This window comes from Triticum aestivum, chromosome 7B (assembly GCF_018294505.1).
Source record: "Triticum aestivum cultivar Chinese Spring chromosome 7B, IWGSC CS RefSeq v2.1, whole genome shotgun sequence".
Classification (NCBI taxonomy): Eukaryota; Viridiplantae; Streptophyta; class Magnoliopsida; order Poales; family Poaceae; genus Triticum; species Triticum aestivum.
In genome coordinates this window covers 100,259,849-100,331,937 of record NC_057813.1, presented here as the reverse complement: position 1 = coordinate 100,331,937, position 72,089 = coordinate 100,259,849, and the positions used below count along the sequence as shown (strand labels likewise).

Genomic DNA, 72,089 nt, shown 5'->3' with positions numbered 1-72,089 from the left:
CCTTTCCCTTTTTCATTTTATCCTTTGGCAAGCTCCTCGTGTTTGAAAGATCATGATATATATATATATATCCAATTGGATGTTAGTTAGCATGGGCTATTATTGTTGACATCACCTAAAGGTGAATACATTGGGAGGCAACACAATAAGCCCCTATCTTTCTCAGTGTCCGGCTGAAACTCCATAACCACAAGTACTGCGTGAGTGTTAGCAATTATAGAAGACTACAAGATAGTTGAGTATGTGAGCTTGCTGAAAATCTCTATTGTTGACTCTTTTTGATGTTACAATAAATTGCAATTGCTTCAATGACTGAGATTATAGTTTATTAGTTCCCAATGAAGTTTTTGAACCATACTTGACATTGTGAATTGATTGTTACTTGAGCATAAGAAATCATATGATAAAATCTATATATGTTGTTGTTATAAGAATGATCGCGATGCCCTCATGTCCGTATTTTATTTTTATCGACACCTCTATCTCTAACCATGTGGACATTTTTTTCAATTTTGGCTTCCGCTTGAGGACAAGCGTGGTCTAAGATTGGGGGAGTTGATACGTCCATTTTGCATCATGCTTTTATATCAATATTTATTGCATTATGGGCTGTTATTACACATTATATCTCAATACTTATGGCTATTCTCTCTTATTTTATAAGGTTTACCATGAAGAGGGGGAATGCCGGCAGCTGGAATTCTGGCTGGAAAAGGAGCAAACGTTGGAAACCTATTCTGCACAACTCCAAAAGTCTTGAAACTCCACGAAACATCTTATTGGATTTAATAAGAATTTTTGAGCGAAAGAAATACACCAGGGGGCCCACAACATGTCCAGGAGAGAGGAGGGAGCCCCCCCTACAGGGCGCGCCCCCTATCTCCTGGGCCCCATGGTGGGCCTCCGGTGTCCATCTTCTGCTATATTATAGCTTTTACCTTGGAAAAAATCGTGGGCAAGCTTACGGGACGAAACTCCGCCGCCACGAGGCGGAACCTTGGCGGAATCAATCTAGGGCTCTAGCGGAGCTGTTCAGCCGGGGACACTTCCCTCCTGGAGGGGGAAATCATCACCAACATCATCACCAACGATCCTCTCATTGGGAGGGGGTCAATCTCCATCAACATCTTCACCAGCACCATCTCCTGTCAAAACCCTAGTTCATCTCTTGTATCCAATCTTGTATCAAAACCACAAATTGGTACCTGTGGGTTGCTAGTAGTGTTGATTACTCCTTGTAGTTGATGCTAATTGGTTTACTTGGTGGAAGATCATTTGTTCACATCCTTTATGCATATTATTACTCCTCTGATTATGAACATGAATATGCTTTGTGAGTAGTTACGTTTGTTCCTAAGGACATGGGTGAAGTCTCGCTATTAGTAGTCACGTGAATTTGGTATTCGTTTGATATTTCGATGAGATGTATGTTGTCTTTTCCTTGAGTGGTGTTATGTGAACATCGACTACATGACACTTCACCATTATTTGGGCCTAGAGGAAGGCATGGGGAAGTAATAAGTAGATGATGGGTTGCTAGAGTGACAGAAGCTTAAACCCTAGTTTATGTGTTGCTTCATTACGGGTTGTTATGGATCCGTATGTTTAATGTTGTGGTTAGGTTTACCTTAATACTTCTTTTGTAGTTGCGGACGCTTGCAATAGGGGTTAATCATAAGTGGGATGCTTGTCCAAGTAAGGGCAGTACCCAAGTACCGGTCCACCCACATATCAAATTATCAAAGTACCGAACGTGAATCATATGAACGTGATGAAAACTAGCTTGATGATAATTCCCATGTGTCCTCGGGAGCTCCTTTCTCATTATTAGAAATTGTCCAGGCTTATCCTTTGCTACATAAAGGATTGGGCCACCTTGCTTCACTTTACTTACTTTATTTACTTATTACTCGTTATCATTTATCTTATCACAAAACTATTTGTCACCTACAATTTCAGTGCTTGTAGAGAAAACCTTACTGAAAACCGCTTATCATTTCCTTTTGCTCCTCGTTGGGTTCGACACTCTTACTTATCGAAAGGACTACGATTGATCCCCTACACTTGTGGGTCATCAGCGCCAAAGCTCGAGAATGGAAGGGTAGAGGAAGAGAGAAGGCATGGGTGAAGAAAAGGCAATCCTTATATCCTTATAAAGGCAGTGAATATCAAGCGCCTCCCCACTCGCCTTAAAACTTGCCTGTTCCCAAGGTCTGTGCGAACGGCATGGTTGGATTACCCACGCCTGTATTGATGATAATCCCGCAATAGAGGGACACGATCTCTGCTTTGACAAGACGTGCCAATGAAAACCGCGTCTTGGAACATGGAACGGCAGATGAAAACGGTTTGAAATAATGACCAGGCAGACGTGATGTCACCTTGCCAAAAGTTGTCAGCGGATTGGACTCATAAATATTATACTCTCTACGATTGTGTGTGGTACTTGTGTCGCAGATCCGGACACATTCATTGCATCCGAAGACTATCTTGGAGTATTCGGAAAGGGGAAACCGCCTTGCAATGCCGAAGACAATCTGCATGCCGGACACCTCGTCATTGAAGCCTGGTTCAGGGGCTACTGAAGGAGTCATGGACTAAGGGGTCCTCAGGCGTCTGGCCTGTTAGCCATGGGTCGGACTGATGGGCTTTGAAGATACGAACACCGAAGACTTTCTCCCAAGTCTGGATGGGACTCTCCTTGGCGTGGAAGGCAAGCTTGGCGACCAAATATGAAGATTCCTTTCTCTGTCACCGACTTTGTGAAACCCTAATCCCCTCCGGTGTCTATATAAACTGGAGGGCTTAGTCCGTAGAGGATATATAGAATCATAGTCATACAGCCTAGACTTCTAGGGACTCAGCCATTACGATCTCGTGGTAGATCAACTCTTGTAATACTCATATTCATCAAGATCAATCAAGCAGGAAGTAGGGTATTACCTCCATAGAGAGGGCCCAAACCTGGGTAAACATTGTGTCCCATGTCTCCTGTTACCATCAACCCTAGACGCACAGTTCGGGTCCCCCTACCCGAGATCCGCCGGTTTTTACATCGACATCCACCCTCGGGGTTGAGGGTTTGTACCAGTAGCTATGTGAATATTCAGATTTGAGAATACATGATGTATGGATTGCGGTATGAATACTTGAGGTGACAATGGGGTATCATATTGATTCATTTAATGTATGTTATGGCACTCAACTTGCGGATTCCCACGGTGACATTGGGGTAATCTATGCATAGGGGTTGATGCATGTTTTTATTATCTTTTCTCCAATAGAAACTTTGGGGTATACTTGTAGTTCTTTGAGCGGGTTGAATATTATGATCATGAAGTTGTTTGATGCATATCGTATAATTAACTCAGGGATACTCGTGGTGACATTGGATTATCTAGGTGACATTAGAGTTGGTTGATGTGTGTAATATGGTGTTATGTACGAATTCTTGATTAGATCGATCGGAAAGAATAGCTTGTGTTATTTTAGTACGAATTCTAAGATGGATCGAACGGAAAGAATAGCTTTCAGGTGGTTTCGTACCCTACAAACAATTTCTATCTTTTTTCTCCGCTAATAGGAACTTGGGAGTGATCCTTTATTGCACTTTGAGGGATAATCATATGATCCAACTATGTTAGCATTGTTGAGAGATTGAACTAGCGAAAGTACGGACTCTAGGCCTTGTTTTCAAGCATTGCAATATCATTTGTGCTCACTTTTGTTACTTGCTACCTTGCTGTTTTTTATTGTTCGCACTACAAAATCTCATATCTACTATCATTACTACACTTTTATTACCATCTCTTCGCCGAACTAGTGCACCTATACAGTTTACCATTGTATTTGGTGTGTTGGGGACACAAGAGACTTTTCATTATTTGGTTGCAGGGTTGCTTGAGAGAGATCTTCATCCTACACCTCCCACGGATTGATAAACCTTAGGTTATCCACTTGAGGGAATATTGCTACTGTCCTACAAAACTCTGCGCTTGGAGGCCCAACACGAGTCTACAAGAATAAAGTTGCGTAGTAGACATCAGAACATGAAAAAGTCAGGGACTTTCACGGTGCGATCTGCATACCATACAGAATGGGAATTTCAATTTGGGCACAAGTTGGAGTCAACGCTGGAGCTTCAAACCCATCTTATACATGGGACTCAGTATGGAACTTAGTCTTCCCAGCAAAGATAAAAAAAATTATGTGGCGCACGCTCTAGAGTGCTATTCATTGTCGATCTATCCTGGCTAATAAGCACTTGAAAATAAATCTGAGTTGCCCAGCTTGTAACCAGGGGCCTGATGACATAAGACATATGTTGTTTGAATGCAAATTGGCAATGGACATGTGGAAGCTACTCGGTGTTGAGCTTGTTATCAAAAAGGCACTAAAAATTGACAAGGCGGGTGAGCTTGTGTTGGCACATCTTTTGTGCCTTCCAGAACAACAAATCCAGGTGTTGGGCTTGCAAAAGTTCAGAGAAACGATGGCAACGATGGCTTGGTATTTGTGCTATGAAAGGTGAAAATTGACACATGACAAAGAAACTCTAAGCGCATGTCAAATCAATATGTCAGTGAGAGGCTTAGTAGAAAATTATACCATCTCTTATAGCCCAAAGGCTTGCGTCCGTTCAGATGCTTGGCTGAAACCAAAGTATGGTTACATGAAATTAAACATTGACGTGGGATTTGATAGTGACACACTCGCATCAACATTTGGAGCAGTTATCCGGGACCATAGGGGGAATTTATAGCGGCTGCTAATGAAAAGATGGACCTTTACTTCAACTCGTTCACGGCAGAAGCAATTGCAGTTTGGTTTGGTTTGAATCTTGCTAATACCGTTGGATGCAATAAGATTGAAGTGAATTCGGATAGAATGGAGGTGGTCAATGCGTTGAGTCAAGGCTACTCTTCTTCAGTCGCTCATCCATTATAGATGATTGTTATTATATGTCATTAGGTTTTTCCCATGTCATTTATGATCATTGTAATAGGGAACATAATCGAGTAGCTCATGAACTAGCAAGGTTAGCTAGGTTTTCTTCTCTGAGTGTTTGGATGGATAATGTGAATGAAATATGCCCTGGAGGCAATAATAAAGATGTTATTTATATTTCCTTATATCATGATAAATGTTTATTATTCGTGCTAGAATTGTATTAACCGGAAACTTGATACATGTGTGAATACATAGACAAAACAAAGTGTCCCTAGTATGTCTCTACTTGACTAGCTCGTTAATCAAAGATGGTTAAGTTTCCTGACCATAGACATGTGTTGTCATTTGATGAACGGGATCACATCATTAGGAGAATGATGTGATGGACAAGACCCATTCGTTAGCTTAGCATAATGATCATTAAGTTTTATTGCTATTGCTTTCCTCATGACTTGTACATATTCCTTTTACTGTGAGATTATGCAACTCCCGAATACCGAAGGAACACCTTGTGTGCTATCAAACGTCACAACGTAACTGGGTGATTATAAAGATGCTCTACAGGTGTCTCTGAAGGTGTTTGTTCGGTTGGCATAGATCGAGAATTGATTTGTCACTCCGAGTATCAAAGAGGTATCTCTGGGCCCTCTCGGTAATGCACATCACTATAAGCCTTGCAAGCAATGTGACTAATGAGTTAGTTACGGGATGATGCATTACGTAACGAGTAAAGAGACTTTCTGGTAACGACATTGAACTAGGTATGATGATACTGATGATCGAATCTCGGGAAAGTGACATGCCGATGACAAAGGGAATGACATATGTTGTTATGCGGTTTGACCAATAAAGATCTTCGTAGAATATGTAGGAACCAATATGAGCATCCAAGTTTCGCTATTGGTTATTGACCGGAGATGTGTCTCAGTCATGTCTACATAGTTCTCGAACCCATAGGGTCCGCACGCTTAATGTTTGATGATGATTTATATTATGAGTTGTGTGTTTTGGTGACCGAAGTTTGTTCGGAGTCCCAGATGAGATCACGAACATGACGAGGAGTCTCTAAATGGTCGAGAGGTAAATATTGATGTATTGGAAGGTAGTATTCAGACACTGAAAGGGTTCCGGAGTATATTGGGTACATACCAGAGTACCGGAGGGGTTACCGGAACCCCCCAGGGAAAGATATGGGCCACATGGGCCATAAGAGGGAGGCTAACCAGCCCACAAGGTCCTGGCACGCCCCCCACAAGGGAGGAGGCCTAATTGGATTAGGGAATGGGGCGGCACCCCCCTTTCCTTCTCCTACTCACTCTCCTTCCCCCTTTCCCCCTCCGGAAGAAGGAAAGGGGGGGATCCTACTAGGACTGGAGTCCTAGTAGGACTCCCCTCTCCCTAGAGCACCCCTGGTGGCCGGCCTCCTCCCCTCCTCCTTTATATATGGGGGCAGCGGGACACCCCAAAGCACATCAATTGTTCTCTTAGCCGTGTGTAGTGCCCCCCCTCCACAGTTTACTCCTCCGGTCACAGTGTCGTAGTGCTTAGGTGAAACCCTGCGCGGATCACATCACCATCACCGTCACCATGCCATCATGCTGATAGAACTCTTACTCGACCCTCTGCTGGATCAAGAGTTCGAGGGACGTCATTGAGCTGAATGTGTGCAGAACACGGAGGTGCCGTATTTCGGTACTTGGATCGGTTGGATCATGAAGACGTTCGACTACATCAACCGCGTTAACCTAACGCTTCCGCTTTCGGTTTACGAGGGTACATGGACAAACTCTCCCCTCTCATCTCCTAGATAGATCTTGCGTGAGCGTAGGAAATTTTTTGAAATTGCATGCTACGTTCCCCAACATAACGCCCATGATGAGGTTATCACGTAGCATGCAATTTCAAAAAAATTCCTACGCTCACGCAAGATCTATCTAGGATATGCGTAGCAACGAGGGGGGAAGAGTGTGTACACGTACCCTCATAGACCGAAAGCGAAAGCGTTTGACAACGCGGTTTATGTAGTCGAACTTCTTCTAGCTCCAATCGATCGAGTACCGAACGTACAACACCTCCGAGTTCTACACACGTTCAGCACGATGACGTCCCTCACCTTCTTGATCCAGCAAGGTGTCGAGGAAGTAGATGAGTTCCATCAACACGACGGCGTGGTGACGGTGATGGTGAAGTGATTTGCGCAGGGCTTCGCCTAAGCACCGCGAGAATATGACCGGGTGTGTAAATTGTGGAGGGGGCACCGCACATAGCTAACAATTGATGTTGTGTGTTCTAGCAGTGCACCCCCCACATATATATAGGTTGGAGGGAAGGAGAGGCTGCCAAGGGGAGACCCCCAAGTAGGAGGAATCCTACTTGGGGTCCTCCCCAATTCGGCCTCCCCCATTTCCTTATATGCATGAAGGGGAAGGAAAGAGGGGGGTGAGGGAAGGAAGTGGGAATCTTAATCCACACTTTCCTTTCCGTTTCCCCCCTTTCCTTCTCCTCCTCCTATGGCCTTATAGGGCGCACCAGCCCCTTGTGGGCTGGTGTGTTCCTTCACAAGGCCCATATGGCCCATAGGATTGCCGGGGGTACCCGAAACACCTTCCGGTGACCCGATAAGTACCTGATACTCTCTGGAACATTTCTGGTGTCCGAATACCATCATCCTATATATCAATATTTACCTCTCGGCCATTTAGAGACTCCTCGTCATGTCTGTGATCTCATCCGTGACTCTGAACAACATTCGGTCACCAAATCACATAACTCCTATAATACTATATCGTCATCGAACGTTAAGCGTGCAGACCCTACAGGTTCAAGAACTATGTAGACATGACCGAGACACCTCTCCAGTCAATAAACAATAACAGAACCTGGATGATCATATTGGTTCCTACATATCTACGAAGATCTTTATCGGCCGAACCATAATGACAACATATGTTATTCCCTTCATCGTCGGTATGTTACTTGCCCGAGATTCGATCGTCGTTATCCACATACCTAATTCAATCTCGTTACCGACAAGTCTCTTTACTCATTTCATAATACATCATCCTACAACTAACTCATTAGTCACTATGCTTGCAAGGCTTCTTATGATGTGTATTACCGAGAGGGCCCAGAGATACCTCTCCGATATTCGGAGTGACGGATCCTATTCTCGATCTATGCCAACCCAACAAACACCTTCGGAGATACCTGTAGAGCATCTTTCTAATCATCCAGTTACATTGTGATGTTTGATAGCACCCAAGGCATTCCTCCAGTATCCGGAGTTGCATAATCTCATAGTCGAAGGAATATGTATTTGACATGAAGAAAGCAATAGCAATAAAACCGAATGATCAATATGCTATGCTAACTGATGGGTCTTGTCCATCACATCATTCTCCTAATGATGTGATCTCGTTCATCAAATGACAACACATGTCTATGGTTAGGAAACTTAACCATCTTTGATTAACGAGCTAGTCTAGTCGAGGCTTGATACGTCTCCAACGTATCTATAATTTTTTATTGTTCCATGCTGTTATATTATCAATCTTGGTTGTTTTATAATCATTTTATAGTCATTTTATATCATTTTTTGGTACTAACCTATTGACATTGTGCCAAGTGCCAGTTGATGTTTTCTGCATGTTTTTTACATCACAGGAAATCAATATCACACGGAGTCCAAATACAACGAAACTTAATGGAGATTTTTTCTGGACCAGAAGGAACATAATGGGCCCTGGCTGCGCCTGGGGGTGCGCCGACGGAGGCACAACCCACCAGGGCGCGCCAAGAGGCCCAGGCGCGCCCTGGTGGGGGTTGCCCACCTCGGGTGCCCCCCGGACTGCCTCACTGCTCTATAAATACCCCAATATTCCCAAAACCCTAGGGGAGTTGACGAAATATTCATCCAGCCGCCGCAGAATCCAGAACCACCAGATCCAATCTAGACACCATCTCGGATGGGGTTCACCACCTCCATTGGTGCCTCTCCAATGATGCATGAGTAGTTCTTTGTAGACCTACGAGTCCGTAGTTAGTAGCTAGATGGCTTCCTTTCTCTCGCTGAATTCTCAATACAATGGTCTCTTGGAGATCCATATGATGTAACTCTTTTTACGGTGTGTTTGTTGGGATCTGATGAACTTTGAGTTTATGATCAGTTATATCTTTTTTATATCCATGAAAGTTATTTGAGTTTCTTTGATCTCTTATATGCATGATTGCTTATAGCCTCGTATTTCTTCTCCGATATTTGGGTTTTGTTTGGCCAACTTGATCTATTTATCTTGCAATGGGAAGAGGTGCTTTGTAGTGGGTTCGATCTTACATTGCTTGATCCCAGGGACAGAAGGGGAAACGACACATATGTATTGTTGCTACTAAGGATAAAACGATGGGGTCTATCTCTACATAGGTAGATCTTGTCTACATCATGTCATCGTTCTTATTGCATTACTCCGTTTTTCCATGAACTTAATACACTAGATGCATGTTGGATAGAGGTCGATGTGTGGAGAAATAGTAGTAGATGCAGGCAGGAGTCGGTCTACTAATCTTGGACGTGATGCCTATATAATGATCATTGCCTGGATATCGTCATGATTATTCGAAATTCTATCAATTGCCCAACATTAATTTATTTACCCACCGCTTACTATTTTTCTCGAGAGAAGCCACTAGTGAAACCTACGGCCCCAGGGTCTTCTTTCTCATATATTTGCCTTTGCAATCTATTTTATTTGCTCTTTTTATTCAGATCTATTAAACCCAAAAATACAAAAATACGTTGCTGCGTTTTATTTTATTTCTGATCTATTATTCAATCTACTACAATTTATTTCCTGTCCACGCACTGTTTGAGGCGCCGTACCCGAAAGGGATTGACAACCCCTTTAACACGTCGGGTTGCGAGGTGTTTTTATTTGTGTGCAGGGGATGTTTATGTTGTGTTTCTTGGTTCTCCTACTGGTTTGATAATCTTGGTTTCATATCTGAGGGAAATACCTACCGCCGTTGTGCTGCATCATCCCTTCCTCTTTGGGGAAATACCGACGTAGCTTCAAGCGACATCAAGGCTTACTAGGGACACAATGTTTTGTCTATGTATCCACACATGTATCAATTTTCCGGTAATACAATTCTAGCATAAATAATAAACATTTATCATGATATAAGGAAATATAAAATAACAAATTTATTATTGCCTCGAGGGCATATTTCGTTCAGTCTCCCACTTGCACTAGAGTCAATAATCTAGTTCACATCACCATGTGATTTAACACCAATAGTTCACATCTTTATGTGATTAACACCCATAGTTCACATCGCCATGTGACCAACACCCAAAGGGTTTACTAGAGTCAATAATCTAGTTCACATCGCTATGTGATTAACACCCAAAGAGTACTAAGGTGTGATCATGTTTTGCTTGTGAGAGAAGTTTAGTCAATGGGTCTACCACATTTAGATCCGTATGTATTTTGCAAATTTCTATGTCTACAATGCTCTGCATGGAGCTACTCTAGCTAATTTCTCCCACATTCAATACGTATCTAGATTCAGACTTAGAGTCATCTAGATCAGTGTCAAAGCTTGCATCGACGTAACTTTTTATGACGAACTCTTTACCACCTCCATAATAGAGAAACATTTCCTTAATCCTCTTAGGTAACTAAGGATAATTTTGACCACTGTCCAGTGATCTACTCCTGGATCACTATTGTACCCCCTTGCCAAACTCATGTTAAGGTACACAATAGGTCTGGTATACAACATGGCATACTTTATAGAACCTATGGCTGAGGCATAGGAAATGACTTCCATTCTCTCTCTATCTTCTGCCTTGGTCGGGCTTTGAGTCTTACTCAAATTCACACCTTGCAACATAGGAAAGAACCCTTTCTTTGACTGATCCATTTTGGACTTCTTCAAAATCTTGTCAAGGTATGTACTCATCGAAAGTTTTATCAAGCATTTTGATCTATCTCTATAGATCTTGATGCCCAATATGTAAGCAGCTTCACCGATATCTTTCTGAAAAACTCCTTTCAAACACTCCTTTATGCTTTATAGAAAAGTCTACATCATTTCCGATCGACAATATGTCATTCACATATACTTATCAGAAATGTTGTAGTGCTCCCACTCACTTTCTTGTAAATACAGGCTTGTCCGAAAGTCTGTATAAAACTATATGCTTTGATCAACTCATCAAGCATATATTCCAACTCTAAGATGCTTGCACCAGTCCATAAATGGATCGCTGGAGCTTGCACACTTTGTTAGCACCTTTAGGATCGACAAAACCTTTTGGTTGCATCATATAAAACTCTTCTTTAATAAATCCAATAAGGAATGCAATTTTGACATCCATTTGCCAGATTTCATAAAATGCGACAATTGCTAACATGATTCGGACAGACTTGAGCATCGATACGAGTGAGAAAATCTCATCATAGTCAACACCTTGAACTTGTCAAAAACCTTTTGCGACAATTCGAGATTTGTAGATAGTAACACTACCATCAGCGTCCGTCTTCCTCTTGAAGATCCATTTATTCTCAATGGCTTGCCGATCATCGGGAAAGTCCACCAAAGTCCACACTTTGTTCTTATATATGGATCCTATCTTAGATTTCATGGCCTCAAGCCATCTGTCGGAATTTGGGCTCATCACGGCTTCTTCATAGTTCGTAGGTTTGTCATGGTCTAGTAACATGACTTCCAGGACAGGATTACCGTACCACTCTGGTGCGGAACGTGCTCTACTCGACCTACGAGGTCCAATAGTAACTTGATCTGAAGTTTCATGATCATCATCGTTAGCTTCCTCACTAGTTGGTGTAGGCATCACAGGAACGGATTTCACTGATATGCTACTTTCCAATTCGAGAGAAGGTACAATTACCTCATCAAGTTCTACTTTCCTCCCACTCACTTCTTTCGAGAAAAACTCCTTCTCTAGAAAGTTTCCATTCTTGGCAAAAAAGATCTTGCCTTCGGATCTGTGGTAGAATGTGTACCCAATTGTTTCCTTAGGGTATCCTATGAAGACGCACTTCTTCGATTTGGGTTCGAACTTATCAGGCTGAAGCCTTTTGACATAAGTGTCGCAACCCCAAACTTTAAGAAATGACAGCTTAGGTTTCGTGCCAAACCATAGTTCATACGGTGTCGTCTCAACGGATTTAAATGGTGCCCTGTTTAACGTGAATGCAGCTATCTCTAATGCATAACCCCAAAACTATAGTGGTAAATCGGTAAGAGACATCATAGATCGCACCATATCTAATAAAGTACGGTTACAACGTTCGGACACACCATTACGCTGTGGTTTTCCAGGTGGCGTGAGTTGTGAAACTATTCCACATTGTTTTAAATGAAGGCCAAACTCGTAACTCAAATATTCGCCTCTGCGATTAGATTGTAGAAACTTTATTTTCTTGTTACGATGATTCTCCACTTCACTCTGAAATTTTTTGAACTTTTCAAATGTTTCAGACTTTTGTTTCATCAAGTAGATATACCCATATCTGCTCAAATCATCTGTGAAGGTCAGAAAATAATGATACCCGCCGCGAGCTTCAACACTCATCGGACCGCATACATCGGTATGTATTATTTCCAATAAGTCATTAGCTTGCTCCATTGTTCCGGAGAATGGAGTTTTCATCATCTTGCCCATGAGGCATGGTTCGCAAGTATCAAATGATTCATAATCAAGTGATTCCAAAAGTCCATCCGCATGGAGTTTCTTCATGTGCTTTACACCAATATGACCTAAACGGCGGTGCCACAAGTATGTTGCACTATCATTATCAACTTTGCATCTTTTTGCATCAATATTATGAATATGTGTATCACTACGATCGAGATTAAATAAACTATTTACATTGGGTGTATGACCATAGAAGGTTTTATTCATGTAAATAGAGCAACAATTATTCTCGGACTTAAATGAATAATCGTATTGCAATAAACATGATCCAATCATATTCATGCTCAACGCAAACACCAAATAACATTTATTTAGGTCCAACACTAATCCTGAAGGTAGAGGGAGTGTGCGATGGTGATCTTATCAACCTTGGAATCACTTCCAACACACATCGTCACCTTGCCCTTAACTAGTCTCTGTTCATTTTGCAACTCCTGTTTTGAGTTACTAATCTTAGCAACTGAACCGATATCAAATACCTAGGGGTTACTATGAACACTAGTAAAGTACACATCAATAACATGTATATCAAATATACCTTTGTTCACTTTGCCATCCTTCTTATTCGCCAAGTATTTGGGGTAGTTCCATTTCCAGTGACCATTCCTTTGCAGTAGAAGCACTCAGTTTCAGGCTTAGGTCTAGCTTTGGGCTTCTTCATGGGAGTGGCAACTTGCTTGTCATTCTTCTTGAAGTTCCCTTTCTTTTCCTTTGCCCTTTTTCTTGAAACTAGTGATCTTGTTAATCATCAACACTTGATGCTCTTTCTTGATTTCTACCTTCGCTGATTTCAGCATCGCGCAGAGCTTGAGAATCTTTTTCGTTATCCCTTGCACATTATAGTTCATCACGGAGTTCTAGTGGCTTGGTGATAGTGACTAGAGAACTCTGTCAATCACTATCTTATATGGAAGATTAACTCCCACTTGATTCAAGCGATTGTAGTGCCCAGACATTTTGAGCATATGCTCATAGCTGAGCTATTCTCCTCCATCTTGTAGGCAAAGTACTTGTCAGAGGTCTCATACCTCTCGACACGAGCATGAGTCTGAAATACCAATTTCAGCTCTTGAAACATCTCATATGCTCCATGGCGTTCAAAACGTCTTTGAAGCCCCGATTCTAAGCTGTAAAGCATGGCGCACTAAACTATCAAATAGTCATCATATCGAGCTTGCCAAACGTTCATAACATCTGCATCTGCTCCTGCAATAGGTCTGTCACCTAGCGGTGCATCAAGGACACAATTCTTCTGTGCAGTAATGAGGATAATCCTCAGATCATGGATCAAGTCCACATCATTGCTACTATCATCTTTCAACTTATTTTTCTCTAGGAACATATAAAAAAATAAACGGGGAACTACATCGCGAGCTATTGATTTACAACATAATTCGCAAATACTGTCAGGACTAAGTTCATGATAAATTAAGTTTAGTTAATCAAATTACTTAAGAACTCCCACTTAGATAGACATCCCTCAAGTCATCTAAATGACATGTGATCCAAATCAACTAAACCATGTCTGATCATCACGTGAGATGGAGTAGTCATCAATGGTGAACATCTCTATGTTGATCATATCTACTATATGATTCATGTTTGACCTTTCGGTCTCCAGTGTTCCGAGGCCATGTTTGTACATGCTAGGCTCGTCAAGTTTAACCCGAGTATTCCGCATGTGCAAAACTGTCTTGCACCCGTTGTATGTGAACGTAGAGCCTATCACACCCGATCATCACATGTTTTCTCAGCACGACGAACTGTCGCAACAGTGCATACTCAGGGAGAACACTTATACCTTGAAATTTTAGTAAGGTATCGTCTTATAATGCTACCGCCGTACTAAGCAAAATAAGATGCATAAAATATAAACATCACATGTAACCAAAATATGTGACATGATATGGCCATAATCATCTTGTGCCATTGATCTCCATCTCCAAATCACCATCATGATCTCCATCGTCACCGGCTTGACACCTTAATCTCCATCGTAGCGTCGTGGTCGTCTCGCCAACTATTGCTTTTACAACTATCGCTAACTCATAGTGATAAAGTAAAGCAATTACATGGCGTTTGTATTTCATACAATAAAGCGACAACCATAAGGCTCCTGCCAGTTGCCGATAACTTCTACAAAACATGATCATCTCATACAACAACGTATATCACATCATGTCTTAACCATATCACATCACAACATGCCCTGCAAAAACAAGTTAGACGTCCTCTACTTTGTTGTTGCAAGTTTTACGTGGCTGCTACGGGCTTCTAGCAAGAACCGTTCTTACCTACGCATCAAAACCACAACGATGATTTATCAAGTTTACTGTTTTAGCCGTCAACAAGGACTGGACGCAGTCAATTTCAATTCACCTAAAGTTGGAGAAACAGACACCAGCCATCCAGCTTTATGCAAAACTAGTTGCATGTTTGTCGGTGGAACCGGTCTCATGAACATGGTCATGTAAGGTTGGTCCGGGACGCTTCATCCAACAATACCGCCAAATCAAAATAAGACATTGGTGGTAAGCAGTATGATGATCACCGCCCAAAACTCTTTGTGCTCTGCTCGTGCATATCATCTACACATAGACCTGGCTCTAATGCCACTGTTGGGAAACGTAGCATGCAATTTTAAAAAAATTCCTACGCTCATGCAAGATCTATCTACGAGATGCATAGCAACGAGTGGGGAAGACTGTGTCCATGTACCCTCATAGACCGAGAGAGGAAGCATTTGACAACGCGGTTGATGTAGTCGAACTTCTTCTAGCTCTGACCGATCAAGTACCGAACGTACGGCACCTCCAAGTTCTGCAGACGTTCAGCATGATGACGCCCCTCGCCTTCTTGATCCAGCAAGGTGTCGAGGAAGTAGATGAGTTCCGTCAACATGATGGCATGGTGACGGTGATGGTTAAGTGATCCGCGTAGGGCTTCGCCTAAGCACCGCGAGAATATGACCAGAGGTGTAAACTTTGGAGTGGGGCGCCGCACACGGCTAACAATTGATGTTGTGTGTTCTAGCGGTGCACCTCCCACATATATATAGGTTGGAGGGGAGGAGAGGCAGCAAAGGGGGCGCCCCAAGTAGGAGGAATCCTACTTGGGGTCCTCCACAATTCGCCCCCCCCCCCATTTCCTTATATGCATGAAGGGGAAGGAAAGAGGGGGTGAGGGAAGGAAGTGGGAATCCTAATCCACACTTTCCTTTCCCTTTCCCCCTTTCCTTCTCCTCCTCCTATGACCTTATAGGGTGCACCAGCACCTTGTGGGCTGGTGTGTTCCTTCACAAGGCCCATATGGCGCATAGGATTGCCGGGGGTACTCGAAACACCTTCCGGTGACCCGATAAGTACCCGATACTGTTCGGAACACTTCCGGCGTTCGAATACCATCATCCTATATATCAATCTTTACCTCTCAACCATTTCGAGACTCCTCGTCATGTCTTTGATCTCATCCGGGACTCCAAACAACATTCGGTCACCAAATCACCACTACTAGGAAAAGGCCTACTAATGGCGCACCTAATTTGGCCATTAATGGCGCATTAGTGGTGCGCCATTAGTGCCACGCCATTAGTATATTTTACTAATGGCGCACCACTGGTGCGCCATTAGTATCTGGTATACTAATGGCGGACCTCGGATGCGTCATTAGTATATACAATAGTGCGCCATTAGTATGCCTCCCAGGGGGGCATGTATACCCAGGTGCTTTGGCATACTAATGGCGCACAACAACAAGATGCGCCATTAGTAACTTCGGCATACTAATGGCGCACTGTTTAATGATGCGCCATTAGTATCCTTTGGCATACTAATGGCGCACTGTGATGTGGTGCGCCATTAGTATGAATATTAGGGTTTTTTTTTATTTTCTGTTTTTTGCACAGGTTACAAAATGTATAATTGGACAAAATATAGACAGCACACATCAACAACAGATTCATCGAATACAATAGAAGATTAGTCTCTGAATACAATTCATCATATAAGTCTCTGAATACAATTCATCATATTAGTCTCCGAAATGAAAAGACCGAACAAAGATAGAACATTATATTATAAGTCTCGAGACCGCGAGTAGCGAGTTTGTCTTCACATTACAAGTCGATATCGATCATCTAAACTACCATCACATAGAAGAGAGTTGCGGTCATTACGATGAGCATCATCACGATGAAACTCGTCTTCATCCGGTTCCTCCAACGCTCCCTCCCCTCTCCCGCTAGATAGCGGGCGTATCTAGATTCGGCCTCGGCCCTAGTAGTGTACCCTTTGTAACTGTTACCGCTGAATCGGTGAACCTGTCTCTAACACTCCTCCCAGTCGTCGTAGACTCCGGGAACCTTACCCTTGTACACGACATACGACGACATCGCTATGCACTAGCCAAATGAAACGTTAGTACCAATTCACAGACAATACATAAGCAATATATAAGTATGCCACAGAACGATCAGAAGAGAAAAGCAAGACATTAATAGCATCGATTACATCTAAGTTGAACGACTCTCGAAACCAAAGAGACATACTACAAGTTCATTAAAGTTTAATTACAACATGAGCCAATCGATGTTTCAGAACTAGACACAGCATCACTGCTTTCGACTCGACTCAAGGGACCGGAGCATGGATGAAGCCGCCGTCTATCGTGGGAGTCATGAAAGAACGGGTGTTGTCAGCCTGCATTTGTAGCATTATGTCGATGTCATTGTTGGATGGTTGATTTCTGAGGTAGAACTGCCCCGAGGTACGAAGGACATCTTGATGGATGATTTCCACAAACTCCGACTGGATGCGAAAGAATTCTTGTCTGATGTCCGCGTCCTGGATTGCCGACACGCTCGCGGCCCAATCTTTGAGTTTACTCGGTAGCAGAAGTTGATGATGGTCCCGTACGATCGCCCGCATGTGATGGATGGCGTAGTAGGCACCCTTCTGACCGCCAGGCGGTTGCTTGACGCAGCAGAACATCGTATTGTGGGAGAACACGTGCTTGCCGTACTTACGAATAGGCCTGGTGAAGGTGCCTCCAGATTTGGCGTAGTCGGGGGGAACATCATCAAGAACCTTCTTGACATTTGTGTAGTCTATGTTCGACTGACGGTCCGGGTTGAAATACGTGGCCATGGAATATTTGGGGCTTAGGAGGATGAGCGTGCAATGTGTGTCACTGCAGAAAACACGGAATGTTAAAAGAAAAATGATCGAAATCTAAGAATTCATATGTTACGGGCCGGTTGAGGGGAGGACTTACTCGGGAAAGTAAGGCACGAGGAAGTTATCCTTATCTTGGTTTGCTAGAATGACGCCTTCGAGGTAAGAACTCGCGACTTGCCGGTCCCCAGCGCTGCCCAAGATCTTGGCACGCATGTAGAAGGGGTCGACTATCACGATGTCCGGGGTCTTGTCGCGAATGATCCGCATCTCCATACTCAGCGAAAATAGCCGAACGAAGGTGTAGTGCAGCGGATGAAGGTTCAACATAGCGTGGATGTCATCAAACCGCAGGAAGATCGTACGCCCGATGGAGTTATCCACAAAGCCCTTGCCCTCTGGCACCTTGGCCGCGAAAACCGGGTATGCCACATCCTTCTCTCTAAGACGCCGCTTCTCCAAAGAAAGAACACTGTCATGCAGACTCCGCATAGCACCGGTTGCAGCATTGAGCATATTTGTCGGTAGCATCGCCCTACCCGCCACATGCACCCTCCTCGAGATATCCTTAGGTGAAGGTGGCCCGTCCTGAGCACGGATCGTACTCGGTGCCGGCTGGCTCGCACCCTTGTTAGTCTTTCTTTTGCGTGCCTTCTTCTTCTCCTGTAATGGGACCGAGTTCTGCTCACATACCGCTCACAGACCTCTTCGGTTGGCTGCCATCTGTGCGTGCGCCGCCATCATCAGTGGTGGCATCCTCGGCGGCACCATTAGTGGTGGCATCAGTGGGGTCATCCTCGGCGGTACCATTAGTAGTCTCAGGATCGGTGGGGAAGGCGGCGTCCTCATACAAGTGAGGTTGTTCCTCCATCTCCTGGGACAGCTTCCAGAATGCCTTGCCGCCCGAACCCCCGGCCTTATCGGAGTTGGCCATGTTTCTCTCTAAATAGAAACAAAGTTTGGTCAAAAAGTTGGTTATTGTCAAGGAACAAGATCATGGTCTCATCATTTAGGGTTTGTCGACACCGAGGCATCCTAAAAGCTAAGCTTTTATCATTGAGGGTTTTTCAACGCCGAGGCACCCTAAAAGCCTAAGCTTTCATCATTAGTCACAAGTACCCCGGCCCATGCATTAGTCACAAGTACCCCATATGTCCTATTTTTAGCAAAGTCATGCTAAAATTCACGGAAAATTTCAGCATGACCTTTGCTGAAAATAGGACATATGGAGTACCCGAATTTGCTGGAACGGAAGTTAATCGACATTCCAGCAAACTCAAGGGCCTCTTGGGTGGACAAGGCAAAAAAGGCCTCCATCACAACATGGAAAATACATTGGCATGTGAAGAGGTGAAACAATATATGCATCTCCAAGCAGTATCATTCAACATTTTGGACAAACCACTACAAGCAATACTGGATCAGATACAAGAAGAATGTGAGAAAATGCAGACAAATACTAACAGATTGAGGTGTTTAACTTGTGGTGCTCTCTGTGCTATTAACATTTCAAGTCAAAACCTTTTCTGGTTAGTAAGTGTTTCTTGAGCATATGTATGTAGTAAGTGTTTCTGCTCTCAGTGTTTCAGAACACATATTTTAGCTACCTAGTACCACTGCTATTACCCAGCAGTTAATTAGCTTTTGCTTTTGCTTTTCAGTGCCAAATTCTAGCTAGTACCAGCAAATTAACATCTAGCAGCAATCATTTTCAAATATATATACACTGGACATTTTAATATTAACCTAAGGAAAAATGAATAGTTAGGTTAATTACCCACTGTTAGTTATTCAGTCTGATGTTTTTTCCTAGCAGTAGTAGCAGTTTTTTTCTTCTTCATTAACTGTACTAGCAGTTTTTTTTCTTCTTCATTAACTGTATTAGCTATTTACTAGCAGTACTAGCACTTGGATCATATGCTAACGCTACATTGATACATCATCATGCTGGGTAATATTAAACCCAAGCAACTTTATAATCAACCCAAGATACATCAACTACTGCACTGTCCTGCCTAATAAAAACAGTCATGCCAGCATATAGTATATAAATCTGAATTTGTGTTTACAAGAAGAGTGCCCATTGCAATGTAAACCTGAGAACACAACTCACCTCAAGTGCAGGATATAGCAGACACCTACTTCTTCAGTCAATGCAGTAGAAGACCGTTTGCAGAACCTGTTTAGTCAGAGTTGAACATTAGAATCCATACTATGCTCTATTATGATTGTAAAGGAACACCTGCTAGCTAGCTGCTGTCGAGTTGCCAGCATTCGTCGTCAGTGAAAAAAAATGAAGAAGAAAAAAGGCATGCATGCACTGGTTTGCCAAAATAGAGCACTTTAGTCCTTTGTTTTTGCTAACTGCTACACATACCCCCAAGTGAACCACCACAACATCTAAAAGCTAACAATTGTTTTTGCTTATATAATCAGACATTTTGTTCTAAAAAACCATAGAACAATTGCTCCAAATTTCTAAATAAACTGCCATTTCATTTTATTCAATAATGAACTATACTCTTTATGGGTTTTTTAGTTAAATGCAGAAAATCCAAAGTTAATTCCGTTGGGCTTTTCTATGTTTTTTATACATAACTGCTAAAACCCTAGGAGTTAACCGAGCCACCAACAGAATGTGGACTTAAAAAGAGAGAGTCACGGACAGTGACATGATACATTTTCATAAAATTAGCTAGTTTTACTTATGGTGCACAAAGGAACAAGTTATGGTAAGTAGAAAAGAATGCAGAAGGCACATATTATGGTAAGTAGAAAAGAATGCAGAAGGCACATCGCATGAAGTTCTTTCTCGACTCAAGAATGCAATTCTATGAATATAAGTCCAAGCATATAATCCATGAAAATTGCATTTCTAGATTGATAAAAAATATTAGTAAGAAACATGGTTTAGGTGTCTTGTATGAAAACCCACATAAATATCATCTAAAACAGAGAATTGCACAAATAAATATCCTCAACTGTGGTTCTGGGCCTTATAAAAACTATTTTGTTGGGCAAATCCACTTGTGTTGTCATGGAGTGTACAAGCACGCTAATGACGTGCTTTTGTTTGGTACTTTGGTGCATGAAAGTCTGAAACCATCAACCAAATCAGTAGCATTTCAGAAGCTACATTTCCTTCAAAATACATTTGAGAATCGCACTAATTCTTTTTCATGCAAGCATGTTCCAGTGGTAGTTAGCCTGTTTGACAATCAAATTATAGGATTAATAGCTAAAGTGTTCAATTATGCCATGAAGACATGTTTCAGTATAAACAAGGTAGCAGTCCTCCCCAAGTAAAGTTATCAAGTCAAATTGTTCATGGTGCACTGGCAATTCAGTATGCACCAGGCTTACTAGTTAATTTTGCATCCCCGACTAGAGCAGTTCATACAATGTCTTTCACATACTAATAACACACCGTCAGAACACCATATCCAGCTACCCGACTAGACATCGCAGTCCCAAATCCTGTCCCAAGCATCCGAGAGTCAAACCGCAAGCCCTTCCCAATCCTCACTTGCAGAGGAGCTGAATTCAGAAACACCGCAACCGCCACCAAAATCCACCCAGTCAACCTGAATTTCGCAGCTCACGGATTTCTTGCAGCCCTGACGGCGTAAATTTCGCAAGATGTCTGTACATGTACAAGGCAGTAGAGCGCAATTCCACGGGGTTGACGGACCGTACCTGGAGGTAGAGGAAGGGGTCGGCGACGAAGTTGCTGGGGTAGCCGGCGTCGGTGGCGGAGGCGCAGGTGAGCACCGGGTTGGCCACCGGCCACGTGGAGGGCCCCCGGCTCCGGGAGGCAGAACGAGGCGACGACCACCCAGAAGTAGGCGCCCCCGACGAGCGCAGCGGCCGCGGCCGCGACGAGCAGGAGAGGCGTCGAGGCGGCATCGGGGCGGCGTCGAGGCGTCGAGGCGGCGTCGGGGCGTCGAGGCGGCGTCGGGGCATCGAGGCGGCGTCGGGGCGGCGTCGAGGCGGCGGGGCAGCGGCGTCGGGAGAGGAGAGGGGAAGGGGATCGAGGGCGAGGGCGAGGGAGAGAGAGGGGATAGGTTTGGGCCGGGGAGGAAATATGGATGGGGGCGGCACAATACTAATGGCGCACCACCCCTCGGTGCGCCATAAGTACATCCATACTAATGGCGCACCTCGCCCTGGTGCGCCATTAGTATTTTTTTTTATTTCTGCTCGAGCCAACAGGTTATCTTCCACCTGACCTGATCCACATCAAGTTCCCTCTACTAGCTCGACTGGTCAGTAGCCAGTTCTCACACCAGGAGGTCCTAGGTTCGATTCCCAGGCTCCACAATTTTTTTTATGCATTTAAAATGCTGTTTGATACTTATTTGTGTTTAAATATGTTCAAACTTGTTTAAATCATAACAGTAATATTTTTTTATAAGACAGTAATAATTTTTTAAAAATATCATCAAACAGTAATGCCAGTGGAGCGGGGGAGGGTGCGGGGGGTGCAGGGGGTCGGCGGCGGCGGTTGAGTAGGGGAGGGGTGTGCGGGGGGTCGGCGGCGGCGGTTGAGTAGGGGAATCGAGGGTGCGGGGGGTCGGCGGCGGCGGCCGGTGGACCGGGAGGTGCTCGGCGGCGAGGGGGACCGGATCTGGCGAGGTGGGATAGCGATCGAGATGGAGGGGGATCGAGATCGAGTGTCCATGAAATTTAAAAATATTCATGATAGTTCAAAAAGTGCCCATGAAATACAATCGAGAAATGAAGGCTACGATTTAAATACAATCGATCTTAGCTAGCTATCTGTTCACAATCTTCTTTCCCTTCTTTTTGGCAAATGGAGTTCTTCTGTGGAACGGACGTCCTTTAGGTAGGGTGGTCCTGCTTCTTCTTGTGGTGTATGCTGCTACTTCATCATCGTCGTCATGTTCGATCCTCGGGTCGCCGTACTTGTCGAAGTCTTGCTCATTGGCTACTCCATCCATTCCGATGATCTTCCTTTTGCCTCTCCTCACGACAACACGACTGGGCTTTGACGGGTCGGTAATGAAGAAGCATTGGTCAACTTGGGAAGCCAGTACCCATGGCTCATTTTTCGCAGTGACCTTTGTGCCCGCGGTCTTGGATTTGGCTTCGGGTATAACCATGGTGGTGAAATACCGGTCTTCTTTTAGGACGCTCTTCGCCCATCTGACACGGAACATCGGGACCTTCTCTCCAGCGTAGCTCAGCTCCCAGATCTCCTCGATCCTTCCGTAGTATCTGTCCTTGTCATTACCGGTGTAGGATTCCATCGTTACCCCGGAGTTCTGATAACCATCGCTCTTCATGTCCTTGGCCTCGGTGTAGAATGTGTAGCCATTGATATCGTACGCCTCATAGGTCATCAGGTTGTGCTTGGCGCCCTGTGACAAGGCGAATATGAGTTGTTCTTCCGCGGAAGAATCCTCATGTAAAGGGTACGACAGAAGCTTATGCTTGAACCAACGCGTGAAACATGAGTTGTGCTCTTTGATTATATCTCCGTCCGTCCTCTGTTGGCCTCGGTCATTGTACGTCTTCTTAATAAAGGTTTTGTGCTCTACCACCCAAGGATCGACCACGTCTATGTGTTGTAGCGCGACTAGGTTTGCTCTTTCAAAGTCGGCGAGTCGACCCTCTAAGTCGACATGCATTTCGCGGCGACCCTCACGGTGACCCCATCCAGCGAGCCTGCCGAGGTGCCTGTTGACGGGCAGACCAACGGGGTTCTCGATGCCTAGATAATTCGTGCAGTAGGAGATGCACTCTTCGGTCAGAAAGCCCCTGGCTATACTTCCCTCTGGACGTGACATGTTGCGAACGTATCCTTTGATGACACCATTCATCCTTTCGAACGGCATCATGCTGTGCAGGAACGTCGGCCCGAGTTGGATGATATCCTCCACTATATGGACCAGCAGATGCACCATAACGTCGAAGAATGCGGGCGGGAAGTACATCTCAAGCTCGCATAGTATCACCACGATCTCTTCCTGTAGCCTTCTGAGTTGCCTCACGCCAATCGACTTCCGAGAGATGACGTCGAAAAAGTTGCATAGGCCAAATAGCGTTTCACGGACGTGCGCGTCCATGATCCCACGGATTGCAAATGAAAGTATCTGCGTCATCAGCACGTGACAGTCGTGAGACTTCATCCCACTGAACTTCTGCTTCGCTGGGTCTAGGTATCCGCTTATCTTCCCCGCGTAACCGTAAGAAAGTTTTACTCCTACGAGGCAGGTGAAAAACTGCTCGATCTCCTCCTGACTTAGAGTGAAGCACGCGGGAGGGTAGTCATTTCCGGTCTTCTTGGCCTTTTTGCCTTTGCGACGACTTACTGTGTCCTGCTTCGCCTCATCATCATCATCATCATCATCATCATCATCATCATCATCATCATCATCATCATCATCATCATTAGCGTGAAGCTCCTGCCTGATGCCCATTGATTTCAAGTCTGCCCTTGCTTTCGGCCCATCTTTGGTCCTCTCTGGCATGTTGAGCAGGGTACCAAGCAGACTCTCGCACACGTTCTTCGTGATATGCATGACATCAAGGCTGTGAGGCACACGGTGGATCTTCCAGTACGGCAAGTCCCAGAAAACAGACCTCGTTTTCCATACCTTCAGCAGCGGCTCTGGCGCCTTTCGCTTCTTTCCCGGCTCTGGCGCCTTTTGCTTCTTTCCCGGCAGTGGGCAGTCTTTCCAATTTTTCAACAGCTTGTCTATTTCCTCGCCGCTCCTCGTACACGGGCGTTTTCGGGGTTCGGTTTCACCATCGAACAGATCCTTGCGTTTCCTCCACGGGTCATCGTCGCGAAGCCACCTTCGATGTCCCATGAACACGGTTTTCGAAGACCCGGGATCTCTATCTAGCTGGCGATACGTTGTGTCATCCATGCACCTTACGCATCCAGAAAATCCGTGGACTACCTGCCCCGCGAGATATCCGTAACCGAGATAGTCGTGCACCGTCGTGAGCAGTGCGGCTCTCATAGGGAAATATTCTTTCTCTGCGGCGTCCCACGTATTGGCTGGCGTTTTCCACAGCGTGTCAAGCTCCTCTTTCAGCAGCCCCAGATACAGATTGATGTCGTTCCCTGGTTGTTTCGGCCCTTCAATTAGCATACTCATGTGAATGTACTTCCTCTTCATGCACAACCAGGGGGGAAGGTTGTACATCCACACAAACACAGGCCAGGTGCTATGTGTGCTTCTCTGGCTGCCAAACGGATTGACTCCATCGGTGCTCGCGCCCAGCACGATGTTCCTTGGATCCTTCCCAAATTCTGGGTCTTCGAAGTTCAACGCTTGCCACTGGCTCGCATCCTTAGGGTGACTCAGCATCTTGTCTTTTTTATCTATCTCCGGATCATTTGCGTCATCTTCTCGCTTCTTCTCCTCCCTATCCGCGTGCCAACGCAGGAGCTTTGCTACCTTAGGGTCCGCGAAATACCGCTGCAGACGAGGAGTGATCGGAAAGTACCACACCACTTTTCGAGGAGCTTTCTTCCTCTTCTTGTATCGAGTGACGCCGCACACCGGACATATGGTAGACTCCGCGTGCTCGTCCCGATAAATGATGCAATTGTTCATGCACACATGGTATTTCACGTGCGGTAAATCCAGAGGACACACGATTTTCTTCGCCTCCTCCAAACTGGTCGGGCACTTGTTCCCCTTGGGAAGACGTTCGTGCCAGAATGACATGTTCTCGTCGAAGCATGCGTCGGTCATTTTGTGTTTTACCTTCATCTCCAGAGCCATGAGCGTTACTTTCAGGCGGGTATCCTCGGGCCTGCATCCTTCATACAATGGAGTAACCGCGTCTAACTCAAGTTGATCCATCTTGGCTTTCTCTCGGGCGGCAGCTCTTGCGTTATCCGTCTGCTTGAGAAGCAGCTCTTGAATATGAGGGTCCTGCACCCAGCCCATCGATGGTCCAGCGTCGTCTGCTCCGCCGGCATCATCATCTTCATGATCATGCCCGTCGTCTGCTCCGGCATCTTCCTCATCATCATGTCCTGCATCTTCTACATGATGACTGTGTACAGCATCACCGTCGTGATCATCTCCTGGGGATTCTTCGTCTTCTCGCCCGCCCGAGCCGCGGTGGTTGTCTTGCTGCCCTTCCTCATTTCTTGCCCGGCCCCCATGGACGACTTCGTAGTCATCTTCATCACCTTGCCACCGATAGCCATCCATGAAACCACGCAAGAGCAGGTGGTCCCGCACCTGCCCGGAATCCGGGTCCGCAATAAGGCTCTTCAGCTTGCATCTTCGACACGGACATCTTATCTCCGTCTCGTTCTTTTGAAGCATCTCGGCCTTCGCGGACCTCAAAAACCTATTCACGATGCCTTCGGTCATCGTGCGGACCATGGTCGCCTGCGGGGTAGAGCAAAACGATATTTTAGAACCAAGAAAAAATTTGGCATGACTTTCCCTAAAAATAGGACCAAAAAGAATGCTTAATGCCAAAATTCTCGCCGAAACGGAAATGAATCAACATTCCGGCAAAATATTGGCAACTATCGCATTTCAAATACCGGTACACCTCCAAACACAAACACATATGCAACACCACAAACATATGCAACACCACGAACATACATAGATCTAGCTAGGCCATAAAAAGTGCATGTGCACATTGTTGTAGGGAGAACAACATAAATATAGCTTCCCCCCTTACTTACCTATCAAAACAAGGTAATTTAACCACTTAATTTGAATGAATCTATGGTGGAAATGAGGTGAAAAAGAGGAGGCACCCGAGACAAGGAGGAGGTGGAGAGAATGAAGTGGGGAGAAAGTGAGTGTGGGTAGGAGAGGCTGTCCAAAATATCTTGTTGCTGCCCACTTACTAATGGCGCACCAACTCTAAATGCGCCATTAGTAATCCAGGTTACTAATGGCGCACCTTCTGGTGGTGCGCCATTAGTAGTTTTGCAAAAAAAACATACTAATGGCGCACTGTTCCACAGTGCGCCATTACTAGTTTAAACTAGTAATGGCGCACGGTGGAACAGTGCGCCATTAGTAGTTTTGCAAAAAAAGGAATAAAAAATATAATAAAAAAACAACATTAGTGGCGCACTTTCCGACAGGTGCGCCATTACTAGTTACAACTAGTAATGATGCACTGAGTTCGGATGCGCCATTAGTATGTTTGGACAGGCGCACTAGTTCAAAAAAATTGATACTAATGGCGCACCTTGGGCCAGGTGCGCCATTAGTAGTTTCAACTTTAATGGCGTATCAGAAGGTGGTGCGCCGTTAGTGTATACTAATGGCGCACCGCTTGTCTGATGCGCCATTAGTGTCAATCCCATCTATAGCCCTTTTTCTAGTAGTGCACATAACTCATATAATACTATATCGTCATCGAACGTTAAGCGTGCGGACCCTACGGGTTCAAGAACTATGTAGACATGATCGAGACACCTCTCCGGTCAATAACCAATAGCAGAACCTGGATGCTCATATTGGTTCCTACATATTCTACGAAGATCTATATCGGTCGAACCATAATGACAACATACGTTATTCCTTTCGTCATCGGTATGTTACTTGCCCGAGATTCGATCGTCGGTATCCACATACCTAGTTCAATCTCGTTACTGGCAAGTCTCTTTACTCGTTTCGTAATACATCATCCTGCAACTAACTCATTAGTCATTTTGCTTGCAAGGCTTCTTATGATGTGTATTACCGAGAGGGCCTAGAGATACCTCTCCGATACTCGGAGTGGCAAATCCTAATATCGATCTATGCCAACCCAACAAACACCTTCAGAGATACCTGTAGAGCATATTTATAATCACCCAATTTTGTTGTGAAGTTTGATAGCACATAAGGCATTCCTCCGGTATCCGGGAGTTGCATAATCTCATAATCGAAGGAATATGTATTTGACATGAAGAAAGCAATAGCAATAAAACTGAACGATCAATATGCTATGCTAACGGATGGGTCTTGTCCATCACATCATTCTCCTAATGATGTGACCTCGTTCATCGAATGACAACACATGTCTATGGTTAGGAATTTAACCATCTTTGATTAACGAGCTAGTCTAGTAGAGGCTTACTAGAGGAAACGGTGTTTTGTCTATGTATCCACACATGTATCAAGTTTCTAGTTAATACAATTCTAGCATGAATAATAAACATTTATCATCAAGAAGTAGGCGGAGTAGAGACAGCAGTTGCGGGCTCAGGTGCGGCTAAATCGCAATCAATATTCCCGTCTAGCGTTGGAGGAGTTGGTAGAAAGCACGGTTGGCGACAAGAATATAAAATAAAAACTTTATTATTGCCTCTAGGGCATATTTCCTTCATATGTCATCAAGGGTGAGCCTTGCGGCCAAGTTTCAGGTCAAAAAGACAAAATGAGTTACAGGTTGCTTCCCAATTGTTATCTAAGCCCATTTCCAGGGTTTAGATGAACGAGTGTAAATTTGTACTACGGGTCCCCTTGTTTTTGCACAAAATGTGTTGCAACGATCATAGGGAGCTACATGATATTTTCCCTTTTTTAGATGCCACAAAAGTGGGGTTTGCAATTTATTGTCGAGAATGATAGAAATGGAATGCATTTTAATTCCATATATTTGCATTGGAGCAGAACATATTTTTGTGGAATGTGGACGTATGAGTGGAGAGGAGTCTTTGAGATTTTTATAGATTTATCAAAGCATTTCAAATGGAGGGAGGAGTGCTTTGGAGTGGAAGAATTATGGTTTTGGAAATAAGGGTTAACGAAGAGATTCTTCAAGGGAAAAATCATGGATCTTGGGTTCTAACTTCCAAGGTTTGAGGGTAGATCACCCAACCAAAGGATATGGTTCCCCAAGGGGGTGAGGAAGACATGAGATGACCCAAGCGTTAGTAGTCGCTAGGGAAACTACTACCAATACAAGGCATAAACAATAAAGAGGAACAAACAAATAATTAATTGGCCAAGACTAAAAAACTTGGGTATCATGAAGGGATGACGCAGAATCAGGAGGGCAATACCGTCACACCGATGCTCAACACGCTAAGGCATACTAGTCTGTCACCATGGGGACATATCACATGATATGATACACTCCTCATAATTCAAATTTGTAAGAAAAAGGAATACCCACAAGATATGCGTCTACAATCACTAAAAATTTCAGTGACAAATTCCAAATACACATAGAGAAAAAAAGACAAATCCAACATAAATAGTACTCCCATCGTCTGGAATTACTCGTCGCTCAAACGTATGTATCTACTCCCTCCGTTCAGGTGCATAGGGCATCTAATGAAAATTTATTATTCCTAATATTTTTATTGACTGACACATTAAATTACACTAGAAGAACGCTTGTGCGTTGCAACGGGGCCACATTAACTTTAAGAGTTCAATTTTACGACATTGGTGACCTTTTTACCATCAAATTCTCACACACACACTCTCTCCCCCCTCCCTCTTCCTCACTCTCTCTCCCTCTCTCTCTCTCTCTAACACACACACACACACAAATAGCCTATTCTGCCCGCTAATAAGACTTACTCAATTGGCAATAATGTGTGGACTTGTGGTGAGCTTGACTAAACTAATGGACAGTGTGATATATTCCTCAATCATTTAACAATGAAATTTCAGAAATGGGAAGATTATGTAACACCTCAAGTCGTTAGCTACAATGACCTCCCCCTAATGATGCCATGTCATCAGGCTTGCTAAGCCAAACTGCCACTTGATAATAATCAAAGCCCAATTCAAATTTAAAATAAAGTCAAATAAATTATTTCGTCAAACAGTAAAACTAAAATGTTCACCATATTCTATAAATTTCACTGATCTTTGACAAGTTGAGCCCAACATTATTTGACCCAAAAATTAAATCTTGTCAAATTAATAAGAGGTCCAATAGTAGTTAAAATAACCAATTAAATATAAACCTAATTTTATGTATTTCCTTTTGGCCCCAAACTTTTTGTGCCACCTAAAAATATTGTGCTCGAATTGTGTGCATAGTTTCACAATTAACAAAATCCATTTAGTTGATATAAAAATAAATAGAAAACGGTGTTAAAAAGGAGAAACGGATTAGAATACATTAAAAACCAAAAGGACGATGAAAAAGGGGATTCCCCTTACCTCCGGGCCTTGCCACCGAACCGACCCAGTGGTTCAGTCCCCGCACGGTCGTCTTCTCCTGTTCCCCGAGCCCGTCGCTACAGAGCCGGGCTCCTGCCCGACCACCTTGCCGGCATCGAAGGGGAATGGATAAGGGTGACGCCCTGCCTCCCCTAGCCCCATGGCCTCACTCCTCCTCGATGCCCCCTCCCAGATCCACTTCTCGGTGATTTGGACGAAGTCAGATGCCACGGCCACCATGACCGACCCTGTCCACACGACCACTGCCCTCCCTGCTGGCTAGTAGCTTGTCGAGGAGCTATGAATGCCTCCGCTACTTCGTCTGCGCCAACGAGATTAAGTCCAGCACCCCTAGATCGACGTCGTTGCCATCTTCCTCAACCTTCGGCCACCGCGACATTGCCGTTCGATCCATGCCGCCCTGAGCTCCCCTGTCTTCCCCTAGGGTGACATTAACACCGTCGTGATCTCCTCTTGCCTTTCCCCAGTTTCTCCTCTCGTTTGCTCTCGTTAGGTATTTCACCATGGCCGAGAACCGCCGTCCGCCATGGCCATTGCAGGGGTAGCCACTGAGCTCCTCGGATTGACCCCGTGGCACATGCCCGCTCCTATGCGCGCCCATGCCCGAGCCTTCAGCTCTTCTTCCGCGCCCGCGGGCCACTCCCTCTCTGGCTCTCCATGCCCACGCACGTGCCACACCGCGTCCGTCGTGCCCGCCGTTGCCATCACGCTCGCCACAACCACCGCACCACTATGCCCCGTGCGACGCACACCCTGGTCGCACGTCACACCCTCGCTGGTTGCGCTCGCTCCGTCTGCTGCCACCTATCCCTTCACTCGACCCGCTGTCACGCCCCTGCCTCGCGCCGCCTCTTGTCGCGGCCATTTCTATCGGCCGCCCCCTCAGCCACGCTGGCCACATCTCTGCCCTCCACCGTCAGCCGCTCGCCTCGCCTGCTGCGTGCTTCTTCCTGCTGCTATGCGCTGCTCGACCACTGGTATGCTGTTGTGGCATGCCCTCGACACCGCCGTGGACAAACGTGGCGGAGGGATTGTCAATGGAGTACGAGGAGGAGGTGGCGGAGAAGGTGTGGAGAGGCAAGAGCCCTAGGGTGGCGTCAGCTGGCTATGGTGGAGGTGATTATGTGAGAAGGAGCCGGAGCGGAAGGAGAGGTCACAACTGGAAAGAATCACAAAAAAATCATAACCCGGAGATTTCATTCCAAAAAATGCTAATACCGATGGAGGGGTGATTTCCTTCAATAGGTGGAAAACATAGGAAATATTGGATGTTATCGAGGAAAGGTAAAAATTTAGGAAAGTTAGGATTTTGAACTGATTTCTATGCAAATGGGGTTTTATTGTTTGGTAACATGATATCAGTACCTGTCCGTTTGTGACATGTCTGATTAGGAAAGTTTGCAAATGTTAAGAAACTATTTATTGGGAGGAAAGTTTGTGACGTGTCTGTTATTTGTTTCCTAAAATAAATTTTACTAATGAGAGAAATCTATTGATTTAGATAAGTTAGGAAAGTTAGATTCAAATCTATTATTTGTTTATTAAAAATTTGTTATTTTTTTGGAGTCCGGCTTCATCTAGCACCAACCCCTTTTCCCCCGTACCCCTTCCCCCCCCCCCCCGAGCGGGGCGACCGAGGCGGCCCTCCCTCCCCTCGCCGCCTAGCTCCCTCCTCCCACCCCTCCTCCCGCCGCGGCCGCCGGCTGGCGTGGTCGGGCGTTACCCGCGCGACGCCATGGCGAGGCCGGCGATGGCGGTCCTCTCCCTCTCTCCCTCGCGGTTCCCCATCTCGGGCGGCGGTTTCCGGCGACGGTGCACCTCGGCGGGTGGTGCCCCGGTTTACATCAGGCGCAGATTCAGCGGCGGAGCGACCCTTTGGCGGCGGTGGCGGCTGGCGGCGGGGGTTGGATGGCGGAGCCCTGCAGGCCCAGATCTGGGCCCTTTTAGGCCCGATCTGGGTCAGGGCGGGTTGGTCTGGCCTCCGGCGGGTCTCCTCCGGCTGGGCTGGCGGGATGAGGTCGTTGGGACCGGCAGCTTTGCGCTGCGTCGGCTGCAGCGTGGCTGCAGGAGCTTAACGGGCCCGATCTGGGCCCGGGTGGGCAGGGGGTCCGGCGTGCTCCCGCGCCTGCGTCCGGTCTGCTACGGCTTGTGCCGTGGAGGTTGTCCCCTCCCACGTGGCTGTGGTGCTCCTGGTCCCTATCGGCGGTGGTCTCGTTTGGTTCGGCCAGCCTCGCAGTGTCTGCGGTGGAAAGACGACGGTGGTGTCCTCGTGACTGTGGTGGCGCAGGTTGGTGGGCGGTTGGCGTGGTGGAGCCGCCGGTTGGTCCTGGGTTGTGGGTATGAGGGGTAGGGCGAAATCCCTCTCGGGTCCGCCCGGCACCAACGTGGTGACGCCTGCGGGCACGATCAACCTTCTTGAAGGGCGTCGGGAGTACCTCTCGCCCGCTTCCCTCCGTGTACCGGGAGAAATCCTAGGATTCGTCCGGGCAGCAGCGTCGTTGTCGTCGCAGTCCTTCTTAAAGGTGTTGCTTGGTTCGCGGCGACTCGATGGCATTGGAGCGTGGTGGATATCTCTAGTGGGCGCAGCGGTTGCGGGATACTTCAGCTTTCGTTCATCCGGTGCTGCCGGCATTTCTTTCTCTTGCTTTTCTCTTGTTTTTCTTTTGGGCATGCTTGTGATGTTTGCCCCAGCATCGAACTTCTGGCTGTATCGGATGGTTGCTAAATTAATATAGCGGGGCGCAAGCCTTTTTCGGTAAAATTTGTTATTTGTTTCCTAAGACAAATTGGACCAATAAAAGGAATCGATTGATATGAATAATTTAAGGAAGTTAGATCCGTGATTTGTTATACGTTAGGAAAGTCCTAGTTGTAATAAAGAGTGGAGAAAAAAATAAACCGATGAACCAGAATGAGAGGGGGTGGTGGGAGGAGAGACGAAAAATCCCAGCAAAAATAAACCCTGAAGACTATTCACCAACTACTTCATTAGGAGTAGAGATGGGAAATCAACTTAGTGTTTCGCTCCACCCAATCTTCCAAATGTGCCAAACAGAAGTCATTATCTTTTTTTTGCGAGAAAACAGAAGTCATTATCGTCATTGTTTAATATTCCCTCCATTCCGTTTTATAGTGCGTATAGTTTTCAGCGGCAATACCAATGAGTGAGCTGGCACATGTACTTGGGTCTAATATACCCCTCCACTAACTCTGTCCAGCCCCATGTGCGCATCACCTCAGCCACGCGTAATCCCGCCACGGAGAGAAATTGGAGGGAAAGTTCAGCGCATTCCCGCGTCCACGTCTGCGTGGCCAGCCCCACCCACGCCCGCTCAGCCTTTTCAAATTTGAATCAACTCTCCAGGACGGGACCAAGAGTGTACTAGTACACCATTTTTCTCTCCCCATCTCATTTCTCTCTAGTTCTTCACCCTGCAATGGCAGGGTTAGATTTAAACAACCAGATCAACTGGGAGAAGACTACGGCGGTCTTGCTGGAGAGCTAGACTACGATCTGGAGCTGATCGTCACGGATGAAGGTACGTCCTCTCTCCCTGCCGAGGTTCACATTTTTGTTGGTGCTCTCGTCTTCTTGCTGATCATTTGCTCACCACCTTGGTTTGTTGATTTATTTTCCCAGAGGTTGGGACGCGGACGAGGTTGGGACTCACCGGAAGATCACCAACCGTTAGGTGGCAGGCTAGCCAACCTCCACTTGGTGACGCCGGCCTCGGCCAACCTTCCGTTCATGTCGATACTGGCATTGACTTGAACGTGGAATCCGGCGGCGGCGGCGGCGGCGACGGACATGGCATGCTTGGCATTGACTTGAATGTTGAACTTGATGCAGTCGACGCCGGAGTTGATGCTGAAAATGTTGAAGGAAACGACGAGGAACATCCAACTCCAGCTGGTATGCATGCTTGTACTGGTTCATGCATACATGTGTGCTATGCATTGTGGATCATGCATGCTTGCACTGATCGCATACATGCGTACTGCTTCATGGATTCTGGATCATGCATGCTTGTACTGGTTCATGCATACATGTGTGCTGGTTCATGAATGCTTATAGTGGTCATGTATACTGGATCATGCATGCTTGTACTGCTTCATGCATACTGTACAGGTTCCTGCATGATTGTTCATATAGTTAGCAATGTAATAAATCCATGACGCCACTTATTTGCAAATGAAGGCAAGAAAAAGAGAAGGCAGTACAAAAATGGGCGTCTGGCCTAGCAACAACTCGATTTGCTGTATTGCTGCCTTTGCCTCCTTCAATAGAGTCAGCACCTTCCTCCTCACCTCTCCCTCAACTCCGCCGGCCATGAAGACCGCCGCCTCCACCACAGCTCTCGGCCACGATCTATTGGACGGCTCCTGTCGTGAGGTGGAGAAGATCGATGAGAGAGGGAGAGGAAGCGTTGTGGGAGGCGGGGGTCAGCAAGGGAGGTGGGGATCGATGGGGATCAGCGAGGAAGAAGGGAGATCGGCGGGGATCAGCGAGGCGGGGAAGGAGGTGGGGAAAGAAGCGACAAGAAAGAGATAAGGGAGAGAGAGGCGAGCGATGCGGTGGGCTGGGTGGGGCGCTGGCTGTTCGATTTGGTGGGGGGCATTTTCGTCTAAAATCGCTGGAGGAGGGAGATACTCACTAGATTGTGGAATTTCTCTCAAAAACTTATACGCACTATAAAACGGAATGGAGGGAGTATCCTCCATTCAATCTTCGTATATCTAGTTGTGACGCAACTCCTTTAGATGCTCTTTGCACCTAGACGAAGGGAGTAGCACTATTTGCAGAAGGTCAGAACCACAAACTACACTTTCTTTTTCTTTTTGAAAAACTTGCAAATTTAAATTTTGAGACGTGCTAGCTATCATGATATCGTGTGAAGTGCGGTATCGACCCCTGTCACCACCTAAAAACCTACACGCAGGCTATATAGCCTACGAGATGCTTTGGTTGCCTACCCTGAGCATGAGGCCCTGACGCGACCACTCCATGCGCCGCTTGTCATCTTCTTGAACGCCCCCAAATGCCCAACTGAGGCATGGCAGTGGGAGCGGCCATTACTACGCGCTCCGTTGATGGCAAAGTGGCCTCGAATTCAACCCGCACGCCGCTTCAGTCCAACCCCGCGCCACCACCATCTTGATGAGCGGACGCATGTGCTTAAAGCCATATCCACTCCACTCCATTTCTCCCTCCCCACATCAAACTCTCTCCACTCCACCGCTGCGTGCTCCTGATCGCCACCACCAGCACTATGCTTCCCGGCAGCGCCAACGGTCCCGCTGCCTCCGTCGCCGCCTCGTTGCAAATGGCGCCTACGGACGCGTCGGCGTCGGAGTGGGACAATGACTCGGGCCGCCCGGCCTTCCTCAACGTGTTTCTGCCCACCAGTGTCCCAGTGCCGGCGACGGCGATCCGCGCGACCACTCCGGAGCGGGAGCGTCGGACGACCCGCCCGGCCTTCATCAACGTGTTCATGCCCCCGGCGCCCCCTCTCCCAGAGATGACCATGGCCGATCTGCAGCGACGCTTGAAGGACCCCTCGGTGGAGATCATCACGCACCCGCCGCCCAGGAACCAGTTCCGCTTCCGGGCGGACTACCTCGCCCACGTCGCCCTGCTCGACTACCCCAAGGAGCAGCGCCACGAGGAGGGCATTAACCGCAGCTGCGGCGGCTTCGGGTTCGTGGTGGAGACCGACCCCGCCTGCTTCGCGGCGCCTGACCTGGCCCCGGTCCACCTCGTCGTCAACCTCGTGCATCCCCGGAACATCCCCCGCGAGGTCCGCATCAGGTACGGCGATCATCGGTTCCGCAACGTCGTGCCTGTCCAGATCATGAGGGTTTGGGACAAGTCCCTGTCCACCGGCGCTGACGGAGAGTACGTGCCTATGTTCGAGGCCGCGGCGGCGGCCTCCTAGCTGCCTTCGCTTTGGCTGTTAGCTGGTCTGGGTGAGACCTTGAGGCTGCAGGGGCTTGATGCTCCTTTGGTTCGTAAAGTCTCCATGGATCTCGATCACAGACTAGCTAGCTTGTGCTGTGTGTTGCTGCGATAAGCGCAGCTAGCAACTCTATATGCATGTTAGTTCTTCATCTTGCCGATGTGATGGTGTTCGTTCAAGTTCGTCTCTTGTCTGTCAAGCATGTTTGGGTGATGGTCAGTGTTTGAAGTAGCTTGTCAGGGGCTTAATTTGTAATCTTGGTGGACCGAAGAGGTCAAGTCAAATGAGCGACCAAACAATGCACTGGCTTATCTTCTTAATCTTGTTTCATGGGAGATTGGAATGAGGAATCCTCGACTTTTCTGCAATTTTGCATCTTTGCCTACAGCTTTATTTGGCAATATAAAGAGAGAGGGGCTAGGTTGTGATGTACTCTCTCGATCCCAAAATTCTTGTCTTACATTTGTCTACATGGATATATCTAATACTAAAACATGATTTAATACATTCGTATTTAAACAAATCTAAGATAAGAATTTTGGGACGGAGGGAGTATCATTGGGCCGAAACATTCAGAGGCAATCGTTTGTTTGCTCCATTTGAATTTGACCTTGTACATGCTCTCTACTCCATGCTCATTTAATGAAAAGACAAAACTTTAGCATTGCTTCAGCAACAAAAAGTTTTTTTTAAAGTCAATTACACCGGTGGTGCTAGAACTTGGCGTAAATGGTCACTGTGGTGCTAGAAGTTGCGGTGTACATCAAAGTTGCGGTGCACATCGAAGTGGTGCAAAAATTTAGCTTGGGCGTGTAAATATAGTGCATATCCCATTTTGTATACATAATCTATGCTAACTAGGCACGTGGGGTCCGTTGTCTGCAAGTGAACGAGGAAGAATGTTTTTCTTGAAAACCCCCTAAAAACATAATTTTGACGAAAAGACCATATGGATGTGGCATTTTACTTCTCTATTCCCAGTGGGTCCCGCCTGTAGATATTAACAGAAAAAGATTTTAGGCAGGTTTCGAACCCGCGACCCTGGCTAACCACACCACCGTAAGCGTTGATTAGTGTTTTTTGAGACACTCCTAAGCCTTGATTAGTAAACAATGATAACGACAGAGTAAATATTTAGCAATGACGCTTATGGAGCTGCAGATATTGCAGCCCATTTTGCACAAGCTATATTTATAAGATATTTTAAAATGTAAGTAATAAAAATTATGTTCCAATATTTGTGTGTTATCAATACTATGTAAATAAAAACAATGACATATATACCCATGTATATGTAAAATATTAAGTTAATACGGATATTAAAATGTATATTAAATACAATGTTTAATGAATACAAAAAAGTATATACTCATGGCTTATATTTAAATTTTAAAATGATGAATGTAAACATTTACTTAATACAAACAATTTTGACCGGCGGGCCCGTTGATTAAAGATGTAATGACATGTCGATATGTACTTTTTTGCAAAAAGATATATTTTGAGGGGGTTTTCAAAAAAATGCAGGCCATACGCCAGGTCCAGTGGCTAACAGCGGGACCCACATGCCTAGTCAGCGCAGATTTCGTATACCAACACGATTAACACTGTATTTGCACGTCTGAGCCAAGTTTTTGCATCATGTACACCGCAACTTGTAGCACCAAAGTGACCGTTTGCGTCAAGTTCTAGCACCACCAACGTAATTGACTCTCTTTTTTATAAAAGGAGGATTACCCTTGGCCAGGAATAAAAATATGGCACCCTAATAAACCATTATTTTTAGTTCATGAGGCTTATCTTAGAAGTCTAGGACTGCATAGCAAATTTGAGAAATCCATAATCTAGGGTCAAATTTCTCTAATGCTTTAACCCTCGCTAGGTGTTCTGGTTTGTTGGCCCTTGCGTGTGCATTCTGGCATTGCACCCAGTTGATTTCAGATACAAATATTTAATTTACAAATGGTGGTTGTTCGTTTGATGGTATAATTTTCGTAAATTAACATCTGAAACTTTGAAGTGTTTTAGTTATTGCACATTTCTTATTTCTTCAGTTTTACTTGTAAGCTCGACTCCAACAAATAGACTTTCGTGGATTAATGGAACCTTTACTATCTAAAATATGAGATGGTGAGTATATGAGAACATGAAGCATCTCTTCAGGCCAACTCTAATCGGCAACCCCAAACGGGTGTCCGTTTTGTCTGGATTTTATCCGTTTGGGTCGGACAAAGGGGCGTCGTCCGACCTCTTTTGCTGACGCGGTGCCGGTGTGGCCGCTGCATTTGGTCCGGCCCTGGCCGGCTGGCGGCCAAATTTTTACAATTATGAAACATTGCATATAGTTTACAACCAAATATATCACAAATTTTCCACAGTAATAGATATAACATTTGGTCTGCCCCCTACTTGAGCTGCATGCATGTCTCAATTAGCAAATTTCGTTGCTGGAATTTTAGGTTCCAGATTTGGAAACTCGGGTTTGCTGATTCAGGGTTCATGATGTTTCTGAAACTCCAATTAACTTAATGTTGTTTTTATTGTTTGACTGAATTAATTGAATGTCGTTGTTGCTGTTTGACTGGATTAACTGAAATGATGAATTTAGGGTTTTGAATTAATTGAATGTTCATGTCCCGTTTGACTGAATTTTAGGGTTCTGAAAATAGAGTTTCACTTTATCTAGCCCGGTGCCTTCCAATGGTGAATTATTCTAGGGTTAGTTAGTGTACTGATTGATAGTTGTAGTTTACATTGGAATTATTTTGTGCACTGGATGTAACTGACACCACTACTGAAGTTTCAGGGTGTTGTGTAGTGGGTAGATGAGTTAAATTTGGGTTGACTGGTGCAGTGGACAAGTTGACCACAAAAGAAATGAGTCAGTGTACTTACATCATTTTAAGTTATTTGACTGATGTGAGGTGTTAGTAGTTGTGCTCAATTTAATGTTCAAACTGGTTTTGATGTTGTGTTGATTAAAGACTACAAGTGCACCTAATTTGCAATGTTCAGACTTTTTTCAATCAGATCATGGAACTATGGAACATAATGGCTTGAAGGAACTATACTTAGCTAGAAGAAACTCTCTGTTCCATAGTAAACTGACTGAATAAACTCTAGGCCTGTTCTTTGCATTGACACCTAGAGCACACATTTTATCTTCAGTTAACACTACTAAATTCAGTTACACTACTAAAATTCAGTTAAAATGAATTCAGTAAACCCCTGAGCACTACACTACAAGGCTTGCTTACCTTCAACTAATATGATCATCTTACCAAATTTTGACATTTATTTACCTAACTATCTTACAATATTCAAAGGAATTTGCAGTACTTGAGACAACATTAAGAGTCACTTTACATAAAGTTTAGATATTTAGCTAACATAGTTCAACAAGATAGCTAGACAATTTTACATAAAATTTAGACAATCTGAAGGTACCTAACCTCAAACATTTAAACTAATAGATATATAGATATAGGAGTTTCACACACATACACGCATACTTCTTCAGACACAAACACACAATTAAGTTCGAAAAGTAACTGAATTTGTATATTAGTTCAGATCTTCATGCATAAGCTGATTACACCATCTGTAAGACCTAGGTGACGCATCAAACTCACTTTTGCTAAAGCTTCTGAAGACGCAGTGATCGACGAACTGGCCCCTGGATGCAGAGTTGCTGCTTCTTCTTCCTCCCGTTACCTATGCCAGTCTCCACCTTCCGTGTCCGCTACTGTTGCTCCATTTACGGTGGCTCCATCTCCATCAGAGCGAGGGGCAGCACTGGCACCACCCTCTCGACCTCGTAGTCCACCGAACGGAGTTGCTCGCGGTTTTGGTACATGTACCAGCGGGACCGCTAGAACGGATCTGGAGAATCCCTAGCCTCCTCCATCACCCGGACCAAGTTTTCGATGAGTGGGCGGTGGAGGTCTGGAAATCGTGTCTCCCCTCCGCCATGGCGCACGCCCTCACTGGGCGTGCATGATTCTGTAGGATTGCAACATCGATGTACCAGGTGCTAACCTCATGCGCGTAGGAGAGCTTCTTGTTGTCACCGATAAAGATCCTGCAGCCTGGTCCCATCCGAGGCCAAACACCATTGGCGCCATGGAGGTTTTCTTGTGGTGGTGGTGGTTTCTGTGGAAGTTTCATGGAGAAGCTGGTGGTTATCTGTGCGAGAGTGAATGAATGCAATGGAGTGACTGACAATGCTGGAGATTTTTGGAAGTTGAAACCGAACAGGCGACAGTGTGTATGATCGAACGAACGCGCCGACCCAGTTGACGAGCAAGCCCAGTTAACAAGTGAACTGCAGGCCCGAGCCAGCTGCTTCGTACCGAGTGCTAAAAGAAAACGGGCTTGCTAAAAATCAGTCGACTGAGATTTAACCAAGTCTCAGTCGACCATGCAACATTTTTTCTCAACGGTTGTAACTTTTTTTTATACCGATTGCAACATTTGTCTTGTTGGTTGTAGCATGTTGTCCCTCATCGATTGTAGCATATCGTCTCACCGGTTGTAACATTTGTCATTGACGGTTTTAGCATTTTAATCACATAGGCTGCAGCACCAATTTTCATTGCTTGTAAAACCATTGCAACATTTTTCATCATCGGTTGTAGCATCTAGCCGTGCCGCTTGCAGCAAAAAAACTATGCTGACGTCACTTGACTGAGACTTGGTTAAGTCTCAGTCGACTGAGTTCTAGACAGACCCAAAAGAAAATTGGCGGCTGTTAACAACGCGCCGTCACCGCTGTCTGCTTGGTCAGGATTAGCCACGTCAAAACAAGATCCATTTCTTACTAAATATTTTTATTTCGATTCGGTACATGATGCAAAATGTTTGTTCATAAAGTGATGGTTTTTCGCTAATCGTGATATACTCCAAACAATGGAGTATGCTTCTGCGGATTTAACTCACCAAACAGTGCTAAAGTATAACACAAACGGCTGCGTTGCAGCTGGACGGCAAAATCCAAGCAAATCCCAGCGGCATCCCGCACTCCTCGAAATACTGTCGCACCAGCGATCAGCGCCTCTCCTAGAGGCTAGGGCCTACGAGATGCCTTTGGTTGCCCATGCCCCGAGGCTCTGACTGACGCGACCACTCCATGCGCCTCTTGTCATCTTCAATGCCCGACTGAGAGGCTGCTTGGATACAAGGGACTATTTTTAGTCTGACTAAAAATAGTCTCTTTTAGAGGCAAAAGTTTCAAGCACCCCTGACTAAAAAGAGGCTAGGACTAGTCTTGAGGCTAAAATCTTTTAGTCATGGAAAACCTACTAAAATATGTATTAGCTCTCTCTCCTCATTTAATTCCTCTCCTTAGTTCTGGATTGGAGGTTTGGAGGATAATAAATGCTCAATAACTAGATTTTAGTCTCTTTAGTATTTGGATCCAAGCATGGGTGAGACTAGCAAGTTTTAGTCCCACTACTTTTAGTCATGGGACTAAAACGTATCCAAGCATGCTCTGAGGCAAAGCCAGGGCTCATCAGCTCAACCCGCACGCCGCTTCAGTCCAAACTCTCCTTTAACTTCACTCCACCACCCCAGTATACGCCGGAGTGAATGCCGTGCTGTGCTTAAAGCCGGTCACATCCGTCCCTTGGACCTCCATCAGACTCCTCCGGCAGTCCGGCTCCACTCCACTCCACACCTGTCTTCTGGTTGCCCGCAGCCGTCGGTGTTGAGAGAGAGAAAGGCAACTGCAAGCAAGATGCTGCCGGGAAGCTCCCGCCTCCCCGCCGGCGCCTCTGCGCTGGAGGCGCCCGAGGGCCGCCCGGCCTTCGTTAGCGTGCACAAGCGCATCGACCACCCCGTCCCCGCGTCTGCGGTCCGCCGCTGGGCTCCCGATCCCCCGGTGGTTCGCTCCGGCCGTCCGGAGTGCGGGCCCACCGTGTACCTGCAGACGACCCCCGAGATGAGCCGCGTGGCCAGGTGCACCGGCTACGCCTTCATCACCCCCGACCCGGCTGGCCGCGAGGTCGCGGACCTCAAGGCCCTCGTCCGCTCCGCCATCCACGCCGCGGCGCCGGACCTGTAGTTCGACGTGGTCGCCACCTCCCCCATCGTGGCCGACATGGGCCTGCGCTTCGCCTCGCCGGAGGACCGTGTGGCGGCCATCGCCAGGCAGCCGTTCGAGCTCGACGGCTACTCGGTGCAGGTCGTGCCCGAGGGGCAGCAGAGGAACTACTACCGGTCCCGGCTGGACTACCTCGTCCACATCAACCTGCACAGCTACCCCACGGAGGAGCGGGCGGAGAAGGACATCAGCGCCAACATGGCCAGCATCGGCCACGTGGTCGAGATCGACCCCGCCTGCCTCACCGCGCCGGACCTCTCCCCGCTCCGCCTCGTCGTCCGGGTGGAGCACCCTCGCGAAATCGCTCGCGAGCTCCGGATCCGGTACGTTGGTTTTTATGGCAGCGGCGAAGCCTGTCCCAGGGAAGTCGCTCGCAGCATCATACCCATCGAGATCGTCAAGGTCTGGGACCAGTCTCCGTCCAACGGCGGCAATGGCGGAAGCTATGTGTCTCCCTTCAGGCCCTCGCCGGCAGGGGCGCCCTAGCTGCTCATGCAGCTAACTAATAATCCTGGTCTGGGCACTCGGCGACCTGTGGTTAGAACTGCTTAAGGGGTGAATAGCTCCCATGCGACGTCGTTGGTGTGAACTGTCTCTCATGCGACGTCGTTGGCTGTAATAGCTTGCATGCGACATCTTCGTTGGAAAAAATAGCTCCCATGCGACACACCATTTACGCGGCTAGTTGGCTGTCCGTTAGGCTGAGATCTGGTTAGGACACTGGGGGTTATGTGCTCTGACTGGTGGGGTCCACCTATGGCCACGTAGTCAAGAGTCAACCGTCCATGACTCGACCGGTGACTGTGTGACCGTGCTCGACTCGCCCGTGCTGGACTGGGCGAGCGGCGCCGCCGTAAGCATCTTCTCCGGCAGTGGTTTCTTCTCCGCGGTGGTGGAGCGCATTTCTCGGCAGCGGCAGAGCTATTGCGAGGTGAGCCCGAAACCCTAGTCCCACTCCCCAGAATTTTGGAGGATCTGTGGCCTCATGCTGCCCTCTGTTTCTTGGCGATTTAGAATCGGGCTCCATTGGATCCGGGGGTTGTTTCTTCTCCGCGGCCCGGTGGTGGAGCGCCTATCCCTGCAGCGGCTATTGCGAGTGAGTATTTTCCAAACACTACTCCCATTCCACTGAATTTTGAATAAATCTGTGGCCTCATGCTGCCCCTGTTGCTTGAGGGTACCCGTTGCTTGATTGGATAGGAGATGGAGCGAGGGCTAGATGAGATGGAGCGAGGAGACGGGCTGCCCCGAGGAGACAGTGCTTCAAATCGGTAGTGCCACCCTCTTTTCTTGGCGATTTAGAATCGAACTCGATTTGGTAGTGACTGCCGCCGCTGCCTGCCATTGACAAAACAGGGGAGGTTCAGGTTCTGCCACCACATTCGCAATTATAGTGGAATTTTTTCCCTGTAAAGCCAAGCTCAGTGATGGCAGTGTCCAAGACATTGATAGAGATACCACCGTGAGGTTGGATGTCGATTTTGCAGATGTTGATCCCCAGGAATTGGAGATCATGAAGGAGAAGGCCGTGGGCAATTTGGTGGAGAGAATTGGGGAGAGTATTGTTTGGGGTCCAGAACAAGAGGTATCTCTGCAACGTTTCGATAACTATAATGGTGAATATGTGAGAATTGAAGATGGAGAATCCATGGTTGCTGAAATTGATCAGCAAGGAGGATGGGCAAGCAAACAAGTAACATTTTATGCAGAACTAATTGATCTGCAAACTCATTCCAGAGTTGGTTATGTGCCATCAAAGATGGCTGCACAGATGGAAGATGATGAGTGGGTTTCACAAAAGAAGATGTTGGCATTGTTGACTGAACCGACTATAGTAGCTGAAGATACTGGGATTGATGCAGATGGAGAGGAGGGAACCCATGGTGCTAGGAAGATTGTTGTTGACTGGAATGTAGTAGAGTTGAATGAAAAAACAGATTTGGTCATTACACCAATATCTGACATTGATATGGCCGAAATGTTTGGCATTCAAGTTGATGACAAAGATAAGGAGAAGGATGACAGTTCTTTGCCAGCTGAAGGTAACACAGGCCCTAGAAATGCAAATGAGGATGAAGAACACCTGATGAGAGAGGCTGCAGATGATGTGGATGATGCAGATGATAATGAGCTGGTTTGTTTGTATGACAAAGAGAACCCAGTTATTGAGGTGGGAAAGTTGTGGCCAAGCATGAAGGAGTTTAGGATGTCTTTCAGGACCTATGCAGTGAAAAAAGAGTTTGATGCCAAGACTATGTGGACTGATCGAAAAAAAATTTATGCTCGGTGCAAAGGTTATGATGGTGGTGGCAATCCTTGCAAATGGTACTTGTCTGCCAGACTACAACCTGATGGAAGTACAGTAAGGGTAAATCAAATACCACACCAGCATACATGTATGACCACTTCACAGAGAGTTTCAAAGATGACATCACAACTTTGGGTTACAGAGAAGATTACTCCTATTTTAGCCAAGACTCCAAACACTACTGCAAAGAGGCTTAAAGTTGACTTGGAGAAGTTGTACCCCATCCAGCTGCAATATACCACAGTGTGGAAAGCAAAACAAAGGGCCATGAAATCATTGTATGGTGACTGGGCAAATACATTTAGGATGTTGTATAGTTTTAAAGCAGAGGTGGAGAAGAGGTCACCTGGGAGTGTAGTGGAGATAGATACAGAGGTAACAGAGGATGGCAAGGTTTTATTCAGCAAGTTTTTTATGTGTTTGAAGCCTTGCATAGATGGATTCAAAGCAGGTTGTCGTCCATATTTGAGCATAGACTCATCTTTTTTGACTGGAAAGTGGAATGGTCAGTTGGCTGCATGCAATGCTCTAGATGGACACAACTGGATGTTCCCAATTGCAATAGGAATGTTTCAATCAGAGACAGAGGCATCATGGATATGGTTCATGATGCAACTGAAAAGATGCATAGGGCCAGTTTCTCCTTTGGCCATCCACACAGATGCATGTAAAGGGTTGGAAAATGCAGTAAAAAGTGTTTTCCCCCATGCTGAGCAGAGGGAGTGCTTTGGACATATGTGGATGAATCTGATAAAAAAATTCAGAGGAGATGAATTTGGGCGCATGTGGCCAGCAGCAAGATCCTACACCAGACAGACACATTCCTATCACCTTGGTAAGATATTGGCATCATGTAGTGATAATGAATTTGCTTCATGGTTGAACACCCACCATTCTCTGTTGTGGTATAGATCATATTTTAATACTGCCATAAAATGTGATCATATCAATAACAACTTGGCAGGAAGTTTTAACAACAAAGTGAAGCATTTGAAAGACTTGCCTGTGCATGACATGGAGGACCAAATAAGAATCATGATCATGCGTTTGTGGGAGTTGAGAGGAAAAATTGCTAATATTTTGGAAGGGGACAAGCTTCCAGCAGTGGTACAACAGGTGGTCAACAGGAGTAAAAATCTTTCACATCTATCTGTTGAGAAATCTTCCTTGTGGGGTGCTGAAGTTAGAGATACAAAGAGTGGCAAGAGGCATGTGGTAAATACTGAGTTGCATGAGTGCACTTGCCAAGAGTGGCAACACACTGGAAAACCATGTGAGCATTCCATACTTTTTTTGGCATCTAAACCTAGGTTAAATATGCACCCATATTTGCATGAGTATTATTCAGTACAAAAATTCAATGCTGCATATGCAAGTCCAATTCCTGCACTGACTGACCAATCTCAGTGGCCTGAGGTGGAAATAGAATTTACCTTGTGTCCCCCTATCACTAGAAGAAAGGCTGGGAGGCCTAAACAGAGCAGATTCAAAGCTTGGTTTGAGAAAGGTGGTTGTAGTAAGAAGGGGAAAAAGGAAAAGGAAAAGAATGATAAGCCCAAAAGGGCTCAAAAAGGTAACAAAAATAGGTGCAAGTTGTGTGAGGTACTTGGGCACATAATTGGTTCATCCAAGTGCATCTACACTCCTCAGAGGCCAAAGTATGTTTATGTTACTGTTTTTGCAAGTTTTTGATTTTGCTACTTGTTCTAGTATCTAACCAAGTCAAATGCTTTATTTTTTAGGAGGAAGCGTGCAGAAAAAGCCCCACCGCTTGTTGTTGAACAATGCTGGCCAGTGAAAAAAGCAAGACTCAGTGGCTATAGAAGGAAGAGCACTAAGCAGATAATGTTTGGTGACAAAGATATGGAGCTAACTGAAACTGTTACTGCTGAACATGAGCTAAGTGTTTGTGTTTTGGACGATGTGATGCATACTGAATCTGTTTTGCAGACGCTAGGGCAATCTGAAACTGTTGCAGATGAAGCAACTGTTGTGCTGCCATTCGAATCTGCTTTGACAACTGTGTTGCCATGTTTGGAGGTTGTGCTGCCAAGTGTTGAGTTGCAAACTGAAGTAGTTGAACAATGTGTGCCATCTACTCAATCTGCAGAAGTGCAAACTGAAGAAGTGAGACATGGTCAGGTGCAAAAGTTGAGGGGGCCAAAAAGCAAGAGCATCAGCATCAACAAACTATGCGCCGTGGAACCAAACGGTGGAAAAAAGCAGAAGAAATCGAGTGGTAGAAAGAAGCAGAAGAAATAGAGTCGAAAACATTCAAATTTGATGTGAAAACTTAAGTTTGTTGTCATTTGATGTGAAAACTTATGTTCTTTCATGTGATAACTTATGTGCTATGATGTTGATTTGACTTGAAATAAAATTCAAATTTGAACCGATATTCAAATTTGAACCTATCTTCAATATTTTTTGAGTTCATTTGTTTGTTCTGTGATGTTGCATCGTTTTATGTACTACTATGCACTTTAGTTCATAAATCCAACCCTTTTTGTGAATTCCAACTCATAGTCACGGACAATGTTGACCAAACAGGCTCCAAAGTAAGGGAAAACGGCCCCATTTCTAAGCAAGTTTTTTCGACCTTCTCAAAATCACCCAAAAAAGATTTTCTTAGCTTATATTATACCTATATAGGATCAATACGAAGTCTCACCTTTTTTTGAATAAGTATTCATATTATTTAATTTATTTTTGAAAAAACACCCTTTAATACAAAGTTAGCAATAAAACAAGTTTAAAAATTTTAAATGCAAAAATAACTTCAGATCCTCCTTAGTCACTCTAAAATGAAGCTAAGGTGATGTTTTTGATTTTTTTGCATTTTCAAAACCTCAAACCCTCTTCTCACTCCTGTGAACTCCATGCAACCTCAGTCGAGATAGTCCAATTTGTGAAGGTTTTTTCAAGCAAAGATCATTAGATCAAGTTTATCATTTTATATCATAACTATGTAACATAAAAAGGCTATATGCGCAGGTTTTTCATTTTTTAGATTTTTTTTGAATTAGTTATACACATTTGAATGTTCGGTCAAACCTTTCAAAACCCCGTTGACTGCCTCCAAACCCCATGTAACCCTAGCGCCAAACGTCCACCGTCGATCTAACCCTAACGCCAAACTGCGGCCGTCGGATAGGCCTTCTAGAAGGATTCCGTGGGGGCGATCCGTGGGCTCCAATCTGATTGGCCACCGTTTTTTCTCTCTGACGAACAGATAACGTTGAGCGGGGGATCATCTAAGTGACCGTTGGGCCGAGCGGATCGGGCCCGGCAGAGCCTGGCGTGCGTGCGCACGGCCGTCGAGAGGGGGATGGGCTGCATGCGAGAGGGTCAATGACATGTGGGCCATCCCTGTCCCATGCATGCCATGCAACGTCGCAGCCTAGCTATTCTTTGCTCGTGAACACCTAGCCCGCCATTGCATGCACGCATCGACGCAGTAAAGCACGGCAGGGGCGCAGCGTATAGGTACGTCGCATCTAAGCTATTTTAACAAATGCATGTTTGAGCGAGACGGACGCGTCGGTGGTGCAACTCCTTTTTCAGTGTCATGCGCGGATGAACGAGCCTGTTTCCCACGCGGCGTCACCGCCGATGCAAGTGCACGAAATGATGCAACTCGCCTGTGCTGCCCGTGCCTCTTTGGATGCTCTGGCCGCCGTTTTTTGAATTAATGCCCGCAATTACTTATGCCAGTGCGAACGGAGAAGAGAAAACGATCCAGAAGGCACCGTGTACACATTGACCACAGCTGCAACGCGGCTATAAAAGGGCACCATTTCCTCATCCTCTCACACTCATCTATCAAGCCTCCTCCCCTTCTTCTTTTCGAGCCAAATCCACCACTCGAGCCACCATGCAGTTCAACGGCCCTACCTACCGTCGCCCTCCCACCGTGCCGGAGAGGCAGTACCCGGCCGGAGTCGTCGTCGAGAATAGCCTGAGGGTGTGGGCCATCTCTAGGTGGAGGGGCCCTAGAGAGTTGGCTCGCTTCTTCCTCCAAGCCGGCTACCGCCACCTCCCTCCGGGCACTCCGCCCATGTTCCACCTCCACGAGCAGTACGATGGCAACGCCAACGGCCTCGTCATCGGCCTCCACGTCACCTTCACCAACCCCTACGACGCTCACCACCTCCTCGGCCAGGTGTTCTGGTGTGGATGCGAGTTTATCGCGTTCACGACCTACAACATCTTCACCAACTTCCACCACATCTTCCCTCACCCCAACGGCATGCACACCCTCCCCTACCAGATGCCGGAGGATGACGAGTGAGGGGCCCAAGGAGGAGGGGCCAAGGAGTGGCAAGGAGGAGGGGCCAAGGAGTTGTTCAAGGGGCGAGTCTTCTATCTATCTAGTTTGGGGCTCTAGTTTGTGTTTGTGTTGGTTCGGGCGTGTGTGCCCGTGTCTTTTATATATCTAGTTTTAATTATTTTACTTTCATGTTTTATGAACTATATGTAGTGGGGGATGCCCCTCTATATGTTTTATCTATCTATGCTACTAGGGTACCCGATGCCCCACTATCTATCTATATGTTTTTTCGGTCCTAAAGTTTCTCCATTGCATTTTATTTATGTGGCCATGTGTACTAAAAAACAATTGATCTGGTATCTAAAATGTACGTTACCAAGAAATTGACAATAAAGATTATGTACTGTACTACATAATCATACAGTTGGTATACAATGCATTTGAAGACAATGGGCAAGAAAAATGCTAATTATCTGGTGCTGATGACATGCGCAAGTGTTGTTTGATGTTTAAATCATGCTTGCTATGTCATTTTTTGCTGCCAAACATGGCATTAGCGAGAAAGGTCATTTGGGCACTGAATGTATTAAAGTATACACCATATATAAAAATGTCTAGCCAAAAGATTTGGGTGTACACCCATGACCAAGTATGGATCCGCCCCTGGTTGTAAGGGGATGCCCCTCTATGTTGTAAGGAGATGCTACTAGGGGCACACTAGATGTCTTCTTTTTTGGGCACAACCTTTTTCGGTTGAAACACACGAGTAAAAACTTTGAAAACACCATAGCACAAGTAAAAAAATATATTAAGAAATGGTGCTTGGTTGAAATAAACTAGAACCAAACAATTGCAACTTTTTTGGTTCACAAAGACTGCTCAAATAATTATCTCAAATAGCTTATGCATAAAAATATCTCAAATAATTATCAGATGAGTTATCTCAAAAAAGGTGACTGCAGGAAACTTAAAATTTGTGAAATGATCTAAAGCCGAAAAGATATATCGATGTCAATGACCGTGTGCACTTTTTTTGCACTCCTTTTATCAATGGGCCTGGATATGTTCTATTCGGCCCTGCCTAACTTCTATATGGGCCTGGCCTTTTCGGGCAACTGTGGACGAACCTTTTTTTCCTTTTCTCCCTCTACCACTGAAACTGAAACTGATGACGAACTGAAGAAATAAAAAACGGGGCCGAAACAGAGTGGAGAGGACATGCTGAATTCATACAGCGCAACACTTTTATTCAAATGTACATATCATCCCGATTACAAATGATGCCCAATCTATTCACTTACGACTAATTATCATCACATAAACAAATGCGAGACCAATTACACAAACATAAAAAAGTGCGGCCATGAGCCCCATCAAATTGCCCTGCTTCTGCAATTTGATGAGTTTCTTCATCTGCTTGTTCAGCTTCTTCAGCTCTGCCGTCACTCCTGCATCCCCCACAGTAGCACCAATGGAAGGGCGGGCGCCCCCGATGGAATTGCCAGATCCAGGGGCCCCGGATCCAGATGCGCCCGATCCAAACTTGCCCAACTTCTCCGCCTCCAACAGTAAATCGAGCTCCCCTGATGCACCCTCCAGTTGAATCCGCTCTATGTACTCATCTAGCCACTCAAAATGGGTGCATTGCTTCAATTTCTGAAATCGGAAAGATGAACCCTAAATCCCAAATCCGATGGGGAAAAATGGGCAAATATGAAATTGGGAGACAAAAACCAAAATTGGCATATTGAGAAGTAAAATCTCACCTTTCCCTGCTCTGGTTTGCTCTCGCATTTCACAAATACCCGCCCAAGGTTGCCATTCTTGTCGGTCGTTGTGACTAGCCGCTTCAAGGGTGCGATACGTGGGCATGCAGGGCATCTTGTCATGGGCACTGTGCCATAGCGCGGCCATGAGCGGCGGGAGGCTGAAGCGGAGCTCGACATTGCTAGGTCGCGGCCCGGAACGGCGTTGCTGCGCGTCGTCGCCGGAGAAAAAGAACAACAACGGTCGGGGAGGGGGAGGGGGGAGGATGGGCTCGGGTGCTGCACGGCTCGGGGCACGGCTCGGTGTCCTCTTGTACCAATGCTGACCTGGATAAGTTAGTGGGTCCCACGCTGTGGGTCCTGCTCACCTGACCAATGCTGAGTTGGATAAGTTAGTGGGTCCCATGCTGTGGGTCCTGCTCACCTGATTCGAGTTTTAAACATGTGTCTTTGGATTAGGCAGCAGTGTCGCATGGGAGCTATTTTTTCCAACGAAGATGTCGCATGAGAGCGATTACAACCAACTACGTCGCATGAGAGACAGTTCACACCAACGACGTCGCATGCGAGCTATTCACCCCTGCTTCAGGGGTGTTTGTTTTCAGTAACTTATTGGTGTAGGGACTAGAAAAAATTCTTAGCAAACCAAATAGGATGGGATTTTTTTAGGACTTTTTGCTAAAAGTTTTTAGAAGCATCTCTTTGAGAGTCTTTTTTAAAAAATCCCAGGGACTAGAAAAAGTCCTAGGACTAAAGAAACAAACACCACCTAAGCTTCCAGGTTTCCCTAGCTTCCATGGATCACAGACCATACTAGCTTAGTTTATGTAGTAGTACTCCGTAGTGGCTGCGACGACAGCAAGTAGGCGATTTTTCTTCGAATATCGTGACAAGTGTCAAAATTAGCATCATAAATCATGCAATCAAAGAACTAAAATTTGATTACAATTTTGATAACAAAAATTCACAATTGAGAGAAATTGGTAATATTAAATTATATTAGACATTCAAAAATTACAGGTATCTGAAAGTATTGCATAGGAGTAGTAATTAACATCCTAGGTTCACCCATCGTGCCCACATGGATGTGACGCCCCCAATTCAATCGTACACTAATCATACACGCAAATGTGTACGATCAAGATCAGGGACTCAGTGGAAGATATCACAACACAACTCTAGACACAAATAAAATAATACAAGCTTTATATTACAAGCAGGGGCCTCGAGGGCTCGAATACATAGCTCGATACATAAGAGTCAGTGGAAGCAACAATATCTGAGTACAGACATAAGTTAAACAAGGATGCCTTAAGAAGGCTAGCACAAAAGCAACAACGATCGAAGAGGCAAGGCCTCCTGCCTGGGACCTCCTAACTACTCCTGGTAGTCGGCGGTCTTCACGTAGCAGCATCCATCGGCGGTGGAATCTGGCTCCAGGGATCCACCATCTGGTTGCATCAACCGGAAAGAAGGAATAAGGGGGAAAAGGGGTAGCAAAGCAACCGTGAGTATTCATCGAAAGTACTCGCAAGCATCAGATCTATACTAAGTATGTATTAGTATCAAATGGAAGGGTTGTATCTGTGGACTGAACTGCAGAATAACAGAATATAGGGGAAGGCCTAGCCTAACGAAGACTAGCATCTTCAAGCAACTCCAAGCATCTTGCAGCATGTAGAAGAGTAAATAATAACATTTTAAATTTAACAAGCATGTTGTAACATTAAGGCCCAGAGATCCTTCCTCGACTCCCTGCGAGAAAGCAATCCCGGAGCCACATATCTCAAGTATCCATTTGTAGTTGTATAAGATCAGGATATAAGTATGAACGTCCATTACCGTGGACACGGTATTCGAATATATAACTTTCCTGCAGGGGTGCACCACGTTACCCAACACGCTCGATCATTCTGGCCGGTCACACCTTTCTGGGGTCAATGCCCGCCCTCGGAAGATCAACACGTCGCAGCCCTGACCTAGGCTCAGCAAAGAGGTCCCCGCCGGTCTACATCCTAAGCACTCCGGGGTCTTGGGCCCATCGCCCGCAGCACTCCGGGTCGTTGCGCGCAGGGTGAATACCAGCACCGCCTCGGATGGCCAGCACGATCCGACCGTGCCGCATTGCTGAACTGGACATTTGATAAAGCTTCGGCTGATACTGCGATGTCGAGGCCCATATCTATTCTCGCGTGGTGGTTAGTGCGTAAAGGCCAGAGGCCAACTCAGAACAAATACCCAAACCATAGTGTATTATTAGCTTGCGGAGACGAGCAGAGACTCACGATCGAAAGTGACCCCGTCGCCCCGTCTCGTGGACTTACGACAAGGGCTCAAAATGCCCGGCCGTGCCACGTCATTATCTTGCGGGTGCTCTCCGGCCCCGTCCAACTTTCACCAAAGTCTCAATAAAGTCATTGTAACCGTGGGTCCAGACATCAAGGGGAAAACCCGAGGAATCACCCCCGGTGGATTCCACTCAATGTAATCATCAAGGTGAACGTAAGAGGGACCACCCTCGAGGTTCACACTTGAGGTGTTGAACGACAGAGTCGTATCGGAAATGGTGAAAGAGGAAATCACCCTCGATGACCACGATCGAATAGCTACACTACAGAATTATCATCAAGAGTGCGTTATGAGGGATCACCCTCGGCACTCGATAGTAGCTCTGCAGAGTCGAGCAACTAAAGGGGCATGATGTGATGTGAGGTGTCGGGCTCTGGTCGTCGATCACGTCGATCGAGGCATCGATGATGAAGTAGGGGCAACAAGGACAAGGTGGGGTCATTGATGGATCACTAACCAACCTATACTAAGCAGTTTAGGATAAGCAAGTAAGGTACAATAAGCAGGTTACAAAAGCAGGCTATGCATCAGAATAGGAGCAAACAATAACAGTAGCAAAATCTAATGCAAGCATGAGAGTATAGAATGGGCGATATCGGGATGATCAAAGGAGGGGCTTGCCTGGTTGCTCAGACAAGAAGGAGGGTCGTCGCCGACGTAGTCGATCACAGGGACATCGGCATCGGTCTCGGGGTCTATTGGAGAGAAGAGGGGGAAGAAACAGTAAATACATAGCAGGCAAGTGCATAACAGGACATCAGGAAGAGCTAGACGTGTTCTAACGCGGTGCTACACGTTACCAGCGAAGGGGGATAACATCCAGCAAAGTTTTCCCGGAGTTAGGCATTTTCGGACAGATGAAACAGAGGGGAAAAGTTGCATGTTCAGGTAGTTAGGGGCATGTGGCAGACGAATGGATCGCGTATTCGGATTCGTCTCGTCGTTCTGAGCAACTTTCATGTAGAAAACATTTTATCCGAGCTACGGTTTAATTTCTATGATTTTTCAAAGATTTAAACAATTCCTAAAATCATTATTAATTCAGAAATAATTGCTAAAATGCTAAGCGCACCCAGCACAGGGTACACAGAACTGTACCCAGTGCCTGACAGGTGGGCCAGGGGGTACCCAGTTGACCAGTCAACTCTTGACTGGTCAACAGGGGGGTGGGGCCCTCTGTCATAGGCCCATTTGATTAACCAGTTAGTTAATTAGACTAAGCAAGTAATTATTTTAATTAAACCTAATTAATTAAGTTAATTATTTAAAGCTCTTTTAAGGCTCTTTTTTAAGAAAAGGAAGCCGGTGGGGCCTACTAGGCAGTGGCCCATAGGCCAAAACAGGCACGGGCTATCGGGCGCTGGGGCGGGGCATGGGCGCACGCCTGAACGCACGGGCGCGGCGGACGAAGGCCGCCGGGGTGCGGCGGGGCGCCGGCCAAGGGGAAGCGGGGCCGCGGCTGGGACTTGCGGCGGCCGGAGGCGGAAGGGGCCGTGGTGGCTGGAGTGGGCGGCAAGGGGCAGATGGCAGCAGCAGTAGTAGGCCACCAGAGCAGCATCAGCGGGACACACGCACGGCGGGCACAGGGGTGGACGCGGCGCGGCGGGACGGACCGGGCAGTGGGGGCGAGCGAGCGCGTGCGTTGGTTGTGGCCGGCGGTACGGAGCAAGCAAGCGGGATCGGGTGCGGCTGCGGCCACAGGGGCCATGCCGGCGAGCTCGACCGCAGCGGCGGAAGCGCGAGTGCGTCGGGGGCGAGCTACGGCTACGAGGAAAGGCCGGGGAGAGAGGGAGGAGGATCGAGGGCTCACGACCGTTGCAGAGAAGGCCCGGGGACGGCTCGAGGTGCTCGGGGCGGTGCGGGTCGACGACGAGCTCCGACGCATCCAAAGGTGGGAGACGATGCTGTCGTCGTCATTGTGGAGCGCTTCGGGTCCCGTGGTTTGACGGAGAAGGAGCGGAGGACGAGGTGGAGCTCGTGGGCACGTCGGCTTGGCGCAGGGAGGGCGGTGGCCACGTCGAGGCGAGGCGGATGACGACAGGCGCGCCGGTCCTTCCTCTAGATCGACAGAGGGGGGAGAGGTGGATCTGGGCGAGGGGCTAGGCGAAGGGAGAGAGAGGGAAGTGGTGTGTGGTGGAGTGGAGCTGGGGGAGAGCTCGAGGGGACGCGGGGAGGCCTTATCCTCTCCTGCGTCGTCGACGAGGTGGTGTTGTGCCAACCGCGGGCGGGAGCGCCCTGTAGCGGCCGAGTCCGAGGAACAGGAAGGAGGGGGAGGCAACCGGTGCAGGGAGTTGGGCCATCCCAGGTGGGTCAAGGCCTAGGGGGGCGTGGTGGCTAGCTGGGCCAGTCGGCCCAGTGGGGGGGGGATCTTTTCCTTTTATTTTGCTGTGTTTTATTTTCTTTAATTTATTTACAGTATTTATTTAATAGCAATTAGTTTCATCAAATATATGAACAATACCTAAATTGGTGTCACTAATTATACCAATGTCACAATTAGTTTGAGGTTTAAATAAAATAGTTTAGCATTTTTATAATTCTAAAAACATTTAATTTAATATTTTAGCCACTGCTTTAATTATTAAAGGGCATTAAACCACTTTATAAAAAGATTGGTTCAGCACCAAAATTGGTCATGGAATATTTGCAACATTATGAGCATTTTAGTTTTGACGTTTGAAAACTTCTATAATTTGACTTGATTCTAAATTTTGAATTCGAACAGGATTTGAAACTTCACGAGATTAACAACAGTAATCATGGTGACATGGTATCATTAGCAGAGGTTACTGTAGCTTAATTATCCGGGTGTCACAATGGAGTACTGCTAGTCTAATGTGATTTTACCAACCCTTGTATGCAAGGCCACTCTAATGACTAAGCCAGCAGATCATACAACGCCACGCAATGCAAAACAAGCGGTAACAAAATGCCTTCCTTAACAAATAAATAGGCGGATTAGTAGATGGTAGATAGTGGTGGGTAGTGCTAATCTTCAAACTTCAACCTTGGCTAGTTGGGTGGAGTCTTGAGAATTCACGATTGCAGTGCAGGATTCGTCACGGTGCTGGCGTCTCTAATCTGGATCAGATCGGTAGAAACCGGAGAGGGAAAGAGGCAGATAACAACCCTAATCACATCGTGGGAGGGGTGCTTAACGTATGACCTGAGAGCGAGGAGGCCTTACATGGGTTTATGTATGGGCCTTTTCTATTTTGCAGACTTAACGATTCAGGCAAGAGGCCCATGTTTGAGTTAGGGGGGGGGGCAATCATGTAATGCATCGCTATTTTCTCAAAAGAAAAAACGCAATGCAGTCGCTAATCACAGGTTCTGCTCGATCATTAGGGGGGGCCAGGCCCCCGCGGAAATTCCTATTTGCCGCTCGTTGCGGCAAACAGTCGACGTGACACACACGGGAGATCGACCAGCGTTGGGATGAGCCGGCCCGTTCAAAGGATTGTGCGAATCCGGTTTTGGGAACCTTCTAGTGTTGGAAATATGCCCTAGAGGCAATAATACAAGGATTATTATTATATTTCTTTGTTCATGATAGTTGTCTTTTATTCATGCTATAATTGTATTATCCGGAAATCGTAATACACATGTGAATACTTAGACCACAACATGTCCCTAGTGAGCCTCTAGTTGACTATCTCGTTGATCAACAGATAGTCATAGTTTCCTGACTATGGGCATTGGATGTCGTTGATAACGGGATCACATCATTAGGAGAATGATGTGATGGACAAGACCCAATCCTAAGCATAGCACAAGATCGTGTAGTTCGTTTTGCTAGAGCTTTTCCTATGTCAAGTATCTCTTCCTTAGACCATGAGATCATGTAACTCCCGGATACTGTAGGAGTGCTTTGGGTGTACCAAACGTCACAACATAACTGGGTGACTATAAAGGTGCACTACAGGTATCTCCGAAAGTGTTTGTTGGGTTGACACGGATTGAGACTGTGATTTGTCACTCCATATAATGGAGAGGTATCACTGGGCCCACTCGGTAGTGCATCATCATATTGAGCTCAAAGTGACCAAGTGTCTGGTCACGGGATCATGCATTACGGTACGAGTAAAGTGACATGCCGACGATGAGATTGAATGAGGTATTGGGATACCGACGATCGAATCTCGGGCAAGTAACATACCATCTGACAAAGGGAATAGTATACAGGGGTTGCTTGAATCCTCGACATTGTGGTTCATCCGATGAGATCATTGAGGAGTATGTGGGAGCCAACATGGGTATCTAGATCCCGCTGTTGGTTATTAATCGGAGAGCCGTCTCGGTCATGTATGCATGTCTCCCGAACCCATAGGGTCTACACACTTAAGGTTCGATGACGCTAGGGTTGTATGAATATGAGTATGCAGCAAACCGAATGTTGTTTGGAGTCCCGGATGAGATTCCGGACGTCACGAGGAGTTCCAGAATGGTCCGGAGGTAAAGAATTATATATAGGAAGTGCTGTTTCGGCCATCGGGAAAGTTTCAGGGTCACCCGGTATTGTACCGGGACCACCGGAAGGGTCCTGGGGGTCCACCGGGTGGGGCCACCTATCCCGGAGGGCCCCGTGGGCTGAAGTGGGAGGGGAACCAGCCCCTAGTGGGCTGGTGCGCCCCCCTTGGCCCCCCCCTGCGCCTAGGGTTGGAAACCCTAGGGTGGGGGGGCGCACCACTTGCCTTGGGGGGCACTCCACCCCCCTGGCCGCTGCCCCTTGGGAGATTCCCATCACCAGGCCGGCGCCCCCCCAGGGGGCCTATATAAAGGAGGAGGGAGGGAGGGCAGCCGCACCTAAGTCTGGGCGCCTCCCTCCCCTGCTACACCTCTTCCTCCTCCCGCAGTAGCTTGGCGAAGCCCTGCCGGAGTCCTGCTACATCCACCACCACGCGTTGTGCTGCTGGATCTTCATCAACATCTCCTTCCCCCTTGCTGGATCAAGACGGAGGAGACGTCACGCTGACCGTATGTGTGTTGAACGCGAAGGTGCCGTCCATTCGGCGCTAGGATCTCCGGTGATAGGATCGCGACGAGAACGACTACCTCAACCTCGTTCTCTTGAACGCTTTCGCACATGATCTACAAGTGGTATGTAGATGCATCTCTCTCCTATCACTCGTTGCTTAGATGAACTCATAGATGGATCTTGGTGAAACCGTAGGAATTTTTTTTATTTTCTGCAACGTTCCCCAACAGTGGCATCATGAGCTAGGTCTATGCATAGTTCTCTATTGCACGAGTAGAACACAATTTTGTTGTGGGCGTAGATCTTGTCAACTTGCTTGCCGCTACTAGTCTTATTTTGCTTCAGCGGTATTGTGGGATGAAGCGGCCCAGACCGACCTTACACGTACGCTTACGTGAGACAGGTTCCATCGACTGACATGCACTAGTTGCATAAGGTGGCTAGTGGGTGTCTGTCTCTCCCACTTTAGTTGGAGCGGATTCGACGAAAAGGGTCCTTATGAAGGGTAAATAGAAGTTGACAAAATCATGTTGTGGTTATTCGTAGGTAAGAAAACGTTCTTGCTAGAACCCAATTGCAGCCACGTAAAGATGCAACAACAATTAGAGGACGTCTAACTTGTTTTTGCAGCAATTGTCATGTGATGTGATATGGCCAGAAGTTGTGATGAATGATGAATGATATATTGTGATGTATGAGATCAAGTTCTTGTAATAGGAATCACGACTTGCATGTCGATGAGTATGACAACCAGCAGGAGCCATAGGAGTTGTCTTTATTTTTTGGATGACCCGCGTGTCATTGAAGAACGCCATGTAAATTACTTTACTTTATTGCTAAACGCGTTAGCCATAGAAGTGGAAGTAGTCGTTGGCGTGACAACTTCATGAAGACATCATGATGGAGATCATGGTGTCATGCCGGTGATGAAGATGATCATGGAGCCCCGAAGATGGAGATCAAAGGAGCTATATGATATTGGCCATATCATGTCACTATTATATAATTGCATGTGATGTTTATTATATTTATGCATCTTGTTTACTTAGAACGACGGTAGTAAATAAAATGATCCCTTATAATAATTTCAAGAAAGTGCTCCCCCTAACTGTGCGCTGTTGCTAAAGTTCGTCGTTTTGAAGCACCACGCGATGATCGGGTGTGATAGATCCTTACGTTCACATACAACGGGTGTAAGACAGTTTTACACATGCAAAACACTTAGGGTTAACTTGACGAGCCTAGCATGTACAGACATGGCCTCAGAACACAAGAGACCGAAAGGTCGAACATGAGTCGTATGGAAGATACGATCAACATGGAGATGTTCACCGATGATGACTAGTTCGTCTCACATGATGATCGGACACGGCCTAGTCGTCTCGGATTGTGTAACACTTAGATGACTAGAGGGATGTCAATCTGAGTGGGAGTTCATTAAATAATTTGATTAGATGAACTTAACTATCATGAACTTAGTCTAAAATCTTTGCAAAATATGTCTTGTAGATCAAATGGCCAACGCTCATGTCAACATGAACTTCAACGCGTTCCTAGAGAAAACCAAGCTGAAAGATGATGGCAGCAACTATTCGGACTGGGTCCGGAACCTGAGGATCATCCTCATAACAGCCAAGAAAGATTATATCATAGAAGCATCGCTAGGTGAAGCACCCATCCCAGAGAACCAAGACGTTATGAACGCTTGGCAGTCATGTGCTGATGATTACTCCCTCGTTCAGTGCGGCATGCTTTACAGCTTAGAACCGGGGCTCCAAAAGCGTTTTGAGCGACACGGAGCATATGAGATGTTCGAGGAGCTGAAAATGGTTTTTCAAGCTCATGCCCGAGTCGAGAGATATGAAGTCTCCGACAAGTTCTATAGTTGTAAGATGGAGGAAAACAGTTCTGTCAGTGAGCACATACTCAAAATGTCTGGGTTGCACAACCGCCTGTCCCAGCTGGAGATCAACCTCTCGGACGAGGCGGTCATTGACAGAATCCTTCAGTCGCTCCTACAGAGCTACAAGAGTTTTGTGCTGAACTACAATATGCAGGGGATGGTGAAGACCATTCCTGAAGTATTTTCAATGCTGAAGTCAGCAGAGGTTGAAATCAAGAAAGAACATCAAGTGTTAATGGTCAATAAAACCACCAAGTTCAAGAAGGGCAAGGGTAAGAAGAACTTCAAGAAGGACGGCAAAGATGTTGCTGCGCCCGGTAAGCCAGTTGCCGGGAAGAAGTCAAAGAATGGACCCAAGCCTGAGACTGAGTGCTTTTATTGCAAAGGGAAGGGTCACTGGAAGCGGAACTGCCCCAAATACTTAGCGGACAAGAAGGCCGGCAACACTAAAGGTATATGTGATATACATGTAATTGATGTGGACCTTACCAGTATTCGTAGTAACTCCTGGGTATTTGATACCGGTGTCGTTGCTCATATTTGTAACTCACAGCAGGAGCTGCGGAATAAGCGGAGACTGGCGAAGGACGAGGTGACGATGCGCGTCGGGAATGGTTCCAAGGTCGATGTGATCGCCGCCGGTACGCTACCTCTACATTTACCCACGGGATTAGTTATGAACCTCAATAATTGTTATTTAGTGCCAAGTTTGAGCATGAACATTGTATCTGGATCTCGTTTAATACGAGATGGCTACTCATTTAAATCCGAGAATAATGGTTGTTCTATTTATATGAGAGATATGTTTTATGGTCATGCCCCGATGGTCAATGATTTGTTCTTAATGAATATCGAACATAATGTTACACATATTCATAGTGTGAATACCAAGAGATGTAAAGTTGATAACGATAGTCCCACATACTTGTGGCACTGCCGCCTTGGTCACATTGGTGTCAAGCGCATGAAGAAGCTCCATGCTGATGAACTTTTAGAGTCTCTCGATTATGAATCATTTGACACATGCGAACCATGCCTCATGGGCAAAATGACCAAGACTCCGTTCTTCGGAACAATGGAGCGAGCAACCAACTTATTGGAAATCATACATACTGATGTGTGTGGTCCAATGAGCGTTGAGGCTCGCGGAGGATATCGTTATGTTCTCACTCTCACTGATGACTTGAGTAGATATGGGTATGTCTACTTGATGAAACACAAGTCTAAGACCTTTGAAAAGTTCAAGGAATTTCAGAATGAGGTAGAGAATCAACGTGACCGAAAGATAAAATTCTTACGATCAGATCATGGAGGGGAATATTGAAGTCACGAATTTGGTACACACTTAAGAAAATGTGGAATCGTTTCACAACTCACGCCGCCTGGAACACCTCAGCGTAACGGTGTGTCCGAACGTCGTAATCACACTCTATTGGATATGGTGCGATCTATGATGTCTCTTACCGATTTACCGCTATCATTTTGAGGATACGCTCTAGAGACAGCTACATTCACTTTAAGTAGGGCATCGTCTAAATCCGTTGAGACGACACCGTATTGTAACACCCCAAAAATTTAACCAGGTTTTAGTTATTACAATTTTGACAAGAGTTTAAATTTTTTGCCTGCAAGAATATTTCTATTGATTTCAGAACCTTTCTTTTTATATTAATGAGTATCTACCCTAGTGGATCCTTCCAAACATATTGAACTTCTATGCCATCTCATTAAAAAAAATTCCTAATCAGTAGGTTTATTTATTAAATTATTCCACCCTGAGCTATATTCATTAAAATGACTTGTTTTAAGTTTTGGAGCTCTGTTTGAACTGCAACCAGTTGATAAATTTAACTAATATTCCAACCAAAATTTGGAGATGTCATGTGATGCCCCTAAATCACTTTTGTGCAATAATATATTTCATTCATTGCATATTTTGAGTGCTACACATGTTTTTCTTCTCTGGTCTAGTGGACAACTTTGCACTACAACCCTTTCAAATATTTGTTTCTAGCTTCCACCAAAATTATGGGATGTCAGTAGCAGCATATGATTCCATTATATGCAAAAATCCAGGGATGTTCTTTGAAAATTTTGAGTGAATCAACCTCATCTTCATTCTGGTCCAACATGATGGTTTGTACATCATCCATATTATTGCTTGCTCTTTGGCCCTTGATTCTTTCTCCTACTTGTAGTCCTCCATGCTAAACCCCTAAGTCCAGGAGCATGCAACCATTGGCATAATTTTGGTTCATGAAATAATGCCATTTACCTCCTGTCCAGATTAGAAGTTCTGCAAAACTTGCACTAGCAAGTTTGTGCTTTTCACCAACTAACCTCACCACCCTCTTGTGCATCAAAAGAGACACTGATCTGGAAGATTTGGCCACTCCAAGAAAAGCCTAAGTGCCTGTGGCATTTTGTCAAACATCTGGAGGGCATGAACTGTTTTGGCATGAGTTTTGTTTCCATTATGAACTTGACCACCTGACCAAACCACCTTGTCCCTTGAGTTTCCCTCTATCTCTAACCTAGTCATGTTGCTTGCCAACCTCACCTGTGACCTGTAGCATGCCACGACATTGTATCGAACACCTTCCGTGCGTGCACTGGACGCGTCCAGAGCGCGCGTATTGCACGAGCCGCGCCCAAGCCGACACGTCGCGCCCCTGGTTTTTGGCCCGCTCTGTAGCGCCACTCCACGCACTACCCTCCTCACAGCAACGCGCCAAGCCACCCTGGCAGCCAACAGCGCCGCCGTCAGATCCTTGGCGGGACGCCGGCGTCCACAGCGCACCCCTGCCTCCGTCGGTGCCGACAAGCCGCCAGCGCTTGCCAGCTGCCCCCTTAAGCATCTCCAGCTCAGACGCAGCTTCGTCCCCTAGCGCGCGTCGCCGCCACGTCGCTATTGCTACAGAAAGACGGTTCGCCGTCGTCCTTATCGCTGGTCACCTCGGAACCGACCTCCACCGCCTATATAAGGGCCCCGGAGCTCAATCGAGTCCTCGAGAAACCTCATATGATCCCCCTATAGCTACCGCGGCCAGCAGTCGAGGAGGGGAAGGCCATCTTCCCCGAGTCCGGCCGGTTCGGTCGCCGCCAACGTCCGGCCTATTCCGTCGCCACCATTGCCTCTCCCTCTCCACTCTCCCCACCAAGAACTCTCCCTCCCTCTCGCGAGCATAACCCCACGCTCAATTTTGGCCGGAGACCACCGCAGCCCCAAACTCACTATCCACCCGAATGCCTTCTCCGCCGCGAAGCTCGTCGCCGGCGACTCCGTTCACGTCGGCGACCATGGCGGGTACCCACGGATTCGTCTCGACCCCCTGAGCACACCCATGTCCTCAGATCTCCAAGGGACGCCCCCGTTTGCCGGCAAATCCTTGCCGGAGCTCCGCCTCTGTTCGGTCGGAGGGGAACTGACACGCGCGTGGCCGGTCAAACCTGACCAGTGGGCCAGGCGGGCCCACCGTCAGTGACCCAGCACCTGTCCACGCATGAGTAAGTGGAAGCGCCTTTCCCGAATACGCCTTCGATGTGTTTTTCTTTTAAAACATTTTCTTTTCTGTTTTATTTTAAAAACAGATTTTTACCAGGACTTTGACTGGCTTTATCTTTTAAACTATAACTCCAAATGAATTAATTCTTTTTCCTACCTCTCTCAAATATTGTCTAGTTTATTTTAAGATTTATTTGAAAAAAATTCAGAACAACTTTTTGTGCTGTTTTTATTTTGTGTGTTAATTCATTTATATTTCTAAAATAGGATTTTTGAAGAGAGGAGAAGTATTTCAAGAGTTTGAAATGCACCCTGCCTTCCCATGACCTGAAGGCAAGCATTCTGAACCCCGGCATAATACTTTTGTGTGTTCGTTGACACGTTTATAACACTACCTCATTTTTGGAGAACTTGTTATTTCATGTGAGATGATCATGTGCATGGATGCATATTTGTGATTTCCATGCTGTTGGAAATGATCACACTTGTGATAATAATCATCCTCATGTGCCTTGCTTGCATGCCGGAAGGAATCCGGGAAAACCTCTGCCTTGGGTAGGCATGAGTTTGTCGCCGGTCCCCGTTGGGACGGTTATGTCCGGTATGGCATAGTGAGGTATGGTGAGCGGTGATCGTGTTGGTTGGAACATTTTGTTATACATGTCATGCAGGGAAATTTATGAACCTCCTGAGTCGACCATAGATCGAGTCTTGTTCCAGTAACCCCCATACTTGTTTCGTACTACCACTCGTCTCTACAACAAGTAGAGTACGGTTCAGTAAGTTGTCAACCTCTTTCTAGCACACACCGTACAGAGAGGCCAGGGTGGAAGATACCGGTTGTAGCTGGTAGGCAGGCCACCTGGTCCGGGGGCATGGGTGTTTCCGGTTGAGACCGAGAGGGGAGGCCACCCCTTAGAGCGCGCGATATAAATTTGATCCCATGCTACGCGAGGTTGTAGCCTCCCCACTTAGAGTTTGCTTGACAGGTGTCGTGGGTGATTCCAGACACGTGTGAGTTAAGCTGGTGTGTGCAAGTTAGGTGTGTTTTCAACAAAAAGACCGTAGACGGAATTAGTCCCGATGGACTAAAGAAATTCGTTACTCGTGGGTAAAGAGTACACCCTCTGCAGAGATTAAACCTATTCGAGTAGCCGTGTCCATGGTTAAGGATTACAGTCTGGGATGGGTCAAGTGTCGGTCTTAGTGTCGGTCTTCGGAGGTGAGACTGTTAAATCAGAACTGATATTACAACTTGTGACATGTGATAATGATGATTATTATTTTGTTGTGGACTAACCCGTGATATTTTTGGTATTATCGAATATCCCTGGGATGGTTTTACCTCCGGTATATTCACTATGATTGTTTCTTTTAAAGCCCTTTATGTGGTGTCACTTAGACGCCCGACTGTGGCATTTCTTTTAAAGCCCTTTATGTGGTGTCGCTTAGACGCCCGACTGTGGCATTTCTTTTAAAGCCCTTTATGTGGTGTCGCTCAGACGCCCGACTGTGGCATTTCTTTTAAAGCCCTTTATGTGGTGTCGCTTAGACGCCCGACTGTGGCATTTCTTTTAAAGCCCTTTATGTGGTGTCGCTCAGACACCCGACTATGGCATTTCTTTTAAAGCCCTTTATGTGATGTCGCTTAGACGCCCGACTGTGGCATTTCTTTTAAAGCCCTTTATGTGGTGTCGCTTAGACGCCCGACTGTGGCATTTCTTTTAAAGCCCTTTATGTGGTGTCGCTCAGACGCCCGACTATGGCATTTCTTTTAAAGCCCTTTATGCAGTGTCGCTAAGACGCCCGACTGTGGCATGTTTGTTATTTATTTCATAATTTTAATATTGCTAAGTTATTGCATATTCATAATTAACATGCTTGTATGCATCAGAGTTTTATTTATCTTTTGTGACTGACGTCATGAGCATAGAATATTTTCAGCACATCATTGTCATATTATACCCGTGTTCATAATGTTTGCGACTACATTCAAAGTACTCACTGGCTTGTCCCTGGCTATTGTCTTGGCCAGATTTCTTGCACGGAGAGGAGCGACCGCGAGGACAGTCCCGGAACCTAAGCAACAGTGATAGCAGCCTCGCAAAGATAGGAGTTAACCTGGTCAGCTGTTCCCATGGGAAATGGAGTCCCATAGACACTGATGATTCACAACCCGCTTCCGCCATCAACCACTAGAAACCATTTGTTGTACTCACAGGCCAGAATGGTCTTGTGCTACATATTTTCTATTTTGCTTGGAATTTCTGTATCAAGTTGGTGCCTCATCAGCTAACAGTTTTCCTGGGGCTGGTGAGCACAAGGGCCATTTTCTGGGAATTAACACCCGGAGAATCGGTCGCCACAGACTTGGTATCAGAGCCAGACTAACCATTGGCTAATCCTATCCTAGCCAGGTCGAAAAACTTAGGCAAACCAACCCACCAGACCTTAACCAAACCCCAGCCGAGCTTCTCATGCAAGATAGCCACATAGTGACCCTGACACTTTTGGCAGTCAGTGCCCAACCTATCAACCTTGCCTGTCGATCACGCGCCAGTAACCAGCGCCCAAGATGTCTACTTCACAAGCGTGTGAAGGAAGACTGCGTCCCCTTTTTCTATAAAAAGGGCACGCTAGCCCCAACCCAGCACAGCCTCTACCCCAAACTGAGCCATAATGCCAGGCCCCGTCGTGCACAATGAGACCACAACAACCAACCTTGGAGGTTTTGTGACCATACTCGCAAACCTCACCCGTCGTGCCTATGCGTTAGAAGAGCCCCAGAATATGTTGTGTACCAAGGACCCATGGGCGGTGAGAGCCGTCAATTCTGGGCCACTGTGCACATCTACGGTAGGGGTCTATCTCCAGAACGCCCCTACAGGTTCACTGGAAGAACAACTTCCTTCGAGCCACAAGCCGTCCAGCTAGCTGCTCGAGAGGCTATAGTTCAACTCCGGCAGTTGTCGCCCAGAGTTAACTGTCGCTCGTTCTACTACTACCCCCGGCGTGAAGGGTATGGTAGACCACCCCAAGTTGCCAACGGAGATCACGAGACAGATCCCGCATTGTTGCACCTAGTGCGCTATGTAAGTGCACTGGAGGCACTGTTCGACCAGATCACCATTGATCTGATCGCAGATCGAGGAGAGCTGGTTCATCGAGCCCCATCAAGAAGAGAAGACGAGCCCGACGCTGACAACCCAGTCGTGCTGCTCGGACACCCGATCGAGACCCTGAGGTCAGCCCCAGCCATCATCCAAGATACTGTGATGACCCCAGAAGTGCTTCGACGCCTTTTGGGAACACACTCCAATGGGGTTGTGGCCAACAATCCCCGCGATGGTCATCATCGCTACCCCGACCCTGCAGTTCCTCCGCCATCTCCGACTAATCCCGGCAGTGAGACACATGGAGAAGCCTCGTCATCCACCAGGCACGCCCGTTTAGGCATAAACAAGGTAGACTAAGCCGTACGAGTAGTACCGAGTTTCATTGTATCCTCGCTTTGCAATCGTGTAACCTTGTGAATAAAACGTAGCCTGTCGTTGTGCCTCTGTTTTTATAGTAGCCTTGCGTATTTTGTCAGCGCATAGTTGCATATTTCCCAGGCACAGCTACCAAAACCAACCCCGACGACAACCACAGTAACACGTCTCTTTATGAGATATGTGTATCTCTGACACTGACCCGACCTTTGGAGCTAAGCTGACAATTTTATTACCTTTCACCATGGTAAAATGGCCCAGCTCCATTGCTATATAAAGGACACCTTGTGATCTTACCCAGCACCCCACACCTTGTGCACCACCCTCACAACCTTTTCCTGTCATGCCGAGCCCCAGTATTTATCTGAGAACCCCAGATGCAACCCCAGGTAGCTTTGTCAAAATATTGCGGGACTTTACCTGCAGTACCATGGGTTCTACCCAGCCACCCCAGTACGAGCTGTTCAAATCGAGAATCATTTTTCCACCTCGGAATATTGGGCAGCAGTACACATCCCTCCCGTAGACTCCAATCAAGATCCAACGGAAGTTTCCTTCGTGGGGGAATCTATGCCAACCCCACACCTGGCCATAGAAGCTGCTGCGAAAGAAGCGATTGCTCGCCTTCGATCCGCAGTACCCTATGCCCGCGAACGAGGATATTATTACTTTCCAAGCCGTGCAACACCTGGAGGAGTAACATCTTTTCCCGGTGTATGGATTGAGAGAGACCCAGTACTGGCCAACCTTATCCAGTACATCATCGCTCAAGAGCATTTGAACCAGCAAGTAATGGTCTATCTCCAGAGTCTCGCTGATTTAAATCCTCAGATTGCCATCGGCAGACCACTGAGGCCCGACCCGGAGAGATGCATACATCGACTGGTCAATCCACTTCCTCCGATAGAAGAGGAGTGTATCCCTTTACCAGAGACATTTTATCGGGACCCCGTCCAGTTACCATTTTCATTTTAGACGTCACTGTTGTGTTTGTTATTGTAGCATTTATTATTACGTTATAACTTATGCATAGTACCTCGAATTTGTGCGATGAGTCGTGTATTCAGTTTCTACTAGTATGACTAGTTTTCTTCGTGATTTAACTTGTGTAACCGTGAAAAATCCTAGAATGAGATTTCTTTTCCCTAAGTTGCTGCAACGTTTATCCCCTCGCTACATGGATTATTTTCACGCAGCACCACGGCAGCAGACTCACAACCGCTCGAACACATGTGGAGTAATTGTTTTTCACATCGGCTCTTAGCAAATCTCGAGGACGAGATTTTTCTTAACGGGGGTAGTAATTGTAACACCCCAAAAATTTAACCAGGTTTTAGTTATTAAAATTTTGACAAGAGTTTAAATTTTTTGCCTGCAAGAATATTTCTATTGATTTCAGAACCTTTCTTTTTATATTAATGAGTATCTACCCTAGTGGATCCTTCCAAACATATTGAACTTCTATGCCGTCTCATTAAAAAAAATTCCTAATCAGTAGGTTTATTTATTAAATTATTCCACCCTGAGCTATATTCATTAAAATGACTTGTTTTAAGTTTTGGAGCTCTGTTTGAACTGCAACCAGTTGATAACTTTAACTAATATTCCAACCAAAATTTGGAGATGTCATGTGATGCCCCTAAATCACTTTTGTGCAATAATATATTTCATTCATTGCATATTTTGAGTGCTACACATGTTTTTCTTCTCTGGTCCAGTGGACAACTTTGCACTACAACCCTTTAAAATATTTGTTTCTAGCTTCCACCGAAATTATGGGATGTCAATAGTAGCATATGATTCCATTATATGCAAAAATCCAGGGATGTTCTTTGAAAATTTTGAGTGAATCAACCTCATCTTCATTCTGGTCCAACATGATGGTTTGTACATCATCCATATTATTGCTTGCTCCTTGGCCCTTGATTCTTTCTCCTACTTGTAGTCCTCCATGCTAAACCCCTAAGTCCAGGAGCATGCAACCATTGGCATAATTTTGCTTAATGAAATAATGCCATTCACCTCCTGTCCAGATTTGAAGTTCTACAAAACTTGCACTAGCAAGTTTGTGCTTTTCACCAACTAACCTCACCACCCTCTTGTGCCTCCAAAGAGACACTGATCTGGAAGATTTGGCCACTCCAAGAAAAGCCTAAGTGCCTGTGGCATTTTGTCAAACACCTGGAGGGCATGAACTGTTTTGGCATGAGTTTTGTTTCCATTATGAACTTGACCACCTGACCAAACCACCTTGTCCCTTGAGTTTCCCTCTATCTCTAACCTAGTCCTGTTGCTTGCCAACCTCACCTGTGACCTGTAGCATGCCACGGCATTGTATCGAACACCTTCCGTGCGTGCACTGGACGCGTCCAGAGCGCACGTATTGCACGAGCCGCGCCCAAGTCGACACGTCGCGCCCCTGGTTTTTGGCCCGCTCTGTAGCACCACGCCACGCACTACCCTCCTCACAGCAACGCGCCAAGCCACCCTGGCAGCCAACAGCGCCGCCGTCAGAGCCTTGGCGGGACGCCGGCGTCCGCAGCGCACCCCTGCCTCCGTCGGTGCCGACAAGCCGCCAGCGCTCGCCAGCTGCCCCCTTAAGCATCTCCAGCTCAGACGCAGCTTCGTCCCCTAGCGCGCGTCGCCGCCACGTCGCTATTGCTACAGAAAGACGGTTCGCCGTCGTCCTTATCGCTGGTCGCCTCGGAACCGACCTCCACCGCCTATATAAGGGCCCTGGAGCTCAATCGAGTCCTCGAGAAACCTCATATGATCCCCCTATAGCTACCGCGGCCAGCAGTCGAGGAGGGGAAGGCCATCTTCCCCGAGTCCGGCCGGTTCGGTCGCCGCCAAGTTCCGGCGGATTCCGTCGCCACCATTGCCTCTCCCTCTCCACTCTCCCCACCAAGAACTCTCCCTCCCTCTCGCGAGCACAACCCCACGCTCAATTTTGGCCGGAGACCACCGCAGCCCCAAACTCACTATCCACCCGAATGCCTTCTCCGCCGCGAAGCTCGTCGCCGGCGACTCCGTTCACGTCGGCGACGATGGCGGGTACCCACGGATTCTTCTCGACCCCCTGAGCACACCCATGTCCTCAGATCTCCAAGGGACGCCCCCGTTTGCCGGCAAATCCTCGCCGGAAGCTCCGCCTCTGTTTGGTCGGAGGGGAAACGACGCGCGCGTGGCCGGTCAAACCTGACCAGTGGGCCAGGCGGGCCCACCGTCAGTGACCCAGCGCCTGTCCACGCATGAGTAAGTGGAAGCGCCTTTCCCGAATACGCCTTCGACGTGTTTTTCTTTTAAAACATTTTCTTTTCTGTTTTATTTTAAAAACAGATTTTTACCAGGACTTTGACTAGCTTTATCTTTTAAAATATAACTCCAAATGAATTAATTCTTTTTCCTACCTCTCTCAAATATTGTCTAGTTTATTTTAAGATTTATTTGAAAAAAATTCAGAACAACTTTTTGTGTTGTTCTTATTTTGTGTGTTAATTCATTTATATTTCTAAAATAGGATTTTTGAAGAGAGGAGAAGTATTTCAAGAGTTTGAAATGCACCCTGCCTTCCCATGACCTGAAGGCAAGCATTCTGAACCCCGGCATAATACTTTTGTGTGTTCGTTGACACGTTTATAACACTACCTCATTTTTGGAGAACTTGTTATTTCATGTGAGATGATCATGTGCATGGATGCATATTTGTGATTTCCATGCTGTTGGAAATGATCACACTTGTGATAATAATCATCCTCATGTGCCTTGCTTGCATGCCGGAAGGAATCCGGGAAAAACCTCTGCCTTGGGTAGGCATGAGTTTGTCGCCGGTCCCCGTTGGGACGGTTATGTCCGGTATGGCATAGTGAGGTATGGTGAGCGGTGATCGTGTTGGTTGGAACATTTTGTTATACATGTCATGCAGGGAAATTATGAACCTCCTGAGTCGACCATAGATCGAGTCTTGTTCCAGTAACCCCCATACTTGTTTCGTACTACCACTCGTCTCTACAACAAGTAGAGTATGGTTCAGTAAGTTGTCAACCTCTTTCTAGCACACACCATACAGAGAGGCCAGGGTGGAAGATACCGGTTGTAGCTGGTAGGCAGGCCACCTGGTCCGGGGGCATGGGTGTTTCCGGTTGAGACCGAGAGGGGAGGCCACCCCTTAGAGCGCGCGATATAAATTTGATCCCATGCTACGCGAGGTTGTAGCCTCCCCACTTAGAGTTTGCTTGACAGGTGTCGTGGGTGATTCCAGACACGTGTGAGTTAAGCTGGTGTGTGCAAGTTAGGTGTGTTTTCAACAAAAAGACCGTAGACGGAATTAGTCTCGATGGACTAAAGAAATCCGTTACTCATGGGTAAAGAGTACACCCTCTGCAGAGATTAAACCTATTCGAGTAGCCGTGTCCATGGTTAAGGATTACAGTCTGGGATGGGTCAAGTGTCGGTCTTCGGAGGTGAAACTGTTAAATCAGAACTGATATTACAACTTGTGACATGTGATAATGATGATTATTATTTTGTTGTGGACTAACCCGTGATATTTTTGGTATTATCGAATATCCCTGGGATGGTTTTACCTCCGGTATATTCACCATGATTGTTTCTTTTAAAGCCCTTTATGTGGTGTCGCTTAGACACCCGACTGTGGCATTTCTTTTAAAGCCCTTTATGTGGTCTCGCTTAGACGCCTGACTGTGGCATTTCTTTTAAAGCCCTTTATGTGGTGTCGCTCAGACGCCCGACTGTGGCATTTCTTTTAAAGCCCTTTATGTGGTGTCGCTTAGACGCCCGACTGTGGCATTTCTTTTAAAGCCCTTTATGTGGTGTCGCTCAGACGGCCGACTGTAGCATTTCTTTTAAAGCCCTTTATGTGGTGTCGCTTAGACGCCCGACTGTGGCATTTCTTTTAAAGCCCTTTATGTGGTGTCGCTCAGACGTCCGACTGTGGCATTTCTTTTAAAGCCCTTTATGTGGTGTCGCTTAGACGCCCGACTGTGGCATTTCTTTTAAAGCCCTTTATGTGGTGTCGCTCAGACGCCCGACTGTGGCATGTTTGTTATTTATTTCATGATTTTAATATTGCTAAGTTATTGCATATTCATAATTAACATGCTTGTACGCATCAGAGTTTTATTTATCTTTTGTGACTGACGTCATGAGCATAGAATATTTTCAGCACATCATTGTCATATTATACCAGTGTTCATAATGTTTGCAAGTACATTCAAAGTACTCACTGGCTTGTCCTTGGCTATTGTCTTGGCCAGATTTCTTGCACGGAGAGGAGCGACCGCGAGGACAGCCCCGGAACCTAAGCAACAGTGATAGCAGCCTCGCGAAGATAGAAGTTAACCTGGTCAGCTGTTCCCATGGGAAATGGAGTCCCATAGACACTGATGATTCACAACCCACTTCCGCCATCAACCACTAGAAACCATTTGTTGTACTCACAGG

At 46.4% G+C, this 72,089-nt stretch overlaps 1 long non-coding RNA gene across 1 annotated transcript; it reads left to right on the top strand.

Annotated features, from left to right (window-relative positions):
* The first annotated feature begins 42,858 nt into the window (after window positions 1-42,858).
* Window positions 42,859-43,327, top strand: LOC123158190 (uncharacterized). The gene is made up of 3 exons (XR_006479276.1): window positions 42,859-42,987; window positions 43,071-43,152; window positions 43,257-43,327. It is a non-coding gene; the product is annotated as an uncharacterized lncRNA (long non-coding RNA).
* Window positions 43,328-72,089: the final 28,762 nt, after the last annotated feature.